This window comes from Nipponia nippon, unplaced genomic scaffold (genome assembly GCF_047370975.1).
Source record: "Nipponia nippon isolate SJK-2023a ecotype South Korea unplaced genomic scaffold, ASM4737097v1 scaffold_52, whole genome shotgun sequence".
NCBI classification, from domain to species: Eukaryota; Metazoa; Chordata; class Aves; order Pelecaniformes; family Threskiornithidae; genus Nipponia; species Nipponia nippon.
Genome location: NW_028262372.1, coordinates 621,076 through 685,171, shown reverse-complemented (window position 1 = coordinate 685,171; position 64,096 = coordinate 621,076). Strand labels below are relative to the sequence as shown.

Here is a 64,096-nt window from a genome sequence, read left to right as displayed (position 1 = left end):
CTCAAAATTCACCAATTTGACCAGTTATACCCCAAAATCCCCCTACTTTACCCCTACATTCACAAATTTGACCCCAAAACCCCCTGTTTCACACCAAAATTCACCAATTTGACCCCAAAATCTCTCTGGGGACCCCAAATCCTCAGCTGACCCCAAAATCCCTCGGTTTGACCCCCAAATCCTCAATTTGAACACCAAAACCCCATGTTTGAGCCCAAATCCCCCATTTGGACCCCCAAATCTGCTCTGGCACCCCTGAAATCCCCCTGTTGCACCCCAAAATGCACATTTTGACCTGTTTCACCCCCAAATCCCCCAGATTCGCCTCAAAATTCACAGGTTTGACCCCAAAATCCCCCCGTTTCACCCCCAAATTCACAAATTTGACCTCTTTTACCCCCAAATCCCCCCATTTTCCCCCAAAATGCACCAATTTGACCTGTTTCACCCCCAAATCCCCCAGTTGCACCCCCAAATCCCCCAGTTTCACCTCAAAATTCACCAATTGGACCAGTTTTACCCCCAAATCCCCCTACTTTCCCCCTACATTGACAAATTTGACCCCCAAATCCCCCAGTTTCACCCCAAAGTTCACAAATTTGACCCTCAAATCCACCAGTTTCACCTCAAAATTCACAGATTTGACGAGTTATACCCCAAAATCCCCCTACTTTACCCCTAAATTTACACATTTGACCCCCAAATCCCACCGTTTTACCCCACAATGCACCAATTTGACCTGTTTCACCCCAAAATCCCCCAGTTTCACCTCACAATTCACAGATTTCACCCCCAAATCCCCGCGTTTCTCACCCACATTCAAAAATTTGACCTCTTTTACCGCGAAGTCCCCCCATTTTCCCCCAAAATTCACCAATTTGACCTGTTTTACTCCCAAATCTCCCAGTTTCACATCAAAATCTGCTCTGACACCCCCAGAATCCTCCCATTTCACCCCAAAATGCACAAATTTGACCCCCAAATCCCCCCATTTTCCCGCAAAATTCACCAATTTGACCTGTTTCACCCCCAAATCCCCCAGTTTCACCCCAAAATGCACAAACTTGAGGCCAAAATCGCCCCTTTTCTCCCCCAAATTCAAAAATTTGACCTCTTTTACCCCGAAATCCCCCCATTTTCCCCCAAAATTCACCAATTTGACCTGTTTCACCCCAAAATCCCCCAGTGTCACCCCACAATGCACAAATTTGAGGCCAAAATCCCCCCGTTTCTCCCCAAAATTCACAAATTTGACCCCAAAATCCCCCCATTTTCCCCCAAATTTCACTAATTTGACCTGTTTTACCCCAAAATCCCCCAGTGACACCCCCAAATCCCCCAGTTTCACCTCAAAATTCACCAATTGGACCTCTTTTACCCCAAAATCCCCCTACTTTACCCCAAAATTCACAAATTTGACCCCAAATCCCCCACTTTCACCCCAAAATGCACAAATTTGACCCCCAAATCCCCCAGTTTCACCTCAAAATTCACCAATTGGACCAGTTTTACCCCCAAATCCCCCTACTTTCCCCCTACATTCACAAATTTGACCCCAAATCCCGCAGTTTCACCCCCAGTATTCACAAATCTGGCCTCTTTTACCCCCAAATCCTCCAATTTTACTTGAAATTTCACAAATTTGACCCTCAAATCCACCAGTTTCACCTCAAAATGCACAAATTTGACCTGTTTCACCCCAAAATCCTCCAGATTCGCCTCAAAATTCACAGATTTGACCCCAAAATCCCCCCGTTTCTCCCCCAAATTTCACTAATTTGACCTGTTTTACCCCAAAATCCCCCAGTGACACCCCAAAATCCCCCAGTTTCACCTCAAAATTCACAAATTTGACCCCAAAATCTCTCTGGGGACCCCAAATCCTCAGCTGACCCCAAAATCCCTCGGTGTAACCCCCCAGATCCTCAATTTGAACCCCCAAAACCCTATGTTTGTGCCAAATCCCCCATGTTTGAGCCCAAATCCCCCATTTTCACCCCAAAATCTGCTCTGACACCCCCGAAATCCCCCCGTTTCTCCCCAAAATTCACAAATTTGACACCAAAATCCCCCAGTTTCACCTCAAAATTCACCAATTGGACCAGTTTTACCCCCAAATCCCCCTACTTTCCCCCTACATTGACAAATTTGACCCCCAAATCCCCCAGTTTCACCCCAAAGTTCACAAATTTGACCCTCAAATCCACCAGTTTCACCTCAAAATTCACAGATTTGACGAGTTATACCCCAAAATCCCCCTACTTTACCCCTAAATTTACACATTTGACCCCCAAATCCCCCCGTTTTACCCCACAATGCACCAATTTGACCTGTTTCACCCCAAAATCCCCCAGTTTCACCTCACAATTCACAGATTTCACCCCCAAATCCCCCCGTTTCTCCCCCAAATTCACAGATTTGACCTCTTTTACCCCCAAATCCCCCCATTTTCCCCCAAAATGCACCAATTTGACCTGTTTTACCCCCAAATCCCCCATTTTCACCCCAAAATCTGCTCTGACACCCCCAGAATCCCCCCATTTCTCCCCAAAATTCACAAATTTGACCCCAAAATCCCCCCATTTTCCCCCAAAATTCACCAATTTGACCTGTTTCACCCCCAAATCCCCCAGTTTCACCCCAAAATGCACAAACTTGAGGCCAAAATCGCCCCTTTTCTCCCCCAAATTCAAAAATTTGACCTCTTTTACCCCGAAATCCCCCCATTTTCCCCCAAAATTCACCAATTTGACCTGTTTCACCCCAAAATCCCCCAGTGTCACCCCACAATGCACAAATTTGAGGCCAAAATCCCCCCGTTTCTCCCCAAAATTCACAAATTTGACCCCAAAATCCCCCCATTTTCCCCCAAATTTCACTAATTTGACCTGTTTTACCCCAAAATCCCCCAGTGACACCCCCAAATCCCCCAGTTTCACCTCAAAATTCACCAATTGGACCTCTTTTACCCCAAAATCCCCCTACTTTACCCCAAAATTCACAAATTTGACCCCAAATCCCCCAGTTTCACCCCAAAATGCACAAATTTGAGCCCCAAATCCCCCAGTTTCACCTCAAAATTCACCAATTGGACCAGTTTTACCCCCAAATCCCCCTACTTTCCCCCTACATTCACAAATTTGACCCCAAATCCCGCAGTTTCACCCCCAGTATTCACAAATCTGGCCTCTTTTACCCCCAAATCCTCCAATTTTACTTGAAATTTCACAAATTTGACCCTCAAATCCACCAGTTTCACCTCAAAATGCACAAATTTGACCTGTTTCACCCCAAAATCCTCCAGATTCGCCTCAAAATTCACAGATTTGACCCCAAAATCCCCCCGTTTCTCCCCCAAATTTCACTAATTTGACCTGTTTTACCCCAAAATCCCCCAGTGACACCCCAAAATCCCCCAGTTTCACCTCAAAATTCACAAATTTGACCCCAAAATCTCTCTGGGGACCCCAAATCCTCAGCTGACCCCAAAATCCCTCGGTGTAACCCCCCAGATCCTCAATTTGAACCCCCAAAACCCTATGTTTGTGCCAAATCCCCCATGTTTGAGCCCAAATCCCCCATTTTCACCCCAAAATCTGCTCTGACACCCCCGAAATCCCCCCGTTTCTCCCCAAAATTCACAAATTTGACACCAAAATCCCCCAGTTTCACCTCAAAATTCACCAATTGGACCAGTTTTACCCCCAAATCCCCCTACTTTCCCCCTACATTGACAAATTTGACCCCCAAATCCCCCAGTTTCACCCCAAAGTTCACAAATTTGACCCTCAAATCCACCAGTTTCACCCCAAAATTCACAGATTTGACGAGTTATACCCCAAAATCCCCCTACTTTACCCCTAAATTTACACATTTGACCCCCAAATCCCCCCGTTTTACCCCACAATGCACCAATTTGACCTGTTTCACCCCAAAATCCCCCAGTTTCACCTCACAATTCACAGATTTCACCCCCAAATCCCCCGTTTCTCCCCCAAATTCACAAATTTGACCTCTTTTACCCCCAAATCCCCCCATTTTCCCCCAAAATGCACCAATTTGACCTGTTTTACCCCCAAATCCCCCATTTTCACCCCAAAATCTGCTCTGACACCCCCAGAATCCCCCCATTTCTCCCCAAAATTCACAAATTTGACAGGAAAATCCCCCCATTTTCCCCCAAAATTCACCAATTTGACCTGTTTCACCCCCAAATCCCCCAGTTTCACCCCAAAATGCACAAACTTGAGGCCAAAATCGCCCCTTTTCTCCCCCAAATTCAAAAATTTGACCTCTTTTACCCCGAAATCCCCCCATTTTCCCCCAAAATTCACCAATTTGACCTGTTTCACCCCAAAATCCCCCAGTGTCACCCCACAATGCACAAATTTGAGGCCAAAATCCCCCCGTTTCTCCCCAAAATTCACAAATTTGACCCCAAAATCCCCCCATTTTCCCCCAAATTTCACTAATTTGACCTGTTTTACCCCAAAATCCCCCAGTGACACCCCCAAATCCCCCAGTTTCACCTCAAAATTCACCAATTGGACCTCTTTTACCCCAAAATCCCCCTACTTTACCCCAAAATGCACAAATTTGAACCCCAAATCCCCCAGATTCACCCCAAAATGCACAAATTTGAACCCCAAATCCACCAGTTTCACCTCAAAATTCACAAATTGGACCAGTTGGACCCCAAAATCCCCCTACTTTCCCCCTACATTCACAAATTTGACCCCAAATCCCGCAGTTTCACCCCCAGTATTCACAAATCTGGCCTCTTTTACCCCCAAATCCTCCAATTTTACTTGAAATTTCACACATTTGACCCTCAAATCCACCAGTTTCACCTCAAAATGCACAAATTTGACCTGTTTCACCCCAAAATCCTCCAGATTCGCCTCAAAATTCACAGATTTGACCCCAAAATCCCCCCATTTCTCCCCCAAATTCATAACTTTGACCTCTTTTACCCCCAAATTCCCCCATTTTCCCCCAAAATTCACCAATTTGACCTGTTTCACCCCAAACTCCCCCAGTTTCACCCCAAAATGCACAAATTTGAGGCCAAAATGCCCCGTTTCTCCCCAAAATTCACAAATTTGACACCAAAATCCCCCAGTTTCACCTCAAAATTCACCAATTTGACCAGTTATACCCCAAAATCCCCCTACTTTACCCCTAAATTTACACATTTGACCCCCAAATCCCCCCGTTTCACCCCACAATGCACCAATTTGACCTGTTTCACCCCAAAATCCCCCAGTTTCACCTCACAATTCACAGATTTCACCCCCAAATCCCCCCGTTTCTCCCCCAAATTCACAAATTTGACCTCTTTTACCCCCAAATCCCCCCATTTTCCCCCAAAATGCACCAATTTGACCTGTTTCACCCCCAAATCCCCCATTTTCACCCCAAAATCTGCTCTGACACCCCCAGAATCCCCCCATTTCTCCCCAAAATTCACAAATTTGACCCCAAAATCCCCCCATTTTCCCCCAAAATTCACCAATTTGACCTGTTTCACCCCCAAATCCCCCAGTTTAACCCTAAAATGCACAAACTTGAGGCCAAAATTGCCCCTTTTCTCCCCCAAATTCAAAAATTTGACCTCTTTTACCCCGAAATCCCCCCATTTTCCCCCAAAATTCACCAATTTGACCTGTTTCACCCCCAAATCCCCCAGTGTCACCCCACAATGCACAAATTTGAGGCCAAAATCCCCCCGTTTCTCCCCAAAATTCACAAATTTGACCCCAAAATCCCCCCATTTTCCCCCAAATTTCACTAATTTGACCTGTTTTACCCCAAAATCCCCCAGTGACACCCCAAATCCCCCAGTTTCACCTCAAAATTCACCAATTGGACCTCTTTTACCCCACAATCCCCCTACTTTCCCCTACATTCACAAATTTGACCCCAAATCCCCCAGTTTCACCCCAAAATGCACAAATTTGACCCCCAAATCCCCCAGTTTCACCTCAAAATTCACCAATTGGACCAGTCTTACCCCCAAATCCCCCTACTTTCCCCCTACATTCACAAATTTGACCCCAAATCCCGCAGTTTCACCCCCAGTATTCACAAATCTGGCCTCTTTTACCCCCAAATCCTCCAATTTTACTTGAAATTTCACACATTTGACCCTCAAATCCACCAGTTTCACCTCAAAATGCACAAATTTGACCTGTTTCACCCCAAAATCCTCCAGATTTGCCTCAAAATTCACAGATTTGACCCCAAAATCCCCCGTTTCTCCCCCAAATTCACAAATTTGACCTCTTTTACCCCGAAATCCCCCATTTTCCCCCAAAATGCACCAATTTGACCTGTTTTACCCCCAAATCCCCCATTTTCACCCCAAAATCTGCTCTGACACCCCCAGAATCCCCCCATTTCTCCCCAAAATTCACAAATTTGACCCCAAAATCCCCCCATTTTCCCCCAAAATTCACCAATTTGACCTGTTTCACCCCCAAATCCCCCAGTTTCACCCCAAAATGCACAAACTTGAGGCCAAAATCGCCCCTTTTCTCCCCCAAATTCAAAAATTTGACCTCTTTTACCCCGAAATCCCCCCATTTTCCCCCAAAATTCAACAATTTGACCTGTTTCACCCCCAAATCCCCCAGTGTCACCCCACAATGCACAAATTTGAGGCCAAAATCCCCCCGTTTCTCCCCAAAATTCACAAATTTGACCCCAAAATCCCCCCATTTTCCCCCAAATTTCACTAATTTGACCTGTTTTACCCCAAAATCCCCCAGTGACACCCCCAAATCCCCCAGTTTCACCTCAAAATTCACCAATTGGACCTCTTTTACCCCAAAATCCCCCTACTTTACCCCCAAAATTCACAAATTTGACCCCAAATCCCCCAGTTTCACCCCAAAATGCACAAATTTGACCCCCAAATCCCCCAGTTTCACCTCAAAATTCACCAATTGGACCAGTTTTACCCCCAAATCCCCCTCCTTTCCCCCTACATTCACAAATTTGACCCCAAATCCCCCAGTTTCACCCCCAGTATTCACAAATCTGGCCTCTTTTACCCCCAAATCCTCCAATTTTACTTGAAATTTCACACATTTGACCCTCAAATCCACCAGTTTCACCTCAAAATGCACAAATTTGACCTGTTTCACCCCAAAATCCTCCAGATTCGCCTCAAAATTCACAGATTTGACCCCAAAATCCCCCCGTTTCTCCCCCAAATTTCACCAATTTGACCTGTTTCACCCCAAACTCCCCCAGTTTCACCCCAAAATGCACAAATTTGAGGCCAAAATGCCCCGTTTCTCCCCAAAATTCACAAATTTGACACCAAAATCCCCCAGTTTCACCTCAAAATTCACCAATTTGACCAGTTATACCCCAAAATCCCCCTACTTTACCCCTACATTCACAAATTTGACCCCAAAATCCCCCCGTTTCTCCCCAAAATTCACCAATTTGACCCCAAAATCTCTCTGGGGACCCCAACTCCTCAGCTGACCCCAAAATCCCTCGGTTTGACCCCCCAAATCCTCAATTTGACCCCCAAAACCCCATGTTTGAGCCCAAATCCCCCATTTGGACCCCCAAATCTGCTCTGGCACCCCCGAAATCCCCCCGTTTCACCCCACAATGCACCAGTTTGACTTGTTTCACCCCCAAATCCCCCAGTTTCACCTCACAATTCACAGATTTCACCCCCAAATCCCCCCGTTTCTCCCCCAAATTCACAAATTTGACCTCTTTTACCCCCAAATCCCCCCATTTTCCCCCAAAATGCACCAATTTGACCTGTTTCACCCCCAAATCCCCCAGTTGCACCCCCAAATCCCCCAGTTTCACCTCAAAATTCACCAATTGGACCAGTTTTACCCCCAAATCCCCCTACTTTCCCCCTACATTGACAAATTTGACCCCCAAATCCCCCAGTTTCACCCCAAAGTTCACAAATTTGACCCTCAAATCCACCAGTTTCACCTCAAAATTCACAGATTTGACGAGTTATACCCCAAAATCCCCCTACTTTACCCCTAAATTTACACATTTGACCCCCAAATCCCCCCGTTTTACCCCACAATGCACCAATTTGACCTGTTTCACCCCAAAATCCCCCAGTTTCACCTCACAATTCACAGATTTCACCCCCAAATCCCCCGTTTCTCCCCCAAATTCACAGATTTGACCTCTTTTACCCCCAAATCCCCCCATTTTCCCCCAAAATGCACCAATTTGACCTGTTTTACCCCCAAATCCCCCATTTTCACCCCAAAATCTGCTCTGACACCCCCAGAATCCCCCCATTTCTCCCCAAAATTCACAAATTTGACAGGAAAATCCCCCCATTTTCCCCCAAAATTCACCAATTTGACCTGTTTCACCCCCAAATCCCCCAGTTTCACCCCAAAATGCACAAACTTGAGGCCAAAATCGCCCCTTTTCTCCCCCAAATTCAAAAATTTGACCTCTTTTACCCCGAAATCCCCCCATTTTCCCCCAAAATTCACCAATTTGACCTGTTTCACCCCAAAATCCCCCAGTGTCACCCCACAATGCACAAATTTGAGGCCAAAATCCCCCCGTTTCTCCCCAAAATTCACAAATTTGACCCCAAAATCCCCCCATTTTCCCCCAAATTTCACTAATTTGACCTGTTTTACCCCAAAATCCCCCAGTGACACCCCCAAATCCCCCAGTTTCACCTCAAAATTCACCAATTGGACCTCTTTTACCCCAAAATCCCCCTACTTTACCCCAAAATTCACAAATTTGACCCCAAATCCCCCAGTTTCACCCCAAAATGCACAAATTTGACCCCCAAATCCCCCAGTTTCACCTCAAAATTCACCAATTGGACCAGTTTTACCCCCAAATCCCCCTACTTTCCCCCTACATTCACAAATTTGACCCCAAATCCCGCAGTTTCACCCCCAGTATTCACAAATCTGGCCTCTTTTACCCCCAAATCCTCCAATTTTACTTGAAATTTCACAAATTTGACCCTCAAATCCACCAGTTTCACCTCAAAATGCACAAATTTGACCTGTTTCACCCCAAAATCCTCCAGATTCGCCTCAAAATTCACAGATTTGACCCCAAAATCCCCCCGTTTCTCCCCCAAATTTCACTAATTTGACCTGTTTTACCCCAAAATCCCCCAGTGACACCCCAAAATCCCCCAGTTTCACCTCAAAATTCACAAATTTGACCCCAAAATCTCTCTGGGGACCCCAAATCCTCAGCTGACCCCAAAATCCCTCGGTGTAACCCCCCAGATCCTCAATTTGAACCCCCAAAACCCTATGTTTGTGCCAAATCCCCCATGTTTGAGCCCAAATCCCCCATTTTCACCCCAAAATCTGCTCTGACACCCCCGAAATCCCCCCGTTTCTCCCCAAAATTCACAAATTTGACACCAAAATCCCCCAGTTTCACCTCAAAATTCACCAATTGGACCAGTTTTACCCCCAAATCCCCCTACTTTCCCCCTACATTGACAAATTTGACCCCCAAATCCCCCAGTTTCACCCCAAAGTTCACAAATTTGACCCTCAAATCCACCAGTTTCACCTCAAAATTCACAGATTTGACGAGTTATACCCCAAAATCCCCCTACTTTACCCCTAAATTTACACATTTGACCCCCAAATCCCCCCGTTTTACCCCACAATGCACCAATTTGACCTGTTTCACCCCAAAATCCCCCAGTTTCACCTCACAATTCACAGATTTCACCCCCAAATCCCCCGTTTCTCCCCCAAATTCACAGATTTGACCTCTTTTACCCCCAAATCCCCCCATTTTCCCCCAAAATGCACCAATTTGACCTGTTTTACCCCCAAATCCCCCATTTTCACCCCAAAATCTGCTCTGACACCCCCAGAATCCCCCCATTTCTCCCCAAAATTCACAAATTTGACCCCAAAATCCCCCCATTTTCCCCCAAAATTCACCAATTTGACCTGTTTCACCCCCAAATCCCCCAGTTTCACCCCAAAATGCACAAACTTGAGGCCAAAATCGCCCCTTTTCTCCCCCAAATTCAAAAATTTGACCTCTTTTACCCCGAAATCCCCCCATTTTCCCCCAAAATTCACCAATTTGACCTGTTTCACCCCAAAATCCCCCAGTGTCACCCCACAATGCACAAATTTGAGGCCAAAATCCCCCCGTTTCTCCCCAACATTCACAAATTTGACCCCAAAATCCCCCCGTTTTCCCCCAAATTTCACTAATTTGACCTGTTTTACCCCAAAATCCCCCAGTGACACCCCCAAATCCCCCAGTTTCACCTCAAAATTCACCAATTGGACCTCTTTTACCCCAAAATCCCCCTACTTTACCCCAAAATTCACAAATTTGACCCCAAATCCCCCAGTTTCACCCCAAAATGCACAAATTTGACCCCCAAATCCCCCAGTTTCACCTCAAAATTCACCAATTGGACCAGTTTTACCCCCAAATCCCCCTACTTTCCCCCTACATTCACAAATTTGACCCCAAATCCCGCAGTTTCACCCCCAGTATTCACAAATCTGGCCTCTTTTACCCCCAAATCCTCCAATTTTACTTGAAATTTCACAAATTTGACCCTCAAATCCACCAGTTTCACCTCAAAATGCACAAATTTGACCTGTTTCACCCCAAAATCCTCCAGATTCGCCTCAAAATTCACAGATTTGACCCCAAAATCCCCCCGTTTCTCCCCCAAATTTCACTAATTTGACCTGTTTTACCCCAAAATCCCCCAGTGACACCCCAAAATCCCCCAGTTTCACCTCAAAATTCACAAATTTGACCCCAAAATCTCTCTGGGGACCCCAAATCCTCAGCTGACCCCAAAATCCCTCGGTGTAACCCCCCAGATCCTCAATTTGAACCCCCAAAACCCTATGTTTGTGCCAAATCCCCCATGTTTGAGCCCAAATCCCCCATTTTCACCCCAAAATCTGCTCTGACACCCCCGAAATCCCCCCGTTTCTCCCCAAAATTCACAAATTTGACACCAAAATCCCCCAGTTTCACCTCAAAATTCACCAATTGGACCAGTTTTACCCCCAAATCCCCCTACTTTCCCCCTACATTGACAAATTTGACCCCCAAATCCCCCAGTTTCACCCCAAAGTTCACAAATTTGACCCTCAAATCCACCAGTTTCACCTCAAAATTCACAGATTTGACGAGTTATACCCCAAAATCCCCCTACTTTACCCCTAAATTTACACATTTGACCCCCAAATCCCCCCGTTTTACCCCACAATGCACCAATTTGACCTGTTTCACCCCAAAATCCCCCAGTTTCACCCCACAATTCACAGATTTCACCCCCAAATCCCCCGTTTCTCCCCCAAATTCACAGATTTGACCTCTTTTACCCCCAAATCCCCCCATTTTCCCCCAAAATGCACCAATTTGACCTGTTTTACCCCCAAATCCCCCATTTTCACCCCAAAATCTGCTCTGACACCCCCAGAATCCCCCCATTTCTCCCCAAAATTCACAAATTTGACAGGAAAATCCCCCCATTTTCCCCCAAAATTCACCAATTTGACCTGTTTCACCCCCAAATCCCCCAGTTTCACCCCAAAATGCACAAACTTGAGGCCAAAATCGCCCCTTTTCTCCCCCAAATTCAAAAATTTGACCTCTTTTACCCCGAAATCCCCCCATTTTCCCCCAAAATTCACCAATTTGACCTGTTTCACCCCAAAATCCCCCAGTGTCACCCCACAATGCACAAATTTGAGGCCAAAATCCCCCCGTTTCTCCCCAAAATTCACAAATTTGACCCCAAAATCCCCCCATTTTCCCCCAAATTTCACTAATTTGACCTGTTTTACCCCAAAATCCCCCAGTGACACCCCCAAATCCCCCAGTTTCACCTCAAAATTCACCAATTGGACCTCTTTTACCCCAAAATCCCCCTACTTTACCCCAAAATTCACAGATTTGACCCCAAAATCCCCGTTTCACCCCAAAATGCACAAATTTGACCCCCAAATCCCCCAGTTTCACCTCAAAATTCACCAATTGGACCAGATTTACCCCCAAATCCCCCTACTTTCCCCCTACATTCACAAATTTGACCCCAAATCCCGCAGTTTCACCCCCAGTATTCACAAATCTGGCCTCTTTTACCCCCAAATCCTCCAATTTTACTTGAAATTTCACAAATTTGACCCTCAAATCCACCAGTTTCACCTCAAAATGCACAAATTTGACCTGTTTCACCCCAAAATCCTCCAGATTCGCCTCAAAATTCACAGATTTGACCCCAAAATCCCCCCGTTTCTCCCCCAAATTTCACTAATTTGACCTGTTTTACCCCAAAATCCCCCAGTGACACCCCAAAATCCCCCAGTTTCACCTCAAAATTCACAAATTTGACCCCAAAATCTCTCTGGGGACCCCAAATCCTCAGCTGACCCCAAAATCCCTCGGTGTAACCCCCCAGATCCTCAATTTGAACCCCCAAAACCCTATGTTTGTGCCAAATCCCCCATGTTTGAGCCCAAATCCCCCATTTTCACCCCAAAATCTGCTCTGACACCCCCGAAATCCCCCCGTTTCTCCCCAAAATTCACAAATTTGACACCAAAATCCCCCAGTTTCACCTCAAAATTCACCAATTGGACCAGTTTTACCCCCAAATCCCCCTACTTTCCCCCTACATTGACAAATTTGACCCCCAAATCCCCCAGTTTCACCCCAAAGTTCACAAATTTGACCCTCAAATCCACCAGTTTCACCTCAAAATTCACAGATTTGACGAGTTATACCCCAAAATCCCCCTACTTTACCCCTAAATTTACACATTTGACCCCCAAATCCCCCCGTTTTACCCCACAATGCACCAATTTGACCTGTTTCACCCCAAAATCCCCCAGTTTCACCTCACAATTCACAGATTTCACCCCCAAATCCCCCCGTTTCTCCCCCAAATTCACAGATTTGACCTCTTTTACCCCCAAATCCCCCCATTTTCCCCCAAAATGCACCAATTTGACCTGTTTTACCCCCAAATCCCCCATTTTCACCCCAAAATCTGCTCTGACACCCCCAGAATCCCCCATTTCTCCCCAAAATTCACAAATTTGACAGGAAAATCCCCCCATTTTCCCCCAAAATTCACCAATTTGACCTGTTTCACCCCCAAATCCCCCAGTTTCACCCCAAAATGCACAAACTTGAGGCCAAAATCGCCCCTTTTCTTCCCCAAATTCAAAAATTTGACCTCTTTTACCCCGAAATCCCCCCATTTTCCCCCAAAATTCACCAATTTGACCTGTTTCACCCCAAAATCCCCCAGTGTCACCCCACAATGCACAAATTTGAGGCCAAAATCCCCCGTTTCTCCCCAAAATTCACAAATTTGACCCCAAAATCCCCCCATTTTCCCCCAAATTTCACTAATTTGACCTGTTTTACCCCAAAATCCCCCAGTGACACCCCCAAATCCCCCAGTTTCACCTCAAAATTCACCAATTGGACCTCTTTTACCCCAAAATCCCCCTACTTTACCCCAAAATTCACAAATTTGACCCCAAATCCCCCAGTTTCACCCCAAAATGCACAAATTTGACCCCCAAATCCCCCAGTTTCACCTCAAAATTCACCAATTGGACCAGTTTTACCCCCAAATCCCCCTCCTTTCCCCCTCCACTCACCAATTTGTCCCCACATCCCGCAGTTTCACCCCCAGTATTCACAAATCTGGCCTCTTTTACCCCCAAATCCTCCAATTTTACTTGAAATTTCACAAATTTGACCCTCAAATCCACCAGTTTCACCTCAAAATGCACAAATTTGACCTGTTTCACCCCAAAATCCTCCAGATTCGCCTCAAAATTCACAGATTTGACCCCAAAATCCCCCGTTTCTCCCCCAAATTCATAACTTTGACCTCTTTTACCCCCAAATCCCCCCATTTTCCCCCAAAATTCACCAATTTGACCTGTTTCACCCCAAACTCCCCCAGTTTCACCCCAAAATGCACAAATTTGAGGCCAAAATGCCCCGTTTCTCCCCAAAATGCACAAATTTGACACCAAAATCCCCCAGTTTCACCTCAAAATTCACCAATTTGACCAGTTATACCCCAAAATCCCCCTACTTTACCCCTACATTCACAAATTTGACACCAAAATCCCCCAGTTTCTCCCTCAAAATTCACCAATTTGACCCCAAAATCTCTCTGGGGACCCCAACTCCTCAGCTGACCCCAAAATCCCTCGGTTTGACCCCCCAAATCCTCAATTTGACCCCCAAAACCCCATGTTTGAGCCCAAATCCCCCATTTGGACCCCCAAATCTGCTCTGGCACCCCCGAAATCCCCCCGTTTCACCCCACAATGCAGCAGTTTGACTTGTTTCACCCCCAAATCCCCCAGTTTCACCTCACAATTCACAGATTTCACCCCCAAATCCCCCCGTTTCTCCCCCAAATTCACAAATTTGACCTCTTTTACCCCCAAATCCCCCCATTTTCCCCCAAAATGCACCAATTTGACCTGTTTCACCCCCAAATCCCCCAGTTGCACCCCCAAATCCCCCAGTTTCACCTCAAAATTCACCAATTGGACCAGTTTTACCCCCAAATCCCCCTACTTTCCCCCTACATTGACAAATTTGACCCCCAAATCCCCCAGTTTCACCCCAAAGTTCACAAATTTGACCCTCAAATCCACCAGTTTCACCTCAAAATTCACAGATTTGACCAGTTATACCCCAAAATCCCCCTACTTTACCCCTAAATTTACACATTTGACCCCCAAATCCCCCCGTTTTACCCCACAATGCACCAATTTGACCTGTTTCACCCCAAAATCCCCCAGTTTCACCTCACAATTCACAGATTTCACCCCCAAATCCCCCCGTTTCTCCCCCAAATTCACAAATTTGACCTCTTTTACCCCCAAATCCCCCCATTTTCCCCCAAAATGCACCAATTTGACCTGTTTTACCCCCAAATCCCCCATTTTCACCCCAAAATCTGCTCTGACACCCCCAGAATCCCCCCATTTCTCCCCAAAATTCACAAATTTGACAGGAAAATCCCCCCATTTTCCCCCAAAATTCACCAATTTGACCTGTTTCACCCCCAAATCCCCCAGTTTCACCCCAAAATGCACAAACTTGAGGCCAAAATCGCCCCTTTTCTCCCCCAAATTCAAAAATTTGACCTCTTTTACCCCGAAATCCCCCCATTTTCCCCCAAAATTCACCAATTTGACCTGTTTCACCCCAAAATCCCCCAGTGTCACCCCACAATGCACAAATTTGAGGCCAAAATCCCCCGTTTCTCCCCAAAATTCACAAATTTGACCCCAAAATCCCCCCATTTTCCCCCAAATTTCACTAATTTGACCTGTTTTACCCCAAAATCCCCCAGTGACACCCCCAGAATCCCCCAGTTTCACCTCAAAATTCACCAATTGGACCTCTTTTACCCCAAAATCCCCCTACTTTACCCCAAAATTCACAAATTTGACCCCAAATCCCCCAGTTTCACCCCAAAATGCACAAATTTGACCCCCAAATCCCCCAGTTTCACCTCAAAATTCACCAATTGGACCAGTTTTACCCCCAAATCCCCCTACTTTCCCCCTACATTCACAAATTTGACCCCAAATCCCGCAGTTTCACCCCCAGTATTCACAAATCTGGCCTCTTTTACCCCCAAATCCTCCAATTTTACTTGAAATTTCACAAATTTGACCCTCAAATCCACCAGTTTCACCTCAAAATGCACAAATTTGACCTGTTTCACCCCAAAATCCTCCAGATTCGCCTCAAAATTCACAGATTTGACCCCAAAATCCCCCCGTTTCTCCCCCAAATTTCACTAATTTGACCTGTTTTACCCCAAAATCCCCCAGTGACACCCCAAAATCCCCCAGTTTCACCTCAAAATTCACAAATTTGACCCCAAAATCTCTCTGGGGACCCCAAATCCTCAGCTGACCCCAAAATCCCTCGGTGTAACCCCCCAGATCCTCAATTTGAACCCCCAAAACCCTATGTTTGTGCCAAATCCCCCATGTTTGAGCCCAAATCCCCCATTTTCACCCCAAAATCTGCTCTGACACCCCCGAAATCCCCCCGTTTCTCCCCAAAATTCACAAATTTGACACCAAAATCCCCCAGTTTCACCTCAAAATTCACCAATTGGACCAGTTTTACCCCCAAATCCCCCTACTTTCCCCCTACATTGACAAATTTGACCCCCAAATCCCCCAGTTTCACCCCAAAGTTCACAAATTTGACCCTCAAATCCACCAGTTTCACCTCAAAATTCACAGATTTGACGAGTTATACCCCAAAATCCCCCTACTTTACCCCTAAATTTACACATTTGACCCCCAAATCCCCCCGTTTTACCCCACAATGCACCAATTTGACCTGTTTCACCCCAAAATCCCCCAGTTTCACCTCACAATTCACAGATTTCACCCCCAAATCCCCCCGTTTCTCCCCCAAATTCACAGATTTGACCTCTTTTACCCCCAAATCCCCCCATTTTCCCCCAAAATGCACCAATTTGACCTGTTTTACCCCCAAATCCCCCATTTTCACCCCAAAATCTGCTCTGACACCCCCAGAATCCCCCCATTTCTCCCCAAAATTCACAAATTTGACCCCAAAATCCCCCCATTTTCCCCCAAAATTCACCAATTTGACCTGTTTCACCCCCAAATCCCCCAGTTTCACCCCAAAATGCACAAACTTGAGGCCAAAATCGCCCCTTTTCTCCCCCAAATTCAAAAATTTGACCTCTTTTACCCCGAAATCCCCCCATTTTCCCCCAAAATTCACCAATTTGACCTGTTTCACCCCAAAATCCCCCAGTGTCACCCCACAATGCACAAATTTGAGGCCAAAATCCCCCCGTTTCTCCCCAAAATTCACAAATTTGACCCCAAAATCCCCCCATTTTCCCCCAAATTTCACTAATTTGACCTGTTTTACCCCAAAATCCCCCAGTGACACCCCCAAATCCCCCAGTTTCACCTCAAAATTCACCAATTGGACCTCTTTTACCCCAAAATCCCCCTACTTTACCCCAAAATTCACAAATTTGACCCCAAATCCCCCAGTTTCACCCCAAAATGCACAAATTTGTCCCCCAAATCCCCCAGTTTCACCTCAAAATTCACCAATTGGACCAGTTTTACCCCCAAATCCCCCTACTTTCCCCCTACATTCACAAATTTGACCCCAAATCCCGCAGTTTCACCCCCAGTATTCACAAATCTGGCCTCTTTTACCCCCAAATCCTCCAATTTTACTTGAAATTTCACAAATTTGACCCTCAAATCCACCAGTTTCACCTCAAAATGCACAAATTTGACCTGTTTCACCCCAAAATCCTCCAGATTCGCCTCAAAATTCACAGATTTGACCCCATTTTCCCCCAAATTTCACTAATTTGACCTGTTTTACCCCAAAATCCCCCAGTGACACCCCAAAATCCCCCAGTTTCACCTCAAAATTCACAAATTTGACCCCAAAATCTCTCTGGGGACCCCAAATCCTCAGCTGACCCCAAAATCCCTCGGTGTAACCCCCCAGATCCTCAATTTGAACCCCCAAAACCCTATGTTTGTGCCAAATCCCCCATGTTTGAGCCCAAATCCCCCATTTTCACCCCAAAATCTGCTCTGACACCCCCGAAATCCCCCCGTTTCTCCCCAAAATTCACAAATTTGACACCAAAATCCCCCAGTTTCACCTCAAAATTCACCAATTGGACCAGTTTTACCCCCAAATCCCCCTACTTTCCCCCTACATTGACAAATTTGACCCCCAAATCCCCCACTTTCACCCCAAAGTTCACAAATTTGACCCTCAAATCCACCAGTTTCACCTCAAAATTCACAGATTTGACGAGTTATACCCCAAAATCCCCCTACTTTACCCCTAAATTTACACATTTGACCCCCAAATCCCCCCGTTTTACCCCACAATGCACCAATTTGACCTGTTTCACCCCAAAATCCCCCAGTTTCACCTCACAATTCACAGATTTCACCCCCAAATCCCCCCGTTTCTCCCCCAAATTCACAGATTTGACCTCTTTTACCCCCAAATCCCCCCATTTTCCCCCAAAATGCACCAATTTGACCTGTTTTACCCCCAAATCCCCCATTTTCACCCCAAAATCTGCTCTGACACCCCCAGAATCCCCCCATTTCTCCCCAAAATTCACAAATTTGACAGGAAAATCCCCCCATTTTCCCCCAAAATTCACCAATTTGACCTGTTTCACCCCCAAATCCCCCAGTTTCACCCCAAAATGCACAAACTTGAGGCCAAAATCGCCCCTTTTCTCCCCCAAATTCAAAAATTTGACCTCTTTTACCCCGAAATCCCCCCATTTTCCCCCAAAATTCACCAATTTGACCTGTTTCACCCCAAAATCCCCCAGTGTCACCCCACAATGCACAAATTTGAGGCCAAAATCCCCCGTTTCTCCCCAAAATTCACAAATTTGACCCCAAAATCCCCCCATTTTCCCCCAAATTTCACTAATTTGACCTGTTTTACCCCAAAATCCCCCAGTGACACCCCCAAATCCCCCAGTTTCACCTCAAAATTCACCAATTGGACCTCTTTTACCCCAAAATCCCCCTACTTTACCCCAAAATTCACAGATTTGACCCCAAAATCCCCCAGTTGCACCCCAAAATGCACACATTTGACCCCCAAATCCCCCAGTTTCACCTCAAAATTCACCAATTGGACCAGTTTGACCCCCAAATCCCCCTACTTTCCCCCTACATTCACAAATTTGACCCCAAATCCCGCAGTTTCACCCCCAGTATTCACAAATCTGGCCTCTTTTACCCCCAAATCCTCCAATTTTACTTGAAATTTCACAAATTTGACCCTCAAATCCACCAGTTTCACCTCAAAATGCACAAATTTGACCTGTTTCACCCCAAAATCCTCCAGATTCGCCTCAAAATTCACAGATTTGACCCCAAAATCCCCCCGTTTCTCCCCCAAATTTCACTAATTTGACCTGTTTTACCCCAAAATCCCCCAGTGACACCCCAAAATCCCCCAGTTTCACCTCAAAATTCACAAATTTGACCCCAAAATCTCTCTGGGGACCCCAAATCCTCAGCTGACCCCAAAATCCCTCGGTGTAACCCCCCAGATCCTCAATTTGAACCCCCAAAACCCTATGTTTGTGCCAAATCCCCCATGTTTGAGCCCAAATCCCCCATTTTCACCCCAAAATCTGCTCTGACACCCCCGAAATCCCCCCGTTTCTCCCCAAAATTCACAAATTTGACACCAAAATCCCCCAGTTTCACCTCAAAATTCACCAATTGGACCAGTTTTACCCCCAAATCCCCCTACTTTCCCCCTACATTGACAAATTTGACCCCCAAATCCCCCAGTTTCACCCCAAAGTTCACAAATTTGACCCTCAAATCCACCAGTTTCACCTCAAAATTCACAGATTTGACGAGTTATACCCCAAAATCCCCCTACTTTACCCCTAAATTTACACATTTGACCCCCAAATCCCCCCGTTTTACCCCACAATGCACCAATTTGACCTGTTTCACCCCAAAATCCCCCAGTTTCACCTCACAATTCACAGATTTCACCCCCAAATCCCCCGTTTCTCCCCCAAATTCACAAATTTGACCTCTTTTACCCCCAAATCCCCCCATTTTCCCCCAAAATGCACCAATTTGACCTGTTTTACCCCCAAATCCCCCATTTTCACCCCAAAATCTGCTCTGACACCCCCAGAATCCCCCCATTTCTCCCCAAAATTCACAAATTTGACAGGAAAATCCCCCCATTTTCCCCCAAAATTCACCAATTTGACCTGTTTCACCCCCAAATCCCCCAGTTTCACCCCAAAATGCACAAACTTGAGGCCAAAATCGCCCCTTTTCTCCCCCAAATTCAAAAATTTGACCTCTTTTACCCCGAAATCCCCCCATTTTCCCCCAAAATTCACCAATTTGACCTGTTTCACCCCAAAATCCCCCAGTGTCACCCCACAATGCACAAATTTGAGGCCAAAATCCCCCCGTTTCTCCCCAAAATTCACAAATTTGACCCCAAAATCCCCCCATTTTCCCCCAAATTTCACTAATTTGACCTGTTTTACCCCAAAATCCCCCAGTGACACCCCCAAATCCCCCAGTTTCACCTCAAAATTCACCAATTGGACCTCTTTTACCCCAAAATCCCCCTACTTTACCCCAAAATTCACAGATTTGACCCCAAAATCCCCCCGTTTCACCCCAAAATGCACAAATTTGACCCTCAAATCCCCCAGTTTCACCTCAAAATTCACAGATTGGACCAGTTTTACCCCCAAATCCCCCTACTTTCCTCCTACATTCACAAATTTGACCCCAAATCCCGCAGTTTCACCCCCAGTATTCACAAATCTGGCCTCTTTTACCCCCAAATCCTCCAATTTTACTTGAAATTTCACAAATTTGACCCTCAAATCCACCAGTTTCACCTCAAAATGCACAAATTTGACCTGTTTCACCCCAAAATCCTCCAGATTCGCCTCAAAATTCACAGATTTGACCCCAAAATCCCCCCGTTTCTCCCCCAAATTTCACTAATTTGACCTGTTTTACCCCAAAATCCCCCAGTGACACCCCAAAATCCCCCAGTTTCACCTCAAAATTCACAAATTTGACCCCAAAATCTCTCTGGGGACCCCAAATCCTCAGCTGACCCCAAAATCCCTCGGTGTAACCCCCCAGATCCTCAATTTGAACCCCCAAAACCCTATGTTTGTGCCAAATCCCCCATGTTTGAGCCCAAATCCCCCATTTTCACCCCAAAATCTGCTCTGACACCCCCGAAATCCCCCGTTTCTCCCCAAAATTCACAAATTTGACACCAAAATCCCCCAGTTTCACCTCAAAATTCACCAATTGGACCAGTTTTACCCCCAAATCCCCCTACTTTCCCCCTACATTGACAAATTTGACCCCCAAATCCCCCAGTTTCACCCCAAAGTTCACAAATTTGACCCTCAAATCCACCAGTTTCACCTCAAAATTCACAGATTTGACGAGTTATACCCCAAAATCCCCCTACTTTACCCCTAAATTTACACATTTGACCCCCAAATCCCCCCGTTTTACCCCACAATGCACCAATTTGACCTGTTTCACCCCAAAATCCCCCAGTTTCACCTCACAATTCACAGATTTCACCCCCAAATCCCCCCGTTTCTCCCCCAAATTCACAAATTTGACCTCTTTTACCCCCAAATCCCCCCATTTTCCCCCAAAATGCACCAATTTGACCTGTTTTACCCCCAAATCCCCCATTTTCACCCCAAAATCTGCTCTGACACCCCCAGAATCCCCCCATTTCTCCCCAAAATTCACAAATTTGACAGGAAAATCCCCCCATTTTCCCCCAAAATTCACCAATTTGACCTGTTTCACCCCCAAATCCCCCAGTTTCACCCCAAAATGCACAAACTTGAGGCCAAAATCGCCCCTTTTCTCCCCCAAATTCAAAAATTTGACCTCTTTTACCCCGAAATCCCCCCATTTTCCCCCAAAATTCACCAATTTGACCTGTTTCACCCCAAAATCCCCCAGTGTCACCCCACAATGCACAAATTTGAGGCCAAAATCCCCCGTTTCTCCCCAAAATTCACAAATTTGACCCCAAAATCCCCCCATTTTCCCCCAAATTTCACTAATTTGACCTGTTTTACCCCAAAATCCCCCAGTGACACCCCCAAATCCCCCAGTTTCACCTCAAAATTCACCAATTGGACCTCTTTTACCCCAAAATCCCCCTACTTTACCCCAAAATTCACAGATTTGACCCCAAATCCCCCAGTTTCACCCCAAAATGCACAAATTTGACCCCCAAATCCCCCAGTTTCACCTCAAAATTCACCAATTGGACCAGTTTTACCCCCAAATCCCCCTACTTTCCCCCTACATTCACAAATTTGACCCCAAATCCCGCAGTTTCACCCCCAGTATTCACAAATCTGGCCTCTTTTACCCCCAAATCCTCCAATTTTACTTGAAATTTCACAAATTTGACCCTCAAATCCACCAGTTTCACCTCAAAATGCACAAATTTGACCTGTTTCACCCCAAAATCCTCCAGATTCGCCTCAAAATTCACAGATTTGACCCCAAAATCCCCCCGTTTCTCCCCCAAATTTCACTAATTTGACCTGTTTTACCCCAAAATCCCCCAGTGACACCCCAAAATCCCCCAGTTTCACCTCAAAATTCACAAATTTGACCCCAAAATCTCTCTGGGGACCCCAAATCCTCAGCTGACCCCAAAATCCCTCGGTGTAACCCCCCAGATCCTCAATTTGAACCCCCAAAACCCTATGTTTGTGCCAAATCCCCCATGTTTGAGCCCAAATCCCCCATTTTCACCCCAAAATCTGCTCTGACACCCCCGAAATCCCCCCGTTTCTCCCCAAAATTCACAAATTTGACACCAAAATCCCCCAGTTTCACCTCAAAATCCACCAATTGGACCAGTTTTAGCCCCAAATCCCCCTTCTTTCCACCTACATTGACAAATTTGACCCCCAAATCTCCCAGTTTCACCCCAAAGTTCACAAATTTGACCCTCAAATCCACCAGTTTCACCTCAAAATTCACAGATTTGACGAGTTATACCCCAAAATCCCCCTACTTTACCCCTAAATTTACACATTTGACCCCCAAATCCCCCCGTTTTACCCCACAATGCACCAATTTGACCTGTTTCACCCCAAAATCCCCCAGTTTCACCTCACAATTCACAGATTTCACCCCCAAATCCCCCGTTTCTCCCCCAAATTCACAGATTTGACCTCTTTTACCCCCAAATCCCCCCATTTTCCCCCAAAATGCACCAATTTGACCTGTTTTACCCCCAAATCCCCCATTTTCACCCCAAAATCTGCTCTGACACCCCCAGAATCCCCCATTTCTCCCCAAAATTCACAAATTTGACAGGAAAATCCCCCCATTTTCCCCCAAAATTCACCAATTTGACCTGTTTCACCCCCAAATCCCCCAGTTTCACCCCAAAATGCACAAACTTGAGGCCAAAATCGCCCCTTTTCTCCCCCAAATTCAAAAATTTGACCTCTTTTACCCCGAAATCCCCCCATTTTCCCCCAAAATTCACCAATTTGACCTGTTTCACCCCAAAATCCCCCAGTGTCACCCCACAATGCACAAATTTGAGGCCAAAATCCCCCCGTTTCTCCCCAAAATTCACAAACTTGACCCCAAAATCCCCCCATTTTCCCCCAAATTTCACTAATTTGACCTGTTTTACCCCAAAATCCCCCAGTGACACCCCCAAATCCCCCAGTTTCACCTCAAAATTCACCAATTGGACCTCTTTTACCCCACAATCCCCCTACTTTCCCCCTACATTCACAAATTTGACCCCAAATCCCCCAGTTTCACCCCAAAATGCACAAATTTGACCCCCAAATCCCCCAGTTTCACCTCAAAATTCACCAATTGGACCAGTTTTACCCCCAAATCCCCCTACTTTCCCCCTACATTCACAAATTGGACCCCAAATCCCGCAGTTTCACCCCCAGTATTCACAAATCTGGCCTCTTTTACCCCCAAATCCTCCAATTTTACTTGAAATTTCACAAATTTGACCCTCAAATCCACCAGTTTCACCTCAAAATGCACAAATTTGACCTGTTTCACCCCAAAATCCTCCAGATTCGCCTCAAAATTCACAGATTTGACCCCAAAATCCCCCCGTTTCTCCCCCAAATTTCACTAATTTGACCTGTTTTACCCCAAAATCCCCCAGTGACACCCCAAAATCCCCCAGTTTCACCTCAAAATTCACAAATTTGACCCCAAAATCTCTCTGGGGACCCCAAATCCTCAGCTGACCCCAAAATCCCTCGGTGTAACCCCCCAGATCCTCAATTTGAACCCCCAAAACCCTATGTTTGTGCCAAATCCCCCATGTTTGAGCCCAAATCCCCCATTTTCACCCCAAAATCTGCTCTGACACCCCCGAAATCCCCCCGTTTCTCCCCAAAATTCACAAATTTGACACCAAAATCCCCCAGTTTCACCTCAAAATTCACCAATTGGACCAGTTTTACCCCCAAATCCCCCTACTTTCCCCCTACATTGACCAATTTGACCCCCAAATCCCCCAGTTTCACCCCAAAGTTCACAAATTTGACCCTCCAATCCACCAGTTTCACCTCAAAATTCACAGATTTGACGAGTTATACCCCAAAATCCCCCTACTTTACCCCTAAATTTACACATTTGACCCCCAAACCCCCCCTTTTTACCCCACAATGCACCAATTTGACCTGTTTCACCCCAAAATCCCCCAGTTTCACCTCACAATTCACAGATTTCACCCCCAAATCCCCCGTTTCTCCCCCAAATTCACAAATTTGACCTCTTTTACCCCCAAATCCCCCCATTTTCCCCCAAAATGCACCAATTTGACCTGTTTTACCCCCAAATCCCCCATTTTCACCCCAAAATCTGCTCTGACACCCCCAGAATCCCCCATTTCTCCCCAAAATTCACAAATTTGACAGGAAAATCCCCCCATTTTCCCCCAAAATTCACCAATTTGACCTGTTTCACCCCCAAATCCCCCAGTTTCACCCCAAAATGCACAAACTTGAGGCCAAAATCGCCCCTTTTCTCCCCCAAATTCAAAAATTTGACCTCTTTTACCCCGAAATCCCCCCATTTTCCCCCAAAATTCACCAATTTGACCTGTTTCACCCCCAAATCCCCCAGTTTCACCCCACAATGCACAAATTTGAGGCCAAAATCCCCCCGTTTCTCCCCAACATTCACAAATTTGACCCCAAAATCCCCCCATTTTCCCCCAAATTTCACTAATTTGACCTGTTTTACCCCAAAATCCCCCAGTGACACCCCCAAAGCCCCCAGTTTCACCTCAAAATTCACCAATTGGACCTCTTTTACCCCAAAATCCCCCTACTTTACCCCAAAATTCACAGATTTGACCCCCAAATCCCCCAGTTGCACCCCAAAATGCACAAATTTGACCCCCAAATCCCCCAGTTTCACCTCAAAATTCACCAATTGGACCAGTTTTACCCCCAAATCCCCCTACTTTACCCCTACATTCACAAATTTGACCCCAAATCCCGCAGTTTCACCCCCAGTATTCACAAATCTGGCCTCTTTTACCCCCAAATCCTCCAATTTTACTTGAAATTTCACAAATTTGACCCTCAAATCCACCAGTTTCACCTCAAAATGCACAAATTTGACCTGTTTCACCCCAAAATCCTCCAGATTCGCCTCAAAATTCACAGATTTGACCCCCAAATCCACCCGTTCCTCCCCCAAATTCATAACTTTGACCTCTTTTACCCCCAAATCCCCCCATTTTCCCCCAAAATTCACCAATTTGACCTGTTTCACCCCAAACTCCCCCAGTTTCACCCCAAAATGCACAAATTTGAGGCCAAAATGCCCCGTTTCTCCCCAAAATTCACAAATTTGACACCAAAATCCCCCAGTTTCACCTCAAAATTCACCAATTTGACCAGTTATACCCCAAAATCCCCCTACTTTACCCCTACATTCACAAATTTGACCCCAAAATCCCCCCGTTTCTCCCCAAAATTCACCAATTTGACCCCAAAATCTCTCTGGGGACCCCAACTCCTCAGCTGACCCCAAAATCCCTCGGTTTGACCCCCCAAATCCTCAATTTGACCCCCAAAACCCCATGTTTGAGCCCAAATCCCCCATTTGGACCCCCAAATCTGCTCTGGCACCCCCGAAATCCCCCCGTTTCACCCCACAATGCACCAATTTGACCTGTTTCACCCCCAAATCCCCCAGTTTCAACCCAAAGTTCACAAATTTGACCCCCAAATCCCCCCGTTTCTCCCCCAAATTCACAAATTTGACCTCTTTTACCCCCAAATCCCCCCATTTTCCCCCAAAATGCACCAATTTGACCTGTTTTACCCCCAAATCCCCCATTTTCACCCCAAAATCTGCTCTGACACCCCCAGAATCCCCCCATTTCTCCCCAAAATTCACAAATTTGACAGGAAAATCCCCCCATTTTCCCCCAAAATTCACCAATTTGACCTGTTTCACCCCAAAATCCCCCCGTTTCACCCCGCAATGCACAAATTTGAGGCCAAAATCCCCCCCTTTCTCCCCAAAATTCACAAATTTGACCCCAAAATCCCCCCATTTTCCCCCAAATTTCACTAATTTGACTTGTTTTACCCCAAAATCCCCCAGTGACACCCCAAAATCCCCCAGTTTCACCTCAAAATTCACAAATTTGACCTCTTTTACCCCAAAATCCCCCTACTTTACCCCTACATTCACAAATTTGACCCCAAATCCCGCAGTTTCACCCCCAGTATTCACAAATCTGGCCTCTTTTACCCCCAAATCCTCCAATTTTGCCCGAAATTTCACAAATTTGACCCTCAAATCCACCAGTTTCACCTCAAAATGCACAAATTTGACCTGTTTCACCCCAAAATCCTCCAGATTCGCCTCAAAATTCACAGATTTGACCCCAAAAACCCCCCGTTTCTCCCCCAAATTTCACTAATTTGACCTGTTTTACCCCAAAATCCCCCAGTGACACCCCAAAATCCCCCAGTTTCACCTCAAAATTCACAAATTTGACCCCAAAATCTCTCTGGGGACCCCAAATCCTCAGCTGACCCCAAAATCCCTCGGTGTAACCCCCCAGATCCTCAATTTGAACCCCCAAAACCCTATGTTTGTGCCAAATCCCCCATGTTTGAGCCCAAATCCCCCATTTTCACCCCAAAATCTGCTCTGACACTCCCGAAATCCCCCCGTTTCTCCCCAAAATTCAAAAATTTGACACCAAAATCCCCCAGTTTCACCTCAAAATTCACCAATTGGACCAGTTTTACCCCCAAATCCCCCTACTTTCCCCCTACATTGACAAATTTGACCCCCAAATCCCCCAGTTTCACCCCAAAGTTCACAAATTTGACCCTCAAATCCACCAGTTTCACCTCAAAATTCACAGATTTGACGAGTTATACCCCAAAATCCCCCTACTTTACCCCCAAATTAACACATTTGACCCCCAAATCCCCCCGTTTTACCCCACAATGCACCAATTTGACCTGTTTCACCCCAAAATCCCCCAGTTTCACCTCACAATTCACAGATTTCACCCCCAAATCCCCCCGTTTCTCCCCCAAATTCACAAATTTGACCTCTTTTACCCCCAAATCCCCCCATTTTCCCCCAAAATGCACCAATTTGACCTGTTTTACCCCCAAATCCCCCATTTTCACCCCAAAATCTGCTCTGACACCCCCAGAATCCCCCATTTCTCCCCAAAATTCACAAATTTGACAGGAAAATCCCCCCATTTTCCCCCAAAATTCACCAATTTGACCTGTTTCACCCCCAAATCCCCCAGTTTCACCCCAAAATGCACAAACTTGAGGCCAAAATCGCCCCTTTTCTCCCCCAAATTCAAAAATTTGACCTCTTTTACCCCGAAATCCCCCCATTTTCCCCCAAAATTCACCAATTTGACCTGTTTCACCCCAAAATCCCCCAGTTTCACCCCACAATGCACAAATTTGAGGCCAAAATCCCCCCCTTTCTCCCCAAAATTCACAAATTTGACCCCAAAATCCCCCCATTTTCCCCCAAATTTCACTAATTTGACCTGTTTTACCCCAAAATCCCCCAGTGACACCCCCAAATCCCCCAGTTTCACCTCAAAATTCACCAATTGGACCTCTTTTACCCCAAAATCCCCCTACTTTACCCCAAAATTCACAAATTTGTCCCCAAAACCCCCCATTTCACCCCAAAATCCACACACTTGAGCCCCAAATCCCCCGGTTTCACCTCAAAATTCACCAATTGGACCAGTTTTACCCCCAAATCCCCCTACTTTACCGCTACATTCACAAATTTGACCCCAAATCCCCCAGTTTCACCCCTAGTATTCACAAATCTGGCCTCTTTTACCCCCAAATCCTCCAATTTTGCCCGAAATTTCACAAATTTGACCCTCAAATCCACCAGTTTCACCTCAAAATGCACAGATTTCACCAGTTATACCCCAAAATCCCCCTACTTTACTCCTAAATTTACACATTTGACCCCCAAATCCCCCCGTTTCACCCCACAATGCACAAATTTGACCTGTTTCACCCCCAAATCCTCCAGTTTCACCTCAAAATTCACAGATTTCACCCCCAAAATCCCCCCGTTTCTCCCCCAAATTCACAAATTTGACCTCTTTTACCCCCAAATCCCCCCATTTTCCCCCAAAATTCACCAATTTGACCTGTTTCACCCCAAACTCCCCCAGTTTCACCCCAAAATGCACAAATTTGAGGCCAAAATGCCCCGTTTCTCCCCCAAATTCACAAATTTGACACCAAAATCCCCCAGTTTCACCTCAAAGTTCACCAATTTGACCAGTTATACCCCAAAATCCCCCTACTTTACCCCTACATTCACAAATTTGACCCCAAAATCCCCCCGTTTCTCCCCAAAATTCACCAATTTGACCCCAAAATCTCTCTGGGGACCCCAACTCCTCAGCTGACCCCAAAATCCCTCGGTTTGACCCCCCAAATCCTCAATTTGACCCCCAAAACCCCATGTTTGAGCCCAAATCCCCCATTTGGACCCCCAAATCTGCTCTGGCACCCCCGAAATCCCCCCGTTTCACCCCACAATGCACCAGTTTGACCTGTTTCACCCCCAAATCCCCCAGTTTCACCCCAAAGTTCACAAATTTGACCCTCAAATCCCCCAGTTTCACCTCAAAATTCACCAACTGGACCTCTTTTACCCCAAAATCCCCCTACATTACCCCTACATTCACAAATTTGACCCCAAATCCCCCAGTTTCACCCCCAGTATTCACAAATCTGGCCTCTTTTACCCCCAAATCCTCCAATTTTGCCCGAAATTTCACAAATTTGACACCAAAATCCCCCCATTTCACCCCACAATGCACCAATTTGACCTGTTTCACCCCCAAATCCCCCAGTTTCACCCCAGAATGCACAGATTTGAGCCCCAAATCCCCCAGTTTCACCTCAAAATTCACCAATTGGACCAGTTTTACCCCCAAATCCCCCTACTTTCCCCCTACATTCACAAATTTGACCCCAAATCCCGCAGTTTCACCCCCAGTATTCACAAATCTGGCCTCTTTTACCCCCAAATCCCCCAATTTTACTTGAAATTTCACACATTTGACCCTCAAATCCACCAGTTTCACCTCAAAATGCACAAATTTGACCTGTTTCACCCCAAAATCCTCCAGATTCGCCTCAAAATTCACAGATTTGACCCCAAAATCCCCCCGTTTCTCCCCCAAAATTCACCAATTTGACCTGTTTTACCCCAAAATCCCCCAGTGACACACCAAAATCCCCCAGTTTCACCTCAAAATTCACCAATTGGACCAGTTTTACCCCCAAATCCCCCTACTTTCCCCCTACATTCACAAATTTGACCCCAAATCCCGCAGTTTCACCCCCAGTATTCACAAATCTGGCCTCTTTTACCCCCAAATCCTCCAATTTTGCCCGAAATTTCACAAATTTGACACCAAAATCCCCCCATTTTCCCTGAAAATGCACCAATTTGACCTGTTTCACCCCCAAATCCCCCAGTGACACCCCCAAATCCCCCAGTTTCACCCCAAAATTCACAAATTTGACCTCTTTTACTCCCAAATCCCCCTACTTTACCCCTACATTCACAAATTTGACCCCAAATCCCCCAGTTTCACCCCAAAATTCACAAATTTGACCTGTTTCACCCCAAAATCCCCCTACTTTACCCCTACATTCACAAATTTGACCCCAAATCCCCCAGTTTCACCCCTAGTATTCACAAATCTGGCCTCTTTTACCCCCAAATCCTCCAATTTTGCCCGAAATTTCACAAATTTGACACCAAAATCCCCCCATTTTCCCCCAAAATGCACCAATTTGACCTGTTTCACCCCAAAATCCCCCAGTTTCACCCCAAAATGCACAGATTTGAGCCCCAAATCCCCCAGTTTCACCTCAAAATTCACCAATTGGACCAGTTTTACCCCCAAATCCCCCTACTTTCCCCCTACATTCACAAATTTGACCCCAAATCCCGCAGTTTCACCCCCAGTATTCACAAATCTGGCCTCTTTTACCCCCAAATCCTCCAATTTTACTTGAAATTTCACAAATTTGACCCTCAAATCCACCAGTTTCACCTCAAAATGCACAAATTTGACCTGTTTCACCCCAAAATCCTCCAGATTCGCCTCAAAATTCACAGATTTGACCCCAAAATCCCCCAGTTTCACCTCAAAATTCACAAATTTGACCTCTTTTACCCCAAAATCCCCCTACTTTACCCCTACATTCACAAATTTGACCCCAAATCCCCCAGCTTCAACCCTAGTATTCACAAATCTGGCCTCTTTTACCCCCAAATCCTCCAATTTTGCCTGAAATTTCACAAATTTGACCCCAAAATCCCCCCATTTCTCCCCCAAATTCATTACTTTGACCTCTTTTACCCCCAAATCCCCCCCATTTTCCCCCAAAATTCACCAATTTGACCTGTTTCACCCCAAACTCCCCCAGTTTCACCCCAAAATGCACAAATTTGAGGCCAAAATGCCCCGTTTCTCCCCAAAATTCACAAATTTGACACCAAAATCCCCCAGTTTCACCTCAAAATTCACCAATTTGACCAGTTATACCCCAAAATCCCCCTACTTTACCCCTACATTCACAAATTTGACCCCAAAATCCCCCCGTTTCTCCCCAAAATTCACCAATTTGACCCCAAAATCTCTCTGGGGACCCCAAATCCTCAGCTGACCCCAAAATCCCTCGGTTTGACCCCCAAAATCCTCAATTTGAACACCAAAACCCCATGTTTGAGCCCAAATCCCCCATTTGGACCCCCAAATCTGCTCTGGCACCCACGAAATCCCCCCGTTTCACCCCACAATGCACAAAGTTAACCTGTTTCACCCCCAAATCCCCCAGTTTCAACCCAAAGTTCACAAATTTGACCCTCAAATCCCCCAGTTTCACCTCAAAATTCACAAATTTGACCCCAAAATCTCTCTGGGGACCCCAAATCCTCAGCTGACCCCAAAATCCCTTGGTGTAACCCCCCAGATCCTCAATTTGAACCCCCAAAACCCTATGTTTGTGCCAAATCCCCCATGTTTGAGCCCAAATCCCCCATTTTCACCCCAAAATCTGCTCTGACACCCCCGAAATCCCCCCGTTTCTCCCCAAAATTCACAAATTTGACACCAAAATCCCCCAGTTTCACCTCAAAATTCACCAATTGGACCAGTTTTACCCCCAAATCCCCCTACTTTCCCCCTACATTCACAAATTTGACCCCAAATCCCCCAGTTTCACCCCAAAGTTCACAAATTTGACCCTCAAATCCACCAGTTTCACCTCAAAATTCACAGATTTGACCAGTTATACCCCAAAATCCCCCTACTTTACCCCTAAATTTACACATTTGACCCCCAAATTCCCCCGTTTCACCCCACAATGCACCAATTTGACCTGTTTCACCCCAAAATCCCCCAGTTTCACCTCACAATTCACAGATTTCACCCCCAAATCCCCCCGTTTCTCCCCCAAATTCACAAATTTGACCTCTTTTACCCCCAAATCCCCCCATTTTCCCCCAAAATGCACCAATTTGACCTGTTTCACCCCAAAATCCCCCATTTCACCCCAAAATCTGCTCTGACACCCCGAGAATCCCCCCATTTCTCCCCAAAATTCACAAATTTGACACCAAAATCCCCCCATTTTCCCCCAAATTTCACTAATTTGACCTCTTTTACCCCAAAATCCCCCTACTTTACCCCAAAATTCACAAATTTGACCCCAAATCCCCCAGTTTCACCCCAAAATGCACAGATTTGAGCCCCAAATCCCCCAGTTTCACCTCAAAATTCACCAATTGGACCAGTTTTACCCCCAAATCCCCCTACTTTCCCCCTACATTCACAAATTTGACCCCAAATCCCGCAGTTTCACCCCCAGTATTCACAAATCTGGCCTCTTTTACCCCCAAATCCTCCAATTTTACTTGAAATTTCACACATTTGACCCTCAAATCCACCAGTTTCACCTCAAAATGCACAAATTTGACCTGTTTCACCCCCAAATCCCCCAGATTCGCCTCAAAATTCACAGATTTGACCCCAAAATCCCCCCGTGTCTCCCCACATTCAAAATTTTGACCTCTTTTACCCCGAAGTCCTCCCATTTTCCCCCAAAATTCACCAATTTGACCTGTTTCACCCCCAAATCCCCCAGTTGCACCCCCAAATCCCCCAGTTTCACCTCAAAATTCACCAATTTGACCAGTTATACCCCAAAATCCCCCTACTTTACCCCTACATTCACAAATTTGACCCCAAATCCCCCAGTTTCACCCCTAGTATTCACAAATCTGGCCTCTTTTACCCCAAAATCCTCCAATTTTGCCCAAAATTTAACAAATTTGACACCAAAATCCCCCAGTTTCACCTCAAAATTCACAGATTGGACCAGTTTTACCCCAAAATCCCCCTACTTTACCCCTACATTCACAAATTTGACCCCCAAATCCCCCTGTTTCACCCCAAAATTCACCAATTTGACCCCAAAATCTCTCTGGGGACCCCAGATCCTCAGCTGACCCCAAAATCCCTCGGTTTGACCCCCCAAATCCTCAATTTGACCCCCAAAACCCCATGTTTGAGCCCAAATCCCCCATTTGGACCCCCAAATCTGCTCTGGCACCCCCGAAATCCCCCCGTTTCACCCCACAATGCACAAAGTTAACCTGTTTCACCCCCAAATCCCCCAGTTTCAACCCAAAGTTCACAAATTTGACCCTCAAATCCCCCAGTTTCACCTCAAAATTCACAAATTTGACCCCAAAATCTCTCTGGGGACCCCAAATCCTCAGCTGACCCCAAAATCCCTTGGTGTAACCCCCCAGATCCTCAATTTGAACCCCCAAAACCCTATGTTTGTGCCAAATCCCCCATGTTTGAGCCCAAATCCCCCATTTTCACCCCAAAATCTGCTCTGACACCCCCGAAATCCCCCCGTTTCTCCCCAAAATTCACAAATTTGACACCAAAATCCCCCAGTTTCACCTCAAAATTCACCAATTGGACCAGTTTTACCCCCAAATCCCCCTACTTTCCCCCTACATTCACAAATTTGACCCCCAAATCCCCCAGTTTCACCTCAAAGTTCACAAATTTGACCCTCAAATCCACCAGTTTCACCTCAAAATTCACAGATTTGACCAGTTATACCCCAAAATCCCCCTACTTTACCCCTAAATTTACACATTTGACCCCCAAATTCCCCCGTTTCACCCCACAATGCACCAATTTGACCTGTTTCACCCCAAAATCCCCCAGTTTCACCTCACAATTCACAGATTTCACCCCCAAATCCCCCGTTTCTCCCCCAAATTCACAAATTTGACCTCTTTTACCCCCAAATCCCCCCATTTTCCCCCAAAATGCACCAATTTGACCTGTTTCACCCCAAAATCCCCCATTTCACCCCAAAATCTGCTCTGACACCCCGAGAATCCCCCCATTTCTCCCCAAAATTCACAAATTTGACACCAAAATCCCCCCATTTTCCCCCAAATTTCACTAATTTGACCTGTTTCACCCCCAAATCCCCCTACTTTACCCCAAAATTCACAAATTTGACCCCAAATCCCCCAGTTTCACCCCAAAATGCACAGATTTGAGCCCCAAATCCCCCAGTTTCACCTCAAAATTCACCAATTGGACCAGTTTTACCCCCAAATCCCCCTACTTTCCCCCTACAATCACAAATTTGACCCCAAATCCCGCAGTTTCACCCCCAGTATTCACAAATCTGGCCTCTTTTACCCCCAAATCCTCCAATTTTACTTGAAATTTCACACATTTGACCCTCAAATCCACCAGTTTCACCTCAAAATGCACAAATTTGACCTGTTTCACCCCAAAATCCTCCAGATTCGCCTCAAAATTCACAGATTTGACCCCAAAATCCCCCCGTTTCTCCCCCAAATTCATAACTTTGACCTCTTTTACCCCCAAATCCCCCCATTTTCCCCCAAAATTCACCAATTTGACCTGTTTCACCCCCAAATCCCCCAGTTGCACCCCCAAATCCCCCAGTTTCACCTCAAAATTCACCAATTTGACCAGTTATACCCCAAAATCCCCCTACTTTACCCCTACATTCACAAATTTGACCCCAAATCCCCCAGTTTCACCCCTAGTATTCACAAATCTGGCCTCTTTTACCCCAAAATCCTCCAATTTTGCCCAAAATTTAACAAATTTGACACCAAAATCCCCCAGTTTCCCCTCAAAATTCACCAATTGGACCAGGTGAACCCCAAAATCCCCCTACTTTACCCCTACATTCACAAATTTGACCCCCAAATCCCCCCGTTTCTCCCCAACATTCACACATTTGACCCCAAAATCTCTCTGGGGACCCCAACTCCTCAGCTGACCCCAAAATCCCTCGGTTTGACCCCCCAAATCCTCAATTTGACCCCCAAAACCCCATGTTTGAGCCCAAATCCACCATTTGGGCCCCCAAATCCCACATTTTCACCCCAAATTCTGCTCTGGCACCCCCGAAATCCCCCCGTTTCACCCCACAATGCACCAATTTGACCTGTTTCACCCCCAAATCCCCCAGTTTCACCCCAAAATGCACAAATTTGACCCCAAAATCCTCCCATTTCACCCCAAAATTCACCAATTTGACCTGTTTCACCCCAAAATCCCCCCATTTCACCCCGCAATGCACAATTTGACCTGTTTCACCCCAAAATCCCCCAGTGTCACCCCACAATGCACAAATTTGAGGCCAAAATCCCCCCGTTTCTCCCCCAAATTCACAAATTTGACCCCAAAATCCCCCATTTTCCCCCAAATTTCACTAATTTGACTTGTTTTACCCCAAAATCCCCCAGTGACACCCCAAAATCCCCCAGTTTCACCTCAAAATTCACAAATTTGACCTCTTTTACCCCAAAATCCCCCTACTTTACCCCTACATTCACAAATTTGACCCCAAATCCCCCAGTTTCACCCCTAGTATTCACAAATCTGGCCTCTTTCACCCCCAAATCCTCCAGTTTCACCTCAAAATTCACAGATTTGACCCCCAAATCCCCCAGTTTCACCTCAACATTCACAAATTTGACCCCAAAATCTCTCTGGGGACCCCAACTCCTCAGCTGACCCCAAAATCCCTCGGTTTGACCCCCCAAATCCTCAATTTGACCCCCAAAACCCCATGTTTGAGCCCAAATCCCCCATTTGGACCCCCAAATCTGCTCTGACACCCCCGAATCCCCCCGTTTCACCCCACAATGCACCAATTTGACCTGTTTCACCCCCAAATCCCCCAGTTTCACCCCAAAATGCACAAATTTGACCCCAAAATTCCCCCAATTTTGCTCCTAAATTCATAGATTTGACACCAAATCCCTTTTTCACCCCCAAATTCACAGATTTTCCCCCAAATCCCCCATTCGGACCCCAAAATTCATGAATTTGACCCCCAAAATACCATTTCATCCCAAAATGCACAAATTTAACCAGTTTTACCCCAAAATTCACAAATTTGACCCCAAAATCCCCCCGTTTCACCCCTAAATTCACATAGTTGACCCCAAATCCTCCAATTTCACTCCAAAATTCACAAATTTGTCCAAAATCCCCAATTTTACCCCAGAATTCACAAATTTGACCCGCGAATCCCCTAATTTTGCCCCAAAATCCCCCAGTTCTCCTCAAAATTCACAAATTTGACGCATTTGACCCCAAAATTCCCCAGTTTTGCCCTAAAATGTATGTTGAGTCCCTAAAATCCCCCAATTTCACCCCAAAATCTCCCATTTTGACCCTGAAGTCCCCGAGTTTCACCCCCAAACTTGGAGGCACTGGGGGGGATACTGGGAGGCAGTAGGGGGATATTGGGAGGTGCTGGGGGGATACTGGGAGGCACTGGGGTGGGACTGCTGGATAATGGGAGGCAGTAGAGGGATACTGGGCGATGCTGGGGGGATATTGGGAGGCAGTAAGGGGATACTGGGAGGCGCTGGGGGGATACTGGGTGGCACTGGGGTAGGACTGGCAGATACTGGGAGGCAGTAGGGGGATACTGGGAGGTGTCTGGGAGCATTGGGAGTCACTGGGGCTTAGTGGGAGCACTGGGAGGCACTGGGGCTTACTGGGAGGTGGCACTGGGAGCTACTGGGACTTACTGGGAGTGCTGGGACTTGCTGGGAGTCACTGGGACACACTGGGAGGCATCAGTGAGACTGGGAGCACTGGGAGGGTGTCTGGGAGCACTGGGAGGTGGCACTGGGATGACTGGGAGTCCCTGGGGCTTACTGGGAGGTGGCACTGGGAGCTACTGGGCCTTACTGGGAGCACTGGGATTCCCCCCCGCACCCAAAATTGCCCCTTTTCACCCCAAACGCAGACGGGGTGGGGATGGTGACGCGCATCACCTTCGCCTGGCTCCAGGGGTGAGCACTGGGAGGCACTGGGAGGGACTGGGAGGGGACTGGGAGGGCACTGGGATGGACTGGGAGGCATTGGGAAGGGACTGGGATGGATTGGGAGGGGACTGGGGGGATACTGGGAGGCACTGGGGTGGACTGGGAGGGGACTGGGAGGCACTGGGAGGGGACTGGGATGGACTGGGAGGGCACTGGGAGGCATTGGGAGGCATTGGGATGGACAGGGAGGGCACTGGGATGGACTGGAATGCACTGGGATGGACTGGGAGGCATTGGGATGGGACGGATGGATTGGGAGAGGAGTGGGACGGGAGTGGGATGGACTGGGAGGCACTGGGATGGACTGTGGGGATACTGGGATGGACTGGAAAGGAACTGCAAGGGTACTGGGATGGACTGGGGGGATACTGGGATGGACTGGGAGGGCACTGGAATGGACTGGGAGGCATTGGGAAGGTACTGGGATGGATTGGGAGGGGGCTGGGGGGATACTGGGATGGACTGGGAGGGGACTGGGAGGCACTGGGATGGAGTGTGGGGATACTGGGATGGACTGGAAGGCACTGGGAGGGTACTGGGAGGCGCTGGGAAGGGACTGGGATAGACTGGGAGGGGAGTGGGATGGGCTGGGGGGATACTGGGATGGACTGGGAGGGGACTGGGATGGACTGGGAGGCACTGGGAGGGCACTGGGATGGATTGGGGGGATACTGGGATGGACTGGGAAGGACTGGGGGGATACTGGGAGGCACTGGACTGGGCTGGGAGGGTACTGGGAGCACTGGGAGGTGGCACTGGGAGCACTGGGAGTCCCTGGGGCTTACTGGGAAGTGGCACTGGGAGCTACTGGATCTTACTGGGAGCACTGGGATTCCCCCCCTCCCCAGGACCCGCCTGGACTGCGAGGCCAAGCAATGGCGGTGAGGCCACGCCCCCTTTAAACCCCACCCCTAAGCAAAGCCCCGCCCTTTCCCCACGCCTCCCCGCGGGAGGCCACGCCCCCGGTTGGAGACCACGCCCCCCCACGTGACGCGGAGGCCCCGCCCAGGCTGGCGGCGGACGTGCTGAATGACGTGGCCCTCGTGCTGGAGCTGCTGGCGCCCGCCTGGCCGCGCGCCGGCCCCGCCCTCCTGACGCTGGCGGCCGCCGCCAAGGTGATGTCACGGCCGCGTCGCGTGACGTCAGCGGGAGGGGGCGGGGCAGTGGGGCGCTACTGGGAGGCAGTGGGGTGATACTGGGGGATACTGGGAGGCACTGGGGTGCTACTGGGGGATACTGGGGTGATGCTGGGGGATACTGGGAGGCGCTGAGGGGGGTACTGGGGTATACTGGGAGGCACTGGGGGGATACTGGGGGATACTGGGAGGCAGTGGGGTGATGCTGGGGGATACTGGGAGGCACTGGGGGATCCTGGGAGGTGCTGGGGTGATGCTGGGAGGCAGTAGGGGGATACTGGAGGATACTGGGAAGCACTGGGGTATGCTGGGAGGCAGTAAGGGGATACTGGGGGATAGTGGGGTGGTACTGGTGGATACTGGGAGGCACTGGGGTGACACTGGTGCCCCGCCCCAGTGCATCGTGGGTGTGGCGGGCGGGGCCACGCGGGCGGCGCTGGCCGTGCACCAGGCGCGGAGGGACAACATGGCCGACGTGGCCGCCAAGGATAGCAGCCAGGTGGGGCACTGGGAGCACTGGGAGGGACTGGGAGGGGGACTGGGGGGCACTGGGAGGGGATTGGGGGCACTGGGAGGGACTGGGAGAGGTTTGGAGAGTAGGGGGAGGGACTGGGGGTGATGAGGAGGGACTGGGAGGTCAACTGGGATGGACTGGGAGTACTGGGAGGGCAACTGGGTTGTACTGGGAGCACTGGGAGGGCAACTGGTGTGGAGTGGGGAGTGAAGAGGAGAGACTGGGAGGGGACTGGGGGGCACTGGGAGGGACTGGGAGGGGATTGGGGGGCAGTGGGAGGGACTGGGGGTGATGGGGAGGGACTGGGAGGGCAACTGGGATGGACTGGGTAGCAAAGAGGAGAGACTGGGAGGGGACTGGGGGGCACTGGGAGGGACTGGGGGTGATGCGGAGGACAACTGGGTTGGACTGGGAGGGCGACTGGGAGGGGACTGGGGGTGATGGGGAGGGACCGGGAGGGCAACTGGGATGGACTGGGAGCATTGAGAGGGCAACTGGGTTGTACTGGGACCACTGGGAGGGGACTGGGGGGGCAGTGGGAGGGGACTGCGAAGGAGTGGGGGAGGGACTGGGAGGCTAACTGGGTTGGACTGGGAGGGACTGGGAGGGACTGGGAGGGGATTGGGGGACAGTGGGGGCAATGGGGAGGGGGGAACTGGGAGAGCAGCTGGGCTGGACTGGGAGGCAAGTGAGAGTAGTAGAACAGCAACTGGGTTATACTGGGAGGCACTGAGGGAGCGGAGGGGTGGCGGGGGGGTTACTGGTGTTACTGGTGCCATACTGGTGGGAACTGGGCAGGAGACGCTGGTGAACGGGGTGGGGCTGCTGCTGGCCCTGCTGCTGCTGCCGCTGCTGGAGGGGCGGCCATGGTAAGGGGCGTGGCCTCCGGGGGAGGGGGCGTGGTCCCCATGGAGGGGCGTGGCCTCTGGGAATGGGTGTGGTCTGTGGGAAGGGGGCGTGGTCTCAGGAAGAGGCGGGGCTTTGGGGAGAGGGAGGCTGCAGGAAGGGGGCTGGTGGGGGCGTGGTGTCTGGGAGGGGCGTGGTCTCCGTGAATGGGCGTGGCCTCTGAGAAAGGATGGGACGTCTGTGGGACTTGAGGGCGTGGCCTCGTGGAAGGGGGTGTGTTTTATGGGAAGGGGCGGGGTCTTGAGGGGCTCTGGGGGCGTGGGCTTTGTGGGGGCGTGGCCTCTGGTGGGGGGGGTGCTTTATGGCGTCTCAATGGAGGGGGCGTGGCCTGGGGCTCCTGGGCAAGCTTGGGGCCCCCCCAGGGGCTGATGGGATTTTGGGGGACCCCCCCAGGTGTGAGGGGGGGTTTTGGGGCCCCCCCGGGGGCTGATGGGAGATTTTGGAGTCCCCCCCAGGGGCTGATGGGATTTTGGGGCCCCCCCCCAGGGGCTGATGGGATTTTGGGGGGGCGCAGGCTGACGTGGGGGGTGGTGACGCTGCTGTTGGGGACCCACCTGGGGGCCAACCTGGGGGCGGTGGGGGCCCTGCGCCTGCCCACCCTCAACAGGCCCCGCCTCCGCCTCGCCCTGGGCGGGGCTCTGAGGGGCGGGGCCTGGGGAGGCGGGGCTCCGCGGCCCCGCCCCTCCGGGAAAGGCGAGGACGTCATCACCGTCCCCGGGCCCGAGGACGTCAACCCCCGCGAGCCCCTGCTGCCCGGTGAGGCCCGGGGGCACCCACCCCCACCGTGTCACCCGGCGTCACCCGGTGTCACCCAGTGTCACCGTTGCAGCATTACCCCTCCCTGTCACCCAGTGTCACTCCCCTGTGTCACTCCCGTGTCACCCCCCTGTGTCGCCCCCCCATGTCACCCGGTGTCACCCAGTGTCAGCACTGCAGTGTCACCTCTCCCTGTCACCCGGTGTCACCCCTCCATGTCACCCCATGTCACCCGGTGTCACCGCTGCGGCGTCACCACTCCCTGTCACCCGGTGTCACCCTCCCAGTGTCACCCGGTGTCACCCTTCCATGTCACTCAGTGTCTCACCCCCCCAGTGTCACCCCCTGTGTCACCCGGTGTCACCCTCCCAGTGTCACCCCCCCATGTCACCCGGTGTCACCCAGTGTCAGCACTGCGGCGTCACCCCTCCCTGTCACCCAGTGTCACCCCCCCCGTGTCACCCGGTGTCACCGCTGCAGCGTCACCCCTCCCTGTCACCTGGTCTCACCCTCCCCGTGTCACCCAGTGTCACCCCTCCATATGTCACTCAGTGTCTCACTCCCCCCAGTGTCATCAGTGTCATCCCCAGTGTCACCCGGTGTCACCGTCCCAGTGTCACTTGGTGTCACCCTCCTAGTGTCACCCCCCGTGTCACCCAGTGTCACCCAGTGTCACTGCTGCAGCAGCACCCCTCCCTGTCACCCAGTGTCACCCCCCTGTGTCACCCGCTGTCACCCTGTGTCACCCCGTGTCACCGCTGCAGCGTCACCCCTCCACGTCACGCAGTGTCACCCTCCCAGTGTCACCCGGTGTCACTCCCATGTCACCTGGTGTCACCGCTGTGGTGTCACCCCTCCGTGTCACCTGGTGTCACCCACTGTCACCACTGCAGCATCACCCCTCTGTGTCACCCTGTCCCCCTCCCAGTGTCACCCAGAGTCACCCAGTGTCACCCCCCCCGTGTCACCCAGCGTCACCCAGTGTCACCGGTGCAGCGTCACCCCTCCATGTCACCCAGTGTCACCTCCCCAACATCACCTGGTGTCACCTAGCTTCACCCAGTGTCACCACTGTGGCGTCACCCCTCTGTGGCACCCAGTGTCCCCCCTTGTCACCTGGTGTCACCCTCCCAGTGTCACCCAGTGTCACCGCTGCAGCGTCACCTCTCTGTGTCACCCAGTGTCACCCCCCTGTGTCACCCAGCGTCACACGGTGCCACCGCTGTGGTGTCACCCCTCCATGTCACCCAGTTTCACCCCCTTGTCACCCAGTGTCTCTTCGGTGTCACTTAGCATCACCCAGTGTCACCTGGTGTCACTCTGGTGTCACCCCCAGTGTCACCCGGTGTCACCTCTGTGGTGCCTGGCGTTACCCCTGTGTCACCCCCATGTCACCTAGTGTCACCTATTGTCACCCAGCATCACCTGATGTCACCTGGCATCACCCCGCATCACCCAGTGTCACCTGATGTCACCCAGTGCCCTCCCCCCATGTCACCTAGCGTCACCCGGCATCACCGGGCGTCACCCGCCGTCACCCAGTGCCACCCCCAACGTCACCCACCACTGCCCCCTGTCCCCACGCGTGGCCCCCCCTCCCTTGTGTCACCCTGACGACGATGTCACCCTGACGATGACGTCACCCTGATGACGTCACCCGCCGCCCCCACAGGCTTCAGCACCCGCCTCAGCCTCCACCTGGGTGCCCCCCTCCACCGCCTGGTCAAGAGGTGAGGGGGCCCAGGCGTCGGGGGGGGGGGGGGGACGACACAGGGGACACCCCCACCTCGGGGTGACCCCCGTATCGGGGTGGGGGGCACCCACATCTTCCCCCTCCCCCCCAGCGAAGCGGAGTTCAAGAAGGCGCTGGAGTGCGGCACCCCCGATTACATCATCGTGCTGCGGCCCTCCCAAGGTGGGGACCCCCCGATTTGGGGGGGGGGGGGGCACCCCGGGGTGGGGGAGGGGTCGGGGGGGGTCCCAGGGACCCAGGGGACCCCCCAGGTTTGGGTGGGGGCACCCCAGGGTGGGGGGACACCCAGGAGTTTGGGGGAGTCCCAGGGGTCTGGGGGGGACCCAGGGGACCCCCAGGTTTGGGTGGGAGCACCCCAGGGTGGGGGGGGCAGGAATTTGGGGGGGGGTCCCAGGGGACTGGGGGGGTCCCAGGGATGCAGGAGGGGACCCCCACATTTGGGGGGGACCCAGGAATTTGGGGGGGTCCCAGGGGGCTGGGGGGACCCAGGGACCCCCACATTTGGGTGGGGGGGGACCCGGGAGTTTTGGGGGGGTCCCAGGGGTCTGAGGGAGACCCAGGGACCTGGGGGGTTCCCAGGGACCCCCACATTTGGGGGGGGGGGGGGCAGGAGTTTGGGGGGGTCCCAGGGGGCTGGGGGGGCCCCAGGAGTTTGGGGGAGGGGGACCCAGGCCTCTGGGTGCCCCCCCCGCCCGGGGCTGGGTGGGGGTGGGCTTGCGGCGGGGGGCCCCCCCCGACGCCCCCCTGCGAGCCTGCGCCCAGGCCCTGCTGCTGGAGGAGCTGCTGGGCCCCGAGCTGCCCCCGGGGGCACCCATGGGTGCTGCCCTGCGCCCGCTCCAGCACCGCCTGCGCCGCTGCCGTGAGTCCCGGGGGGCTGGGGTGGGTTGGGGGGGCCCTGGGGTCACTTTGGGGGGTCCTGGGGGGTTTGGGGGGGGCCCTGGGTCACTTTGGGGGGGCCCTGGGGGGTTTGGGGGGGCCCTGGGGTCACTTTGGGGGGTCCTGGGGGGTTTGGGGGGGGCCCTGGGGTCACTTTGTGGGGTCCTGGGGGGTTTGGGGGGCCCTGGGGTCACTTTGGGGGGCCCTGGGGGGTTTGGGGGGCCCTGGGGTCACTTTGGGGGGTCCTGGGGGGTTTGGGGGGCCCTGGGGTCACTTTGGGGGGTCCTGGGGGGTTTGGGGGGGCCCTGGGTCACTTTGGGGGGCCCTGGGGGGTTTGGGGGGCCCTGGGGTCACTTTGGGGGGTCCTGGGGGGTTTGGGGGGGCCCTGGGGTCACTTTGGGGGGGCCCTGGGGCGTTTGGGGGGCCCTGGGGTCACTTTGGGGGGTCCTGGGGGGTTTGGGGGGGCCCTGGGGTCACTTTGGGGGGTCCTGGGGGGTTTGGGGGGCCCTGGGGTCACTTTGGGGGGCCCTGGGGCATTTGGGGGGGCCCTGGGGTCACTTTGGGGGGTCCTGGGGGGTTTGGGGGGCCCTGGGGTCACTTTGGGGGGCCCTGGGGCATTTGGGGGGGCCCTGGGGTCACTTTGGGGGTCCTGGGGGGTTTGGGGGGCCCTGGGTCACTTTGGGGGGTCCTGGGGGGTTTGGGGGGGGGGCCCTGGGTCACTTTGGGGGGCCCTGGGGGGTTTGGGGGGGGCCCTGGGTCACTTTGGGGGGTCCTGGGGCGTTTGGGGGGCCCTGGGGTCACTTTGGGGGGCCCTGGGGGGTTTGGGGGGCCCTGGGGTCACTTTGGGGGGCCCTGGGGGGTTTGGGGGGGCCCTGGGGTCACTTTGGGGGGCCCTGGGGGGTTTGGGGGGGGTCTTGGGTCACTTTGGGGGGCCCTGGGGTCATTTTGGGGGGCCCTGTGGTCGTTTCGGGGGGTCCGGGGTGGTTTTCGGGGTCCCTGGGGTCACTTTAGGGGTCCCTGGGGGGTTTGGGGGTCCCCTGGGGCAATTTCGGGGTCCCTGGGGGCAATTTTGGGTCCTTGGTGGCCATTTTGGGATCCTGGGGGCAATTTTAGGGTCCCCTGGGGCAAATTTGGGGTCCCTGGCAGCCATTTTGGGTCCCTGGCAGCCATTTTAGGGTGCTTGGTGGCCATTTTAAGGGTCCCTGGGGCCATTTTGGGGTGCCCGGGGGCCATTTTGGGGTCCCTGGCAGCCATTTTAGGGTGCTTGGTGGCCATTTTGGGGTCCCCTAGGGCGATTTTAGGGTTCCCTGGGGCAAATTTGGGGTCCCCGGGGGCCGTTTTGGGGTGCCCAGGGCAGTAATGGGGGTGGTGTCCCCTCCCGCAGTGCCGGGGACGGTGCCCTGGGGGGTGCTGGCCGAGACCTCCCGCCTCTGGCGCACGCTGGGCCCCGCCTTCCTGCGCGGTACGTGTCATCACGTGGTTCGGTGCGCGTCACCTCCCCCCCCGGTCTCCCTCGCCCGTGTCATCGCGACCCAACCCCCTGCCGCCGTGACATCACGCGCGGCCCCCCACTCCTGCCCCACTGTCACGCCTGGGCCCCTTGTGTCATCACGCGCCCGTGTGATGTCACGCGCGTCACCCGCTGCCGCCCTCTGTCATCACGCGTGTCACCACGCACATCACAGCGCGTCATCCCGTGTCGCCCCTTCACCCTCCCCCCCCCACCTGTTGCTGTGTGGCGTCACGTGACATCAGATGATGTCACATGTGACGTCACCCTGTGATGTCACCGCCCCCCCAGGGCTGGAGGCCGCCGGTTGGGAGACGAAGCGGCACCTCCTGGCCCCCGACGAATGGCAGCTCGACTGGGCGGGGCCAGGGGGCGGGGCCTTGGCCGAGAAGCCCCGCCCCCAACAACCAGCTTCGCGTTGACCCAAATCGGCCCCAAAATGGGGCGGGGGAGGGGGCGAAAATGGTGGGTTTTTATCAACAATGGGACCAAAAAAGCACCGGTTTGGGGCATTTATAAAAATGTGCGGTTTGCTGCCGAGGCGTTTTGGGGGGATTTGGGGAAAATTTGGCGCATTTGGGGGAATCTGGGAGGACTTTTGTGGCATTTTGAAGGAATTTGGGGCATTTGGGGGGGATTTTCAGGCATTTTGAGGGAATTTGGGGGCATTTTGGTGTATTTTTAGGAATTTTGAGGGAATTTGGAGCATTTGGGGGGAATTGGCGGCATTTTGAGGGAATTTGGGTCATTTTAGGGGGAATTTGATGCATTTTTTGAGGATTTGGGAGGACTTTTGTGTCATTTTGAAAGAATTTGGGGCATTTTGGGGTGTCTTCAGGCATTTTGAGGGAATTTGGGGCCTTTTGGGGTATTTTTAGGCATTTTTGAGGAAATTTGGGGCATTTTGGGGGGAATTTGATGCCTTTTTTGAGGATTTAGGAGGATTTTTGTGTCATTTTGAAGGAATTTTGGGCTTTTGGGGCATTTTCGGGCATTTTGAGGGAATTTGGGGGCATTTTGGTGTATTTTTAGGCATTTTGAAGGAATTTTGAAGCATTTGGGGGAATTCGGGACATTTTGGGGGATTTTCAGGCATTTTGAGGGAATTCGGGGCCTTTGGGGGGGAATTTGGGGTATTTTTAGGCATTTTGAGGGGATTTGGGGCATGTCGGGGGGAAGTTGGTTGATTTTGGGAGGATTTGGGTAGAATTTGGGAGGGTTTTTGTGTCGTTTTGAAAGAATTTGGGGCAATTTGGGTTTTTTTAGGCATTTTGAGGGAATTTGGGGGGAAGTTGATGGATTTTTTGAGGATTTGGGAGGATTTTTGCCTCATTTTGAAGGCATTTGGGGCATTTTGGAGGTATTTTGGGGCCTTTTGGGGTATTTTTAGGCATTTTGAGTAAGTTTTGGCGCATTTTGGGGGGAATTCAGTGCATTTTTGGAGGATGGGGGAATTTGGGAGGATTTTTGTGGCATTTTGAAGGAATTTGGGGGTATTTTCAGGCATTTTGAGGGAATTTGGGGACGTTTTGGGGGATTTGGAGGCGTTTTGGAGAATTTGGGGTGTTTGGGGGGCATTTTGGAGATATTTGGGGGAATTTGATACATTTTTGGAGGATTTGGGGAAATTTGAGAGGATTTTTTTGTCATTTTGAAAGGATTTGGGGCATTTTGGGGTATTTTCAGTCATTTTGAGGGAATTTGGGGCATTTGGAGTGGGTTTTTTTTGCATTTTGAGGGAATTTGGGCCTGTTTTGGGGCATTTTAGTATCATTTTGGTCTGGTTTGGGCTTATTTTGGGGCGATTTGATGTCATTTGAGGGATTTCGGGCTCATTTTGGGGGTAATTTGGGGCTCATTTGGGGGTGCTTCAGCCTCATTTTGGGCCATTTCAGGCTCATTTTGGGGAGTTCTGAGGCATTTGGGGCTCATTTTGGGGTATTTTCATCTCATTTTGGGCCACTTTTAGCTTATTTTGGGGCATTTTGGCCTATTTTGGGGGCATTTTGGCCTCGTTTTGCGGTATTTTCATCTCATTTTGGGCCACTTAATTTGGGGCTTAATTTGGGGCGTTTTGGCCTCGCTTTGGGGCATTTTGGCCTTGTTTTGGGGCGTTTGGGGTCATTTTGGCCTCATTTTGGGTCATTTTGGCCTCGTTTGGGGTCATTTTGGCCTTGTTTTGGGTCATTTTGACCTCATTTGGGGGTGTTTGGGGCTCGTTTTGGGGTGTTTTGGCCTCATTTTGAGGCATTTTGGCCTCATTTGGGGGCGTTTTGGCCTCATTTGGGGGCGTTTTGGCCTCGTTTTTGGGGCGTTTGGGCTCATTTGGGTCGTTTTGGCCTCGTTTTGGGTCATTTTGGCCTCATTTGGTGTCATTTTGGCTTATTTTGGGGTGTTTGGGCCTCATTTTGGGGCGTTTGGGCTTGTTTTGGGTCATTTTGGCCTGGTTTTGGGGCATTTGGGGCTCGTTTTGGGTCATTTGGGCTTATTTTGGGGTGTTTGGGCCTCGTTTTGGGGCGTTTGGACTTGTTTTGGGTCATTTTGGCCTGGTTTTGGGGCATTTGGGGCTCATTTTGGGGCATTTTGGGGTGTTTGGGCCTCATTTTGGGGCGTTTGGGGGCGTTTTGGCCTCGTTTGGGGGCGTTTTGGAGGATTTTGGGGGGTCTCAGGCAAAGTACCCCCAGAGGAAGACGGCGACGGCCATCAGGATCAGGGCGTTGATGTCCACCACGCGGCTCCAGACCGGGTCCTCGGGGGGGGACGCAAGGGGCTCTGCCCCTCCCCGTCCCTTTGATGACCCCGCCCCTTGGCCAACAGGCTCCTCCCCCTGGGTGGGTGGCTCCGCCCCCTGGGCGGGTGGCTCCGCCTCCACATCTGGAAGAAGTTGGGGGGCTCCAGACACAGCCCAGACACCGGGGTCCGCTCCCAGACCCCCACGTCCCCTCCTGGACCCCTGGGACCCCTCCCCAGACCCTTGGGACCCCTCTTGGGACCCCTGGGTCCCCTCCCTGGACACCAGGGTCCCCTCCTGGACCCCTAAGTCCCCTCCCTGGACCCCCAGGTCCCCTCCCCAGACCCTTGGGCCCCCTCCTCGGATGCCAGGGTCCCCTCCTGGACCCCCAGGTCCCCTCCTGGACCCCTAAGTCCCCTCCACGGACCCTTGGGACCCCTCCCGGACCCCCAGGTCCCCTCCCGGACCCTTGGGTCCCCTCCCCCGGGCCACTGACATCTCCTTACCCTGAAGTTGGACACCATCAACCCCCTCCTTGGGCGGTTGTAGGTCAAGGTCAACCCGCGGTTCTTGACTGTGCCGGAGGCTGAACACCAAGCGGTGGAGCTGTGGGCAAGCGGACGCTTGGGTCCCCCCCACCCTGGACCCCTTGGGTCCCCCCCTTGGACCCCTGGGTGCCCCCCAGACCCCTGGGTCCCCCCCCTTGGACCCCTTGGGTGCCCCCCAGACCTTGGGTCCCCCTTGGACCCCTGGGTCCCCCCCAGACCCCTGGGTGCCCCCCAGACCCTTGGGTCCCCCCTTGGACCCTTGGGTCCCCCCCTTGGACCCTTGGGTTCCCCCCAGACCCCTGGGTCCCCCCTTGGACCCCTGGGTGCCCTCCAGACCCTCGGGTCCCCTCTTGGACCCTTGGGTGCCCCCCCAGACCTCTGGGTCTCCTCCAGACCCTTGGGTCCCCCCTTGGACCCTTGGGTGCCCCCCTTGGACCCCTTGGGTGCCCCCCCAGACCCTCGGGTCCCCCCCTGGACTCACGTGTTGACGAGGAATGGGGGGATAACAGAGGGAAACGCCGACGACGATGAGGCCGGTGACGAGGAAGAGGAGGGCGGCGAAGTGAAGGTAATGGAGGCCGCAGACGAAGGGGGGGCAGCGCCCGGGGGCCCCGCACGTCCCCGTCCCCAAGGCGAATTCGGGCACCAACCGAGCCAAACCGAGGCCCAGTCCCCCCAGTAGCCCCCAAAAAGCACCCTAGGGTGGGGGAGGGGGGGGGAGGGGGTCAGCTTGGGTGCCATCCCCCCCATCCCCCCCCCCCCGGGTGACTCACGGGTTCGTTGACGCGGGGGACGAAGACGGCGAGGAAGAAGACGGCGGCGACGGGGGGGGCCAGGTAACTGGCGAGGGCTTGGATGTAGTCGAAGAGTTGCCCCCCCCGCGCCGCCTCCACCACCGGCAGCCAGGCCAGGCTCAACCCCACCAGCGCCGCGATCCACAGCCTGCGGGGGACGCCCCCGACCTTGACCTTGAGCCCCTCCCTCCCCCAAGCCCCTCGGTCCCCGTTGACCCTGTAGATGTGAGCCCCTCGGATGCCTCGGACCCCTTTGACCTTGACCCTGGGACCCCCCCAAGACCTTGGATCCCCATTGACTTGGTTGACTTCCACCCCCGGGTGCCTGGGTCCCCTCTGACCTTGACCCGAGACCCCCCAAGACCCTGGAACCCCATTGACCTGGTTGACTTGAGCCCCCAGATGCCTGGGTCCCCTTTGACCTTGACCCTGAGACCCCCCAAGACCTTGGATCCCCGTTGACTTGGTTGACCTGAGCCCCCCAACACCCGCGTCCCCTCCCGGCTGCCTGGATCCCCTCTGACCTTGACCCTGAGACCCCCCAAGATCCTGGAACCCCATTGACCTTGTAGACTTGAGCCCCCAGATGCCTGGGACCCCTTTGACCTTGACCTTAGGACCCCCCCAAGACCCCAGACCCCCATTGACCTGGTTGACTTCCACCCCCAGACGCCTGGATCCCCTCTGACCTTGACCCTGAGACCCCCCAAGACCTTGGATCCCCATTGACTTGGTTGACTTCCACCCCCGGGTGCCTGGGTCCCCTCTGACCTTGACCCTGAGACCTCCAAGACCCTCAATCCCCATTGACCTGGTTGACCTGAGCCCCTTGACATCTGGATCCCCTCTGACCTTGACCCTGAGACCCCCCCCAAGACCTTGGATCCCCGTTGACTTGGTTGACCTGAGCCCCCCAACACTTGGGTCCCCCCCAGACGCCTGGGTCCCCTCTGACCTTGACCCTGAGACCCCCCAAGACCCTGGATCCCCACTGACTTGGTTGACCTGAGCCCCCCAACACCCACACACCCCCCCCAGTTGCCTGGGACCCCTCTGACCTTGACCCTGAGCCCCCCCCCAAGACCCCGATGGGTCCCCCCCACCTTCCGGCTATCAGGAGGTGCCGGGGGCCGGCGCGGGGCCGGAGGCGTTTGTAGACGTCGAGGGTGAAGAGGGCCCCGGCGCTGGCGAAGATGGAGGCCAGGGAGGACATGAGGGCGGCCAGGACCACCGCCAGCATCAGCCCGCGCAGCCCTGGGGGGGCACAGGGCGGTGTCGGGGTGGGCAACCCCCGACAGCACCCCAGTAGCCCCCTAACGGCCCTAATCGCCCCCTAATAGCCCCCAGGAATGCCCTAATAGCCCCCTAATAGCCGCTAATAACCACTTAATAGCCTTCCAATAGCCCCAATAACCTCCTAGTAGCCCCTAATAGCCCCCAATAGCCCCCTAATAGCCCCCTAACAGCACTAATAGCCCTCTAATAGCCCTAATAACCGCTAATAACCCCCTAATAGCCGCTAATAATCCCCTAATAGCCTTCCAATAGCCCCAATAACCTCCTAATAGCCCCTAATAGCCCACTAATAGCCCCCTAACAGCACTAATAGCCCTCTAATAGCCCTAATAGCCGCTAATAACCCCTAATTACCGCTAATAACCCCCTAATAGCCGCTAATAATCCCCTAATAGCCTTCCAATAGCCCCAATAACCTCCTAATAGCCCACTAATAGCCCCCAATAGCCCTAATAAGGCCCTAATAACGCCCTAAAAGGCCTAATAAGTCCCTAATAACACCCCAATAACCTCTAATAACGCCCTAATAACCCCTCATAATGCCCTAATAACACCCTAAAAGCCCTAATAACGCCCCAATAATCCCTAGTAACGCCCTAATAACCGCTAATAACGCCCTAATAACGCCCTAAAAGCCCTAATAAGGCCCTAATAATGCCCTAATAGCCCTAATAACGCCCTAATAACCCCTAATAACCCCTAATAGCGCCCTAATGACCTTTAATAACGCCCTAATAAGGCCCTAATAGCCCTAATAACGCCCTAATAACCCCTAATAAGGCCCTAATAAGGCCCTAATAGCCCTAATAACGCCATAATAACCCCTAATAACCCCTAGTAGCGCCCTAATGACCTCTAATAACGCCCTAATAAGGCCCTAATAGCCATAATAACCCCTAATAACGCCCTAATAACGCCCTAATAACCCCTAATCACCCCTAATAAGGCCCTAATAGCCCTAATAACGCCCTAATAACCCCTAATAGCCCCTAATAAGGCCCTAATAAGGCCCTAATAACGCCCTAATAACCCCTAATCACCCCTAATAAGGCCCTAATAAGGCCCTAATAGCCCTAATAACGCCCTAATAACCCCTAATCACCCCTAATAAGGCCCTAATAAGGCCCTAATAGCCCTAATAACGCCCTAATAACCCCTAATCACCCCTAATAAGGCCCTAATAAGGCCCTAATAGCCCTAATAACGCCCTAATAACCCCTAATCACCCCTAATAAGGCCCTAATAAGGCCCTAATAGCCCTAATAACGCCCTAATAACCCCTAATCACCCCTAATAAGGCCCTAATAAGGCCCTAAAAGCCCTAATAACGCCCTAATAACCCCTAATCACCCCTAATAAGGCCCTAATAGCCCTAATAACGCCCTAATCACCCCTAATAACGGCCTAATGAGGCCCTACTAGCCCCTAATGAGTCCCTAATAAGTGCCTATTAGGCCTAATGAGCCCTAATAAGGCGGTGGCGCGTACCGGGGGGCAGGAGGGTGAGGACGAGGCGGGGGTAGGCGACGTTGGAGCAGCCGGCGGGGGCCCCGCAGGCGCGGCGGCAGCCCTGGGGGTCGGCGCACCCCACCACCTCTAGGGGGCAGCAGAGCGTCGGGGGGGGGCGGGGATTGGGGGGACGGGGGGAGGTGGCGGGATTAGGGGGGATTGGGGGGATTAGGGCGGGATTAGGGCGGGATTAGGGGGATTATGGGGGATTAGGGCGGGATTAGGGCGGGATTAGGGCGGGATTAGGGGGATTATGGGGGATTAGGGCGGGATTATGGGGGATTAGGGGGATTATGGGGGATTAGGGCGGGATTAGGGCGGGATTAGGGCGGGATTAGAGGGGACTAGGGCGGATTAGGGGGGATTATGGGGGATTAGGGCGGGATTAGGGGGATTATGGGGGATTGGGGGGATTAGGGCGGGATTAGAGGGGATTATGGGGGGATCAGGGCGGGATTATGGGGGATTAGGGGGATTAGGGGGGATTAGGGCGGGATTATGGGGGGATCAGGGCGGGATTATGGGGGATTAGGGTGGGATTAGGGGGATTAGGGGGGATTAGGGTGGGATTAGGGGGATTATGGGGGAGAGACGGGATTATGGGGGATTAGGGCGGGATTAGGGCGGGATTAGGGGGATTATGGGGGGATCAGGGCGGGATTATGGGGGATTAGGGGGGATTAGGGCGGGATTAGGGCGGGATTAGGGGGATTAGGGGGATTAGGGGGATTAGGGGGGATTAGGGGGATTATGGGGGAGAGACGGGATTATGGGGGATTAGGGGGATTAGGGCGGATTGGGGGGATTATAGGGGGAGAGACAGGGGATTATGGGGGATTATGGGATATTGGGGTGATTAGGGGGATTAGGGGGGATTGGGGGGATTAGAGGGGATTATGGGGGATTATGGGGGATTATGGGATATGGGCCAGCGAGGATTATGGGAGATTATAGAGGGATTATGGGGGATTATGGGATATAGGGGGATTATGGGGGAGAGACAGGGGATTATGGGGGATTATGGGGAGATTATGGGGATTAGGGTGGGATTAGAGGGGATTATGGGGGATTAAGGGGAGATTAGGGGGGATTATGGGGGATTATGGGGGATTATGGGATATAGGGAGGAGCCGGGGGGATTATGGGGGATTGGGGGGATTATAGTGGGATTAGGGCGGGATTAGAGGGGATTATGGGATATGGGGGGAGCTATGGGGGATTATAGTGGGCAGCCATGTTGGGTAGCCATTTTGGGTGGCCATATTGGGCAGCCATATTGGTCGGCCATGTCGGGCAGCCACGTTGGGCGGCCATGTTGGGCAGCCATGTTAGACGGCCAGATCGGGCGGCCAAATTGGGCAGCCATCTTGAGTAGCCATGCTAGGTAGCCATTTTGGGCGGCCATGTTGGGCGGCCATGTTGGATAGGCCAAAGAGGGCGAGGGCAGACCAGGGTGGTCATGGGATGGCTGTGGATTGGCCAATGGGGGTAAATTATGGGATAAAATGGGGCTCAGTGGGCAAGAAGACATGGCGGCCATCTTGGGCGGCCATCTTGGGCGGCCATCTTGGCTTGGCCAAGGAAGGTGGCCATGGGGTGGCGGTAGGGGTAATTACGGCTCCCTGGGGAAGAAGATGTGGCGGCCATCTTGGGCGGCCATCTTGGGCGGCCATCTTGGTCAGGTCAGAGGGCGGACGGGGTGGGTGCGGAGGGGTGGCTGACCGGGGAAGAGGACGCGGGCGGCCATGCCGGGCAGCACCATGAGGAACATGGGCAGGACTTTGAGGTAACCGCAGACGACGCAGCCGGCGCGGACGTGGGTGAGCGAGCGGCCGGCCAAGCACCGCTGCACGATCACCTGGGGCGGGATTTGGGGGGTCGCCATGGCAACCGGGGGGTAGAGCCCTCCCATTCGCTCCCAGGGCACTCCCCAGTGCTCCCAGTGCCGCTCTGGTGCCTCCCAGTTACACCCCAGTGCTCCCAGTTACACCCCGGTGCCTCCCAGTTACACCCCGGTGCCTCCCAGTCCCCTCCCAGTGCCTCCCAGCACCTTCCAGTCCCCTCCCAGTGCCCCTCAATCCCCTCCCAATGCCCCTCAATCCCGTCCCAGTGCCTCCCAATCCCCTCCCAGTTCTTCCTAGCACCCTTCAGTCTTCTCCCAGTGCCTCCCAGTGCCCCCTAATCTCCTCCCAGTGCCTCCCAGTGCCCCTCAATCCCCTCCCAGTGCCTCCCACTCCCCTCCCAGTGCCCCCAATCCCTCCCAGTGCCTCCCAATCCTCTCCCAATCCCCTCCCAGTCCTTCCCAGTGGCCCGCAATCCCCTCCCAGGGCCTCCCAGCACCTCCCAATCCCTTCCCCGTGCCTCCCACTCCCCTCCCAGGGCCTCCCAGTGCCCCTCAATCCCCTCCCAGTGCCTCCCAGTGTCCCCCAATCTCCTGCCAGGGCCTCCCACTCCCCTCCCAGTGGCCCCCAGTGCCCCTCAATCCCCTCCCAGTGCCTCCCAGTCCCATCCCAGTGCCCCTCAATCCCCTCCCAGTGCCTCCCAGTGCCCCCTAATCCCCTTCCAGTGCCTCCCACTCCCCTCCCAGTGCCTCCCACTGCCCCCTAATCCCCTCCCAGTGCCTCCCACTCCCCTCCCAGTGCCTCCCACTGCCCCTCAATCCCCTTCCAGTGCCTCCCAGTCCCATCCCAGTGCCTCCCAGTGCCCCTCAATCCCCTTCCAGTGCCCCTCAATCCCCTTCCAGTGCCTCCCAGCACCTCTCAGCACCCCCTAATCCCCTTCCAGTGCCCTTCAATCCCCTCCCAGTGCCTCCCAGTCCCCTCCCAGTGCCTCCCAGTGCCCCTCAATCCCCTTCCAGTGCCCCTCAATCCCCTTCCAGTGCATCCCAGTCCCATCCCAGTGCCTCCCAGTGCCCCTCAATCCCCTCCCAGTGCCCTTCAATCCCCTCCCAGTGCCTCCCAGTTCCCTCCCAGTGCCTCCCAGTGCCCCTCGATCCCCTTCCAGTGCCCCTCAATCCCCTTCCAGTGCATCCCAGTCCCATCCCAGTGCCTCCCAGTGCCCCTCAATCCCCTTCCAGTGCCCTTCAATCCCCTCCCAGTGCCTCCCAGTTCCCTCCCAGCGCCTCCCAGTCCCACCTGGTCGGTGCACCAGTACCAGGCAGAGATGATGCCCAGTCCCAGCAGGAGGCCGGGCCATGGCAGGTCCCCGGTACTGGGATGCCGCAGGAGGTGGAAGGCGTCGGGGCGGGGGCGCCCGCAGGGACCCGTCACATTGGGGGGCAGCGCCAGGGGGTAACGCTCCACCAGCCCCTCGTAGCCCCCCACAGCGCCCAGCGCTGCGGGGGACCCCAGTATGGACCAGTAAGAACCAGTATGGACCAGTATGGGGCAGGGGGGAGGCACAGCGTGACTTCCCAGGGCTCCCTTTGCCTCCTCCCAGTGCCCCCAGTAGAGCCCAGTGCCTCCTCCAGAGCTCCCCCACAAAGCCCAGAACCCCTATGGACCAGTATAGACCAGTACGGACCAGTATGAATCAGTATGGACCAGTATGGGGCAGGGGGGAGGCACAGCGTGACTTCCCAGGGCTCCCATTGCCTCCTCCCAGTGCTCCCAGTATGGCCCAGTGCCTCCCCCAGAGCTCCCCCACAAAGCCCAGAACCCCTATGGACCAGTATAGACCAGTACGGACCAGTATGGCATTACAGTCCTTCCAGTGCCTCCCAGTGCCCCCCAATCCCCTCCCAGTGCCCCCAATCCCCTTCCAGCACCTGCCCAGTGCCCCCCCCAGTCCCTCCCAGTGTTCCCCAGTTCCCTCCCAGTGTCTCCCAGCACCTCCCAGTCCCCGCCCAGTGCTCCCAGTCCCATCCCAGCCCCCCCCAAATCTTCACCCAGTCCCCTCCGAGTCCCCTCCCAGTGCTCCCAGTGTCTCTCAGCACCTCCCAATCCCCTCCCAGTCCCTCCCAGTCCTCTCCCAGTGCTCCCAGTCCCTCCCAGTCCTCCCAAATCTTCTCCCAGTCCCCTCCCAGTCTCCTCCCAGTGCTCCCAGTCCCTCCCAGTGCTCCCAGTCCCACCGTAGCCGGCCAGGACGGAGGCCCCCACGACGATGATGAGGGTCTGCACCAGGTCCGCGTACATCAGCGCCGCCAGCCCCCCTGCAGGCCACGCCCCCGCCAGGCCACGCCCCCATCAGACCCCCGCCTCCAGACCACGCCTCTTTCCCCCTCAGGCCACGCCCACAGCCCTTAACCCCGCCCCCACACTGGTCCCAGCAACACGTGACCCCCACTTTAGCCACACCCCCTTTAGCTACGCCCCATAAGACCACTCCCCATAAGACCACGCCCCATAAAACCACACCCCTTCAGACCACACCCACACAACCTTGTGTTGCCCCTGGCACCACTGGGGCCCCCATGTTGGCCCCGCCCCATCCCACGACCACGCCCCTCACCTCGGTCACGCCCCTGCCTTAGCCCCGCCCAGCCGTGACCCCACCACCTTTGTCACCTGCCCGGTTAGGCCACACCCCTCTCTGACCACGCCCACCAGCCCACCACCCCGCACGACCACGCCCCCTTTCCGACACCACCCACACAAAGCCACGCCCCTCCCCTGTGACCACGCCCCCTCCCCTTCCCTGGGCAGCACATGAACCCCCTAGGGCCCCACCCCAGGGGCCCAGGTCCCCACCCCCTTTGTCCACGCCCCCCTGTGGCCACGCCCATGTGACCACGCCCCCCAGGCCCCGCCCCCACCGGTGACGGTGTAGAGGGCGGTGACGGCCAGCAGGGCCCCCACGGCCGCGTACAGGTCCCAGCCCAGCGCCTCCTGGATGAAGATGGCCCCCGAGTACATGTCCACCTGCGGGGGGCGGCGCCTATAGCGACGGGCCCTATAGGGGCCCCCGACCCCATAGGGAGCCCCCGACTCCATAGGGACCCTCCAAACCCCATAGGGACCCACAGACCCCATAGGGACCCACAGACCCCTATAGGGACCCCTCTGTCCCTATAGGGACCCCCCGACCCCATAGGGACCCCCAGCCCCCATAGGGACCCTCCAAACCCCATAGGGACCCACAGACCCCATAGGGACCCCCAGACCCCTATAGGGACCGCTCTGTCCCTATAGGGACCCCCCGACCCCATAGGGACCCCCAGACCCTTATAGGGACCCCTCCGTCCCTATAGGGACCCCCCGACCCCATAGGGACCCCTCGACCCCATAGGGAGCCTCCAAACCCCATAGGGACCCACAGACCCCATAGGGACTCATCCATCCCTATAGGGACCCTGCAACCTCATAGGGACTCATCCGTCCCTATAGGGACCCCCAGACCCTATAGGGACCTTCCAAACCCCATAGGGACCTCCCCGAGCCTATAGGGAGCCTCCAGTCCCCATAGGGACCACAGACCCCATAGGGACCCCTCCATCCCTATAGGGACACCCAGACCCCGTAGGGACACCCAGACCCTATAGGGACCCCTCTGTCCCTATAGGGACCCACAGACCCCATAGGGACCCACAGACCCTATAGATCCCCCTTAGCCCCTATAGAGGGTCCCCCAGCCCCTATAGATCCCCCCAGCCCCTCTAGTCCCCCCCAGCCCCTATACGTCCCCCCCAACCCCTATAGGTCCCCCCCAACCCTTAGAGGGGCCCCCCACACCCATAGAAGACCCCCCCAAGGACCCCCAGCCCCTATAGACCCCCCTTAGCCCCTATAGAGGGTCCCCCAGCCCCTATAGATCCCCCCAGCCCCTATAGATCCCCCCAGCCCCTGTAGGTCCCCCCAACCCTTAGAGGGACCCCCTCAGCCCCCATAGAAGCCGCCCCCCCCGGGACCCCCAGCCCTTACAGCCCCCCCCAGCCCCCCCGGCCCCTATAGCCCCTATAGGCGCCGTACGGAGAGCTTGGTGGAGACGTATAGGCCGAGGGAGAGCAGCGCCAGGTACAGCCGGATCCGGCCCCCCCCGAAGCGCCGCCCCAGGTACTCGGGCATCGTCGTCACCTGCGGGCCCCGCCCCACCGGCACCCCTATAGGGCCCTATAGGGCCCCTATAGGCCCTCCCCACACGCCCCTCCCATAGACCCCCATAGACCGTCTATAGACTCCCATAGACCCCCCATAGACACCCCCTATAGACACCCCTGTAGCCACACACCCCTATAGACCCCCCCATAGGCACCCCATAGGCTCCCCCCATAGACACACACCCCCATAGACCACCTATAGACCACCTATAGACCCCCCCATAGGCTCACACCCCTACAGACACAGCCCCCCATAGATACCCCCCCATAGACCACCCATAGGCACCCCCAATAGACAGACCCCCCCTATAGACCCCCTATAGACACACCCCCCTGACCTCCCTATAGAGCGCCTATAGACCCCCCATAGACTCCCCCATAGCCCATCATAGACACACACCCCCTATAGACCCCCCTATAGACACACCCCCTAGAAGTCCCTATAGAGCGCCTATAGACCCCCTATAGACCCCCCCATAGACACAGCCCACCCATAGACACCCCCCATAGATACCCCCCCATAGACCCCCCATAGACACAGCCCCCTATAGACCCCCTATAGACACACCCCCTAGACCTCCCCATAGACCACCTATAGACCCCCCATAGCCCCCCATAGACACACATTCCCCTATAGACCCCCCTATAGCCCCCCCATAGACACCCCCCCAGACCCCCCTATAGGGAGCCTATAGACCCCCTATAGACCCCCCATAGCCCCCCCATAGACACACCTCCCCATAGACCCCCCTATAGACCCCCCATAGCCCCCCATAGACACCCCCCCATAGACCCCCCTATAGACCCCCTATAGCCCCCCATAGACACACCCCCCCATAGACACCCCTATAGACACACACCCCCATAGACCCCCTATAGACCCCCATAGACACCCCCCCTATAGCCCCCCCATAGACACACCCCCCCATAGACCCCCTATAGACCCCCCATAGCCCCCCATAAACACACCCCCCCATAGACCCCCCCAGCCCCCACTGACCGCCATAGCCCCCCCGCCCCCCAACCCCGCCCCCTCCATCGCCCCGCCCCCGGCCCCGCCCCCGCCGCTCACCCCCGCCCGCAGGTAGATGGGGACGAAGACCCAGCCCAGCAGCAGGACGATGAACATCCCCTGGGGGCGGGGCCGGGGGCGGGGTCAGGGGCGGGGCACAGGGAAAGGGGCGGGGACGGGGGGCATTGCCCGGTAGCGGGGGCCCTGGGGGGGATGGGGCTCCCGGGGGGGCTATGGGGGCTATAGGGGGTTTGGGGGGCTATGGGGGGCCATAGGGGGCTATGGGGGCTATAGGGGCTATAGGGGGTTTGGGGGGCTATGGGGGCTATAGGGGGCTATAGGGGGGTTGGGGGCTATGGGGGGCCATAGGGGGCTATGGGGGCTATAGGGGCTATAGGGGGTTTGGGGGGCTATGGGGGGCCATAGGGGGCTATAGGGGGTTTGGGGGGCTATAGGGGGCTATACGGGTTTTGGGGGCTATGGGAGGTTGTGGGAGTTTATGGGGGGCTATAGGGGGTTTGGGTGGCTATAGGGGGCTATAGGGTGCTACGGGGGCTAAGGGGGGTATAGGGGGTTTGGAGGGGGGCTATAGGGGGCTATACGGGTTTTGGGGGCTATGAGGGGCTTGGGGGGCTATAGGGCGCTATAGGGGTTGTGGGGGGCTATGGTGGGCTATGGGGGGCTATAGGGGGCTATAGGGGTTGTGGGGGGCTATGGGGGGCTATAGGGGGCTATGGGGGCTATAAGGGGTTTGGGGGGGCTATAGGGGGCTATACGGGTTTTGGGGGCTATGGGGGGCTTGGGGGGCTATAGGGGGCCATAGGGGTTGTGGGGGGCTATGGGGGGTATAGGGGGATGTAGAGGGGCTATAAGGGTTATGAGGGTCTTCAGGGGGTTGTGGGTGCTATGGGGGGTTAGGGGGACCTATAGGGGCTTTGGGGGGCTATGGGGGGATATAGGGGGGCTATGGGGGTTACAGGAGGCTATAGGGGGTTATGGGGGGCTATGGGGGCAACAGGGGTGTTATGGAGGCTATAGGGAGCTATATAGGGTTGTGGGGCCTATGGAGGGCTATAGGGGGCTATAGGGGGGTTCGGGGGGCTATAAGGGGTTGGGGGGCTATAGGGGGCTACAAGGGGTCTGTAGGGGGGCTATGGGGTTGGGGGGGCTGTGGGGGGGCTGTAGGGTCTAGGGGGGCTATAGGGGGTTTGTAGGGGGGCTATGGGGTTTGGGGGGGCTATGGGGGGGCTGTAGGGTCTAGGGGGGCTATAGGGGTCTATAGGGGCCACTCACGCTCCACTCGAAGCCCCCCACGGCGATGCCGCCCGCCGCCCCCGTCCCCGCCAGCCCCACGAAGTGCCCCGAGCCGATGTTGCTGGCGAAGAGCGAGGCCCCCACCTGCTCCATAGGGGACCCATAGGGTCCATAGGGTCCTCAGGAGACCCACAGGGCCCATAGGGGACCCATAGGGGACCCACAGGGCCCATAGGGGACCCATAGGGGACCCATAGGGTCCATAGGGTCCATAGGGTCCATAGGGTCCTCAGGAGACCCACAGGGCCCGTAGGGGACCCACAGGGCCCATATGTGCCCAAAGGATGTCCCCATGTCCCCCCCCATGTCCCCACTGTCCCCAGTGCCCCCAGTGTCCCCATGTCCCCATGTCCCCATGTCCCAGTGTCCCCAGTGTCCCCCGTGTCCCCAATATCCCCACTGTCCCCATGTTCCCAGTGCCCCCATGTCCCCACTGTCCCCACTGTCCCCATGTCCCAGTGCCCCCAGTGCCCCCAGTGCCCCCAGTGTCCCCAGTATCCCCATGTCCCCATGTCCCCGTGTCCCCAGTGTCCCCAGTGCCCCCAGTATCCCCAGTGTCCCCAATGTCCCCAGTGCCCCCAGTGCCCCCAGTGCCCCCAGTGTCCCAAATGTCCCCAGTGTCTCCGTGTCCCCAGTGTCCCCAATGTCCCCAGTGCCCCCAGTGTCCCCAGTGCCCCCAGTATCCCCAGTGTCCCCAATGTCCCCAGTGCCCCCAGTGCCCCCAGTGTCCCCAGTGTCCCCAGTATCCCCATGTCCCCATGTCCCCAGTGTCCCCATGTCCCCATGTCCCAGTGTTCCCAGTGCCCCCAGTGCCCCCAGTGTCTCCAGTATCCCCATGTCCCCGTGTCCCCAGTGTCCCAAGTGTCCCAATGCCCCCGTGTCCCCAGTGTCCCCATGTCCCCATGCCCCCAGTGTCCCCATGTCCCCAGTGTCCCCAGTGTCCCAATGCCCCCGTGTCCCCAATGTCCCCAGTGTCCCCAGTGTCCCCAGTGTCCCCAATGTCCCCAGTGTCCCCAGTGTCCCCAATATCCCCAGTGTCCCCATGTCCCCAAAGTCCCCAGTGTCCCCATGCCCCCAGTGTCCCCAGTGCCCCCAGTGCCCCCAGTGCCCCCAGTGCCCCCAGTGTCCCCAGTATCCCCATGTCCCCATGTCCCCAAAGTCCCCAGTGTCCCCATGCCCCCAGTGTCCCCAGTGCCCCCAGTGCCCCCAGTGCCCCCAGTGTCCCCAGTGTCTCCAGTATCCCCATGTCCCCATGTCCCCGTGTCCCCAGTGTCCCCAGTGTCCCCAGTGTCCCCATGCCCCCAGTGCCCCCAGTGTCCCCGTGTCCCCGGGGCCGGGTGCCACTCACGGGTCCCCAGGCCATGCTCCTCCCGGCCAGGAAATACCCGCTGATGGTGCTGCGGCTCCCCCGGCGCAGGGACTGCGGGGCCACCAGTGCCACCAGTGCTCCCAGTACCGGGCCACCAGGGCCACCAGCGCTCCCACTATGGGGCCACCAGAGCTCCCAGTACCCAGTATGGGGCCACCAGGGCTCCCAGAGCTCCCAGTACAGGGCCACCAGGGCTCCCAGTACCCAGTACGGGGCCACCAGGGACACCAGTGCTCCCAGTACGGGGCCACCAGGGCTCCCAGTACCCAGTACGGAGCCACCAGTGCCACCAGGGCTCCCAGTACGGGGCCACCAGTGCCACCAGCGCTCCCAGTACCGGGCCACCAGGGCTCCCAGTACCCAGTACGGGGACACCAGGGCCACCAGCGCTCCCACTATGGGGCCACCAGGGCTCCCAGTACCCAGTATGGGGCCACCAGGGCTCCCAGAGCTCCCAGTACGGGGCCACCAGGGCTCCCAGTACCCAGTACGGGGCCACCAGGGACACCAGGGCTCCCAGCATGGGGCCAGCAGAGCTCCCAGTACCTAGTACGGGGCCACCAGTGCCACCAGCACTCCCAGTACGGGGCCACCAGTGCCACCAGGCCTCCCAGTATGGGGCCACCAGGGCTCCCAGTGCTGCCAGTACAGGGCCACCAGGCCTCCCAGGGCTCCCAGTACGGGGCCACCAGTGCTCCCAGGGCTCCCAGTGCTCCCACTATGGGGCCACCAGTGCTCTTAGTGCTCCCTGTACAGGGCCACCAAGGCTCCCAGAGCTCCCAGTATGGGGCCACCAGGGTTCCCAGTACCCAGTATGGGGCCACCAGGGCTCCCAGGGCTCCCACTATGGGGCGACCAGTGGTCCCAGGGCTCCCAGTATGGGGACACAAGGGCTCCCAGTGCTCCCAGTATGGGGCCACCAGTGCTGCCAGGGCTCCCAGTGCTCCCAGTATGGGGACACAAGGGCTCCCAGTGCTCCCAGTATGGGGCTACCAGGGTTCCCAGTGCTCCCAGTATGGGGCCACCAGGGCTCCCAGTATGGGGCCACCAGTGCTCCCACTATAAGAGTCCCCAGTACCCCCAGTATGAGGGCAACCAATGCTCCCAGACCTCCCAGTATAGGAGAAACCAGTGCTCCCAGTATGGGACCACCAGTATACCCAGTATAGGACCACCAGTGGACCCAGTATAAGAGTCCCCAGTGCTCCCAGTGCTCCCAGTTACTTGTTAACCCCCTGTGCACCGGCCCCCAGCCGACCCCAACTAATTGGGCCCCATTACCAGCCCCCGCCCAGGGCATTGTGGGTAATGATTAACCCCTCCCCCCCAGGGCTCAGAGGGGTCAAAAAAACAACCGGGGGGGGAGGGGCGGGGGGAGCAGGGAATTGTGGGATACCCCGAGGTGGGTGGGGGGTGCTGGGAGGACCTGGGGAAGGTTCTAGGTCACTCAATGGGGTGGGGTCAAGGGGGGGAGGGAACCAATGGGGGGGCGGGGGCGGGGGCGGGGGTGGGGGTGGGGGTGGGGGGGTCTTGGGTGTCCATGGGGGGGTGGGGTGCCCCATAGCGGCCATGGGGGGGCTCTAGGTCCATCATGGGGGAGGTTCTAGGTCACTCAATGGGGTGGGGTCAAGGGGGGGGGGAATTGGGGGGCCCAAGGCGGGGGGCGGTTGTGGGGTGGGGGGGGGGGTCTTGGGGGGCTCAGGGGGCACTTAGGGGTCCCAGGGGGGCAGTTAGGGGTCCGGGGGAGGGCAGTTAGGGGTCCCAGGGGGGCAGTTAGGGGTCCGGGGGGCAGTTAGGGGTCCGGGGGGGCAGTTAGGGGTCCCAAGGGGGCAGTTAGGGGTCCTGGGGGGCAGTTAGGGGTCCGGGGGGCAGTTAGGGGTCCGGGGGGGCAGTTAGGGGTCCATGGGGGGGGCAGTTAGGGGTCCGGGGGGAAGTTAGGGGTCCGGGGGTCACTGAGGGGTCCCAGGGGGCAGTTAGGGGTCCCAGGGGGGCAGTTAGGGGTCTGGGGGGCAGTTAGGGGTCCCAGGGGGGCAGTTAGGGGTCCGGGGGGGCAGTTAGGGGTCCGGGGGGCAGTTAGGGGTCCCAGGGGGGCAGTTAGGGGTCCGGGGGGCAGTTAGGGGTCCCAGGGGGGCAGTTAGGCGTCCGGGGGGGCAGTTAGGGATCCGGGGGGCAGTTAGGGGTCCGGGGGGCAGTTAGGGGTCCGGGGGGCAGTTAGGGGTCCGGGGGGGGCAGTTAGGGGTCCCAGGGGGGCAGTTAGGGGTCCGGGGGGGCAGTTAGGGGTCCCAGGGGGGCAGTTAGGCGTCCGGGGGGCAGTTAGGGATCCGGGGGGCAGTTAGGGGTCCGGGGGGCAGTTAGGGGTCCGGGGGGCAGTTAGGGGTCCGGGGGGCAGTTAGGGGTCCCAGGGGGCAGTTAGGAGTCCGGGGGGCAGTTAGGGGTCTGGGGGGCAATTAGGGGTCCGGGGGGCAGTTAGGGGTCTGGGGGGGCAATTAGGGGTCCCAGGGGGCAGTTAGGGGTCCGGGGGGGGCAGTTAGGGGTCCATGGGGGGGCAGTTAGGGGTCCGGGGGGCAGTTAGGGGTCTGGGGGGGCAGTTAGGGGTCCGGGGGGGGCAGTTAGGGGTCCCAAGGGGCAGTTAGGGGTCCGGGGGGGCAGTTAGGGGTCCGGGGGGGGCAGTTAGGGGTCCCAGGGGGGCAGTTAGGGGTCTGGGGGGGCAGTTAGGGGTCTCAGGGGGGCAGTTAGGGGTCCGGGGGGCAGTTAGGGGTCTGGGGGGCAGTTAGGGGTCTCAGGGGGGCAGTTAGGGGTCCGGGGGGGCAGTTAGGGGTCTGGGGGGGCAGTTAGGGGTCCGGGGGGCAGTTAGGGGTCTGGGGGGGGCAGTTAGGGGTCTCAGGGGGGCAGTTAGGGGTCCGGGGGGCAGTTAGGGGTCCGGGGGGGCAGTTAGGCGTCCATGGGGGGGCAGTTAGGGGTCCGGGGGGCAGTTAGGGGTCCAGGGGGGGCAGTTAGGGGTCGGGGGGGCAGTTAGGGGTCCGGGGGGTGGGGCGGGGGGGGTGGGGCAGCAGCACCCTACCCAGAGCCCCACGGCGAGGACAAGGGCGAAGTAGCCCCCGATGACCCCCAAGTCCCAGGGGCTCACGGCCGTCGCCCGCTCCATCCCCTCCCCCACCGCTGGCGACCCCCCCACCCCCACCCCCCCTAAATACCCCCACCCCCCACCCATGGGGCGGGGACCCAGGCGTCCGGCCCTGCCCCCACGCCCATGGGACGCTTGGGTGCCCCCCGAGTGCCCTGGTTGGACCCAAGCGGCTGGGCCCCTCCCCCACCCCGCTGCAGGCACCCCTCCCCCCACCCCCACCCCCACCCCAGGGGACCCCGGTGAACGGGACCCCCTCAGGTGTCCCCAGGGGTC

At 54.0% G+C, this 64,096-nt stretch overlaps 2 protein-coding genes across 5 annotated transcripts; one reads left to right on the top strand and one right to left on the bottom strand.

Annotated features, from left to right (window-relative positions):
• Positions 1 to 36,564: 36,564 nt before the first annotated feature.
• LOC148051882 (RUS family member 1-like) lies at positions 36,565 to 45,346 on the top strand. 4 transcript variants are annotated; one of them, XM_087735173.1, is made up of 11 exons: positions 36,565 to 36,605; positions 37,487 to 37,519; positions 37,648 to 37,753; positions 38,172 to 38,273; positions 39,087 to 39,157; positions 39,802 to 39,950; positions 41,623 to 41,680; positions 41,795 to 41,866; positions 42,402 to 42,562; positions 43,964 to 44,041; positions 44,381 to 44,588. In XM_087735173.1, the coding sequence occupies exons 1-11, from the start codon at positions 36,571 to 36,573 to the stop codon at positions 44,509 to 44,511; spliced, it is 996 nt and encodes a 331-aa protein (XP_087591299.1). In that variant the 5' UTR covers positions 36,565 to 36,570; the 3' UTR covers positions 44,512 to 44,588. The 4 variants fall into 4 exon arrangements, with proteins under 4 accessions (XP_087591299.1, XP_087591298.1, XP_087591297.1 ...); XM_087735172.1 differs by having other exon boundaries at positions 39,709 to 39,950; XM_087735171.1 differs by lacking the exon at positions 39,802 to 39,950 and having other exon boundaries at positions 44,381 to 45,346.
• Positions 45,347 to 45,493: 147 nt separating this feature from the next.
• Positions 45,494 to 63,841, bottom strand: LOC104020479 (sodium/glucose cotransporter 2-like). Its single transcript, XM_087735107.1, has 15 exons — positions 63,758 to 63,841; positions 60,676 to 60,747; positions 59,307 to 59,411; positions 58,074 to 58,133; positions 56,874 to 56,978; positions 55,721 to 55,826; positions 55,037 to 55,117; positions 54,102 to 54,301; positions 52,690 to 52,825; positions 50,947 to 51,054; positions 49,266 to 49,416; positions 48,142 to 48,310; positions 47,850 to 48,065; positions 47,327 to 47,426; positions 45,494 to 46,963 (listed from the first exon to the last, which is right to left on the bottom strand). Exons 1-15 carry the CDS (start codon positions 63,839 to 63,841, stop codon positions 46,755 to 46,757), a joined length of 1,902 nt encoding a protein of 633 aa, XP_087591233.1. The 3' UTR covers positions 45,494 to 46,754.
• Between the last annotated feature and the right edge of the window lie 255 nt (positions 63,842 to 64,096).

Coding starts and splice junctions, on each gene's coding strand:
- LOC148051882 (XM_087735171.1), top strand. CDS start 36,571: ATGGTGACGCGCATCACCTTCGCCTGGCTCCAGGG. Junction 36,606..37,486: donor ACCTTCGCCTGGCTCCAGGG/GTGAGCACTGGG, acceptor CCCCCTCCCCAG/GACCCGCCTGGACTGCGAGG. Junction 38,274..39,086: donor CCGCCAAGGATAGCAGCCAG/GTGGGGCACTGG, acceptor GGAACTGGGCAG/GAGACGCTGGTGAACGGGGT.
- LOC104020479 (XM_087735107.1), bottom strand. CDS start 63,841: ATGGAGCGGGCGACGGCCGTGAGCCCCTGGGACTTGGGGGTCATCGGG. Junction 56,979..58,073: donor CCATCTACCTGCGGGCGGGG/GTGAGCGGCGGG, acceptor CGGGGCCCGCAG/GTGACGACGATGCCCGAGTA. Junction 48,311..49,265: donor CACCTCCTGATAGCCGGAAG/GTGGGGGGGACC, acceptor CGTCCCCCGCAG/GCTGTGGATCGCGGCGCTGG.